A 70893-nucleotide genomic window follows, 5' to 3' on the forward strand; every position below is an offset into this window, starting at 1 on the left:
AGGGTCACAGCAGCAGACGACCAGACAGAGTGTCAGCTAAGAACATGCCTGCAGGGAAACGCAAGACTGTAAGATTCATAAATTCAAAGAAAAAAATAAAATCAAACAGAAAGAGGCTGACTCGTGTGACTGAATGGGCACAGAAAGGAAATATTTAGTCATCATAAGTCTCCAAATGTTGAAGCGAACAGCAGGCGAGGTCCTTGTTTGTCATTCATAGCTCAGAAGTGACAACCACACGGAAAGTTTCCAGCTCACTCACATTTTTACGGCTAACTTCTCAATCTGTCATTTTAGGTGGCAGCAGTGAGGTTTCACAGCTGCTTTTATTAACCACAAGTCCCCATTTTAGCCTTTAATGGTGCATAAAAACATGCACACACACACACACACACACACAATGACGGCCGCTGAGAAAAATCAATCCAAGCTGCGCGTTGTTGAAACGACCGTTGGTGGGACCGTTTAGCCGGCTGTCACAGCTTCACTGAGGTGTTTAACAGCTCAGACGTGGTTTTAATATTAATGTTAGAGATTCAGTTACAATAAAATGTATTCATAACAGTATTTTTAACGGTTTCTAGGCTGAAGCATCCTTTCAACACGCTGCAGGGTTTCTCTTCTTTTTTGAAAGTCCTCAAAATAATATTAAGCTGTCATTTTACCTCTCTGTGCAACTTTATCAACACTGTGTTATGTCCTTTTAATGCTTCAGTAATAAATCCCTGTTGGGGCAACTGAGATTTCAGTGGAGATGAAACTCGAGATGCTGGTTTTTGGTAATCCAGACTATGCAGCAACGTATGAATGACTAACATCATCTGAGATGTTAAAATTACAAGAAATGTTTCAGTTCATAAAGAAAAAACTCTGAGTGTAATCGTAACGATGGTTTTATACCTCTGAGGAGCCAGGAAGTGACAGCTAACAAAACAAAACACATTTCTGATGAAAGAGGAACCAGAACAAAGTTTCACAAAGATCCACAACAGCAAAACCTTTCAAAATAAAATGCACAAAAGACAAACAAAGACCTGTAAGAATCACGGTTTATTCACATATTATAGTTAGATTAATAATTCATTCCATTAGTAATGCATGTAAACATTATTACATTAATAAAGATCCCATGTATGTAGGAGTTAGAGCCATAGCTGATAGGTAGATGTTGTCCCTGGTTAAGCTTTTAAGGTACAACACGCTAATACAAACCAGGAGCGTCTAAGAAACAGAAACGTGCGCTTTAAGGTGCTTATTGTAAAAACTCTGCGTTTATAATGAACTGAAGCTGTTAGTAGAATTTAACGAAGTAGCCGCTGTGTCTCTATGTCAGCATAGTGTCTCAAACAGATATTATCTCGAGGTAAAAACATGGCTGGGCTGTCCTGGCTGACTTTGACATCTAATACTTTTATTTCTGGTGTTTTATTGTGAAGCACTTTGAGATTTTTATCTGTGAAACGTTTGACATGAGTCAGTTTTACTTACTGATGTACTGTAATATCAGTTTTTGTGAAAGAATAGTGTGGTGAGTTAGTTGAACCTTTACTTAAAGGCAGCTCTTTAACAGTAAACCCTCATTTACAATGGCGGCTTGGCAAAGGGGAAAAAAACAGGGTGGAGCCCCCTGGTGGTGAACATTTCAGTTAAATTTTGCAGCGTTTTTTGTTTGTTTTTGTAGTTCGTTCCCTCGATAGTTACCACTTTAATGTCTTTTGTTACCTTGATGTGTTTCTAAAAGTTGAGTGATGAGGAAACTGATAAATATTTGCAGCCTTTTATCACTGATAAACCTTTACTAAATATTTCTGATTATTTCCGGGCAGACTGGATCTCCACAGCTGCATCTCCGCCTCTCCATTCCAGCCAAATGCTGATAAAGTCATCTGCACATCAGCATGGCGCTCAACAGGCCTATGAGGACGGTGACAGGCACCAGGAGGAGGGCCACGTACAAGAACCACGGCTCTGGGTACACGCCTGAAATCAAAACGCACAAAACCCTTTGTGTGAAGTTTGATCCCATTATCAATAACACACGAGTGCAGTGTTGGAGTCCTTTTTCCAGTAAGAGCATATTTCTAGAAGCTTAAACGACAAACTCACCATGACGCGCTGATGAACATGTAGTGGACTCATTTTTATCACCTTCTCCAACTTCTGAAACCAATGAGAAAAAAACCTTTCACGATTAAACAGGTTTCCTCTTCAAAGATACACATTGTACATGAAATCGGTTTAAACCCCTCAGAGTGAACGTCAACATAGGGAGAAAGAAAGAAAGACCTTTCATGGACTTTATGTCCAAAAAAATCTGTACTGTGTTGAAGAGACAGCGCCTGAAGTTGTTAGAGAGCCAGGCTGTACTTTTGTGTAATATCAACGTTGTACCACAAGATGGCGAAGTGAGTCAGTCAGGCTAGTCGTTTAGGTAAGCATGCTAAAACATACCTGTAGTTACTTCTTTCCTAGTCTTTAGACACTTTACTTACATAACCACTGAAGAGGTTGAGCAAAGGGGTTCAAAAACTTGCTAAATTTACCATAAGGTAAAAGTAATAGTTTCTGAAAAACATTTAGTAAATCTACAAAGATTTAATGGCCAGTTTATGAAAAGAAAACTTGTGACTATATGAGAAAAAATGTCAAATTTATAAGAAAAGCTACACCAAAATAAAATAAAAGCAGACGACCTGCTGTGCCGTCGGAAAAAGCACGACAATCACATCATTAAGGAATTATTAGCTCATGTTCATTCAACGAAGTCATCTTAACTACAACAATATAACATGATATATCACTAAATTCACAATTTAAATTAAAGTAAGAAATACCAAAAACTTTAATAAACTGTAGAAAGTATAAAGTCCAGATTTCAGACACACAGCTGCTGTGCCCCTAAAAAACATTTTAGCTCATCTTTTAAAGAAGCATAAGCGAACAGAGTCGTGCAAAGAAAATCTCACACAGAAATTCAGGATTTTTCTTATTTCCTGTTAAAAAAATTTCTGTAAAGCTTAATTTTTACTGTTCAAAATCTGCAGTGTCATTGATTCCTCTCAGGAGGACGATGATTAATCTGATGATTGACTCAATCGGAGGTCACTAAAAGCTCTCATTTCTAGAAATATGGACAAATTTATTAAACCCCCCAAAATATGAGTATCCAGAGTTGGGACCAGGAAGCAGAGTTGCAGTCTTACACGCCTCTCTGCAGCTTCTCTCCTCCTGCTACCCCCCCAAAAACCCATCTCCATAGAGACTGTGTCAGCTTCCAAAAAGACAAAAAACAAACTAAAAACCAGCAACAAACAACTTAAACATAAACAATCACAAAGAAAGAACAATACAGTATCCACATCTGAACCAAAGAGTAAAACAGTGAAATGTGGATTATTAAATATTAGGTCTCTCTCCTCCAAGTCTCTGTTAGTACATGACTTAATAATTGATCAACAAATTGATTTACTCTGCCTTACAGAAACCTGGTTGCAGCAGGATGATTATGTTAGTTTAAATGAATCAACACCCCCGAGTCATTCTAACTACCAGAAATCTCGAAGCACAGGCCGAGGGGGCGGTGTGGCAGCAATTTTTCACACCAGCCTATTAATTAATGAAAGACCCAGACAGACTTTTAATTCATTTGAAAGCCTGATGCTTCGCCTCGTCCACCCCAGCTGTGAAACTCAGAAACCAGTCTTACTTGTTATCATCTATCGTCCACCTGGGCCTTACACAGAGTTTCTGTCTGATTTCTCAGACTTTATATCTAATTTAGTTCTGAGCTCAGATAAAATAATTATTGTGGGTGATTTTAACATCCATGTAGATGCTAAAAATGACAGCCTCAACATGGCATTTAATCTGTTATTAGACTCAATTGGTTTCTCTCAAATGTAAAAGAACCCACCCACCACTTTAATCACACTCTAGATCTTGTTTTAACATATGGCATAGAAACTGAACATTTAACAGTGTTTCCTGAAAACCCTCTCCTGTCTGATCATTTCCTGATAACATTTACATTTACAATAATTGATTACACAGCAGTGGAGAGTAGACTTTATCAAAGTAGATGTCTTTCTCAAAGCGCTGTAACTAAGTTTAAGAATATAATCCACCCACTGTTATCATCTTCAATGCCCTTAGACTCTTTTTCTCCAAGTGATCTTTCTGAGTTAACTTCAATAATTACTTCCTCCAAACCATCAACGTGTCTTTTAGACCCCATTCCTACAAAACTGCTCAAAGAAGTCCTGCCATTAATTAATGCTTCGATCTTAAATATGATCAACCTATCTCTAATGATCAGCTATGTACCAGAAGGCCTTCAAGCTGGCTGTAGTTAAACCTTTACTCAAAAAGCATCTCTAGACCCAGCAGTCTTAGCTAATTATAGGCCAATCTCCAACCTTCATATCAAACATCCTTGAAAGAGTAGTTGTCAAACAGCTAACAGATCATCTGCAGAGGCTTATTTGAAGAGTTTCAGTCACCCTTCTCAATCACTATGTGTTCACAGACCTCTCTGCACTGAATCACTCTTGTCATTAATCTCTGTCTCTCTTCCACAGCATGTCTTTTGTCCTGTCTTCCTTCTCTCACCCCAGCTGGTTGCAGCAGATGGCCGTTAGCAGCAGTGTTGTGATTTGGTGCTGTATAAATAAAATTGAATTGAATTGATTACCAGACAGGTTGCTGTGGAAGATGCTCTTTGTAATCACGTCATCCCTCAGGTGCAGCTGGCACTCGTATTTCCCACGCGACCACAGAGGTACGGTCTCAGAGAGAGTGACGTACGGCAGAGCGGCGTCGGCGTCTCCTGGAGCTGAGGTAACATTTTGGAGTCGACGGCCGTTGTGAAAAATGTGCAAAGAAAATCCAGCATCCCGCGTCACGCTGACCTCACAGCCTAGCATGCAGGGAGCGTGTTTGGTGACATTAAAGACCGTGGCGCCTGAAACAAGAGACACACGTACAGCACGGTCATAGACACATATTTTTATAAAATTCTTTCAGAAGTTCGGGTTTAATCACTGGAACCAGAAGTATTTAACATAAATAATAAATGTATTCACTAATTAAAAGTTCTTTTTCAAACAGAATATCAAACAGGATGTCAGCTCTAGTTTAATTCCTCTTTCATGTGAATCTTTTTACACAGGTCGCCTTTCCCTCATTGTTTTTCTTTCTGTGTTTTTTACCTCCATACTCAGAGCAAATATTTCACAGCTTTTCTGCAGACTGCTCTGTAGGTCTGCAGAGGAAACTGTTCACGTGCACGTGCCACAGAGGGCTGTTCTGTCCTCCTGACACGGTCTAATGTAATCTAACCCCTGACCTTTAACCTTAAACCTCCTCTCTGTCAGCCAAACTCTGCAGAACAAGAGTCAGTAGATGTGAATACTGTGAAATGTGACTACGTTTGGTCGCCCATGTGAAGCAATAAACAAAAAAACAACAAATCTTCTGCCTTGTATTTACCGTAAACCACAAGGGAAGTTGTGTCCCCCTTCTGCCTAAAATTTCCATTCCTCTCTGTGTGAAGCGAGAGCTTGCACCGGTACTTCCCGCTGTCAGCCCACTGCACACTTTTCAGAATCATTGACTTGTTTGTTGACATCCCGTTATTGTCCAGAAGGGTTGCACGGCTATTGTTCGGGGTCTGTGAGGGGATCAACCGTATGAAATCAGCAGCCATCTCATTTAATTTCCACCAGTAGAGGATGGGCTGGGACAGGAGCTTCTCATCTTGCAGCCGGAGCTCACAGGGCATGATGATATCCTGACCCAGAGCTGCAGAGAGCACAGCAGGCTGGTGAACAGTGACCAAAGAGAAAGCACCTGAAAGACAGCCAGTAAACATGAACTGTCAAAAACAACTTTATTGATATAGCACCGTTAAAAACAGTGTTTACAACATGCTTTAAAAAACAGGAAGTTGTGATGTCATGTCCAAGAGCAGTGTGACACAGAAATGCCCTCTTCCTCTTTAAACCTGTGATTGGTTGTGAATACACTGACAGCAGCACAGACACACAAACCAAAGACCACACTGTTTTATTATTTGTGGCTGTGGTCATCACTGGGCTATTTTACCAACCAATGTGTAGCTTCATACAAAGAACCACTTCTGTCTTGTGGTCATGGGAAAGCTGGAGTGCAGCCTTCTACCCAAGTTTCATACCTCCGTGTCTGATAAACTAGTGCGGCTGAAATTCACAGGCTTTACAGTAAGTATGTGACTCATGAGGGAATGTTTTAAAACTGTTTCTCTGCAGTTACTGGATGCAAAGGTTATAATAAGGAAGGGTCAGCTTTAAACGGAGTCAGGGACAAAACTTACAGTACTGGGTTTTTCCACATTTTAAGTTTCTGTTTAGTGAGCCACTCGAGGGCCACTGTTGTTTCAGGGACCCAAATGCACAAGGAGGAGTAGCTGCCCTTTTATTGAGGCTGATGCAGAAGACAAAACACTAGCAAAGTCCAAAAGATCAAATCCAAGCAGGCATGAGGAGCACAACTGAGGAGCATAGAAGACGTGTTGACCATGCAGGAAAGATTGGAGGAGGTGTTAGACACAGGAGAGAAAGGCAGGTGAAACTAATCAAGAAAATCAGAAACACAAGGAAAACTAATGCAAGGCATGAAAATATGAACAAATTTCAAAGTAAAACAGAAAATAAGGAGAAGTTAGATCGACAAGAATACTAACGCATCAAAGACAAGAGGAGATGACTGAAGCAAGACATGAAGGAATCCAAAACAGAAACACGGAAAATCCTAGAAGCAAATCCAGGTCGCAGGAAACATTATGGTTTGGTTTAAAACACATCCTTTAACAACAGCAACCTTCTTAGTGGAACTTTCAGTTTCATCCATTAACTCCAAATCACAACAACAGTTACCTCGACGTGTTTTATATTGTATGTAATTAGAACTAAATATCAGCAACAACCCCCTATAAACAAGCACTTGGTGACCGCAGGAAGGAAAAACTTCCTTTTAACAGGAAGAAACTTCTGGCTGCAACTGGTTGAGTGAGAGTAGAGATACAGGACAAAAGACAACGCTGATACCTGCAAATTATTAAATACAGTACAAACACATGACAGGCAGACTCATTCCAAATGACATCATGTATGTAATGAGAACAGAGGAGGCTGTTTTATCTTTAAAATTCTTTACTGATATAAACATTTAGTCTGTATTGATGGTGAGAAGAAGAGGTGACATTGCATAAAAGTTTTCCTGCAGATGAATGAAGGTAAAGTAGAAACCAGAACAGTCGTGAGGGTCGCCTGCTGGTCACGCTTCAAGAACTTAAACAAGAAGTGACACAGAGGAATTTTCTTTAAAAATCCCTGAAAGAAGAACTTTGGGAAGACGTTATTTTTAGTGGATCTGCATCGTTACTTGCTTCTATTTTCACTTCCCCCAAAAATATGTACAGTGTACACCAACATTTCCCAACAGCCAAATTCAAGCGCAAAAACTGTTGAAAGTGACAAAAACAACCAATCAGCATAAACATAAACAACAAGTTACTTTTCATATTCTAACTGAAGAGACCGTGATGCTGGTACAGCACTCTCCTTTATGTCTTTGTGCATAACTGAAGTTTAAGTCTGGGACCGGCATCAAAAGCAGTTTGGAACAACAACTCTTCTTGCTAAATGTTTCAGTGAGAAACATTAGCTTTCATCCTCTTACAGTTATAGGAGTGGTTAACCTCTTAATATGCACCAACACTCTTGTGTTAGGGCTGGGCTGCGTTTGCCTCACAATCTAAACAAAGATAATGATGCATATTTCTCGTGGTTCTCAGCGTCCTACTGGTTGTGCTTTGATATAAACACCAAGCTCCGTTTTTTCCTTACATTGCATTTGTGTCTTTGCTCTCTATGAGAGACCAGTGCTTGGTCTTTCAATGAGTCTTTTAACAGATTTGTAGCTCATTAGAATTTAAACTGCTGGCAGTCAGTCAGGAAGTTCACTGAAATGCTGAATGTGTGTAATTCCCATCACAGCTGCACAAGTGAAACTTTCTAATCTCATCTGATCTGAGCAAGCTGTGTTTTTCCGAAAAACACACCGAAGCAGAAACACACCTCTATGCTGATGATACTGATATTTATGCACGCGCTCCCTCTGTGCTGCGGGCAGAGCTTCAGACTGAATATCACTCACAAACGTAAACGCTCACAAAGCGAAAACATTTATGGTGTACTCGAAATCTCATCTACAGCACTGTGCTGACTTAGCAGTTTTACATCTGATACCAAAGGGTGTACAAGTATACAAGAACTTGAGAATATGGATGGATGACAAGCTTTTCTTGAACTTGTTTCTTTTAACCCTGTGATATGTTATGGTGGTTTATCTCGTCATTCAGTGTTCATGCCTTTCTGTCTTTAATTAAAAGTCTCTTCATTTTTCATGAATCGGGTGGATTATCATCACAGACTGTTCACAAGAAACAGTGCGGCACATGTGTACCTGTGAAACAGTCTCAGCTACACTCCCCCAAACAGTTGCTTTTTAACATTTCTGGCTGTTTGGAAATCGTTATGTTCGGGACTGCTGCTAGGTCAGCACACTGGCAGCAGATGGCCCCGCCCCTCCCTGAGCCTGGCTCTGCCGGAGGTTTCTTCCTGTTAAAAGGGAGTTTTTCCTTCCCACTGTCGCCAAAGTGCTTGCTTTTTGGGTTTTTCTCTGTATGTATTATTGTAGGCTCTACTGTACAATATAAAGCACATTGAGGCGACTGTTGTTGTGATTTGGCGCTGTGTAAATAAATTTGAATTGAATTTCATATTTTTTAATGTAATGTACTTTGCAGAAGGATCTGATCTGGAGCTTATATCTATCGTTGAATTTAACCGTCTCTAGTATCTTGTCTTTAAGCTTGCTGCTACCTTTGCTGGTCAAAGAGATTTGATCCCAGCGGCACTTCCTTCTTACATACAGGTAAATATAATAGATAAAAGCTGACGTGTTTATGTGGCTTAAAATGACAACTTTTGAGTTTGTCTTTTAACATTAGCTGTTAGCTTAGACAGAATGAATGAGTGTATCCCTGCATGTTTGCTAACAGCTGGGATTCTGATTGTTTTAGGAGGCAATTCAGTATCTGACACAGCATTTATGTTACAGTTACCTTTAACATTGAACATGTAACAGTTTAGAACTGTCCACACATTTGTTAAGGTTTTGAGACTGTGGTCATACAGGCTTCAGCCACTCATTGATGATAAGCACCATGTCTGTACCAACAAAACTAAACGATTCCAGCATGATTGCATTTTAATTTGTGAATTGTTGTTGTTAAGGTTTACTTTATCAGTTCCCGAGAAACTATTACATGTTTCAGCTGGTTGGCACCTGCAGAAATTTTACATCTGTTTAAACCACAGGAAGAGGTAACCTCAATACTTTGTGTTACTTTGTCATCGACATCTTCAGAGAGGAAATGGGTCAACTAAAGTAAACTCTTTGCAGCTCCTTAAAAATATATTTTTTTAAAGAGTTCCATTCTGAAACAAATGCAGAGAAAGATTCAGAGAATGAGCTCTAAATCAAAAAAAGAGCAAGCTAAGAAGTCACATAGATTCATTCACTACAAGCTTTTTATGTGAATAATAAATAAAGTTAGAAAAAATGGGTTAACTTTCAGTTTGGCTGAAAATTAGTTCTGCCCCTCACTGCAGAGGGAAAGATCATAAAAAACATATGCCAGACTCTAGATGTTAGAGTCCATGATCCAAATTATTCTCTTTATTCATGACGAGCTAAGATGTCTCCATTCAGGACAGACTTTTATTGTGAAGGGTCACATTTCTGCCGGTATCTTTGAGGTTTAACACTGAAATGCTCGCAGCTTCTTAAATTAATAACAACACAGAAGCAACTGAAATGTCACATTGCCAGAAACCAAATCAGAAATACGTTTATGAATATTTCAAGAGACGGTTCAAGATCCTCATCACAAAAATAACACAAAATTTAACAAAATAAAACAAACATGTACCTGAGACCACAAAGCAGAGAATAATCCATGATGTCCTCCCCCACTTTGACAAATTCAAGCTACGATGGCGCTCACACGAAACAGCGCTTGACATGTTTCCTGACTGAAACCACAGGATAAAGATTTCCTACTGCGAGAGCGCGCAGATTAAATACTCCAGGGTGGGGGGTGTGTGTGTGTGTGGGGGGGTCACTTCCTCCCAGCATAACGAATCTGTGTGGGGTACAAAACAAAGCAAAACGAGTTTTGCAGCAGGAGGTTGCTGCCCAACATGTTGATGAAATCATCTCTCATCAGGGTCCAGTGAGTTTCACGATCAGCCTTTTTCAGCCTTTTACACGTTTATTTGGTGTCATGAAAATTTTACAACGTCAAACTTCACTTTTCCTCTGAGTGTTGTTAGAATGTCTCAACCATGTTGGTGTAAAGGGTCAGTCTGATGCACAGGAGCAGATCCACTGACAGTCTGCACCTGTTGGCTGCACACTTTGGGACTGACTCCACTGTATATGTTTGTAGGTTCAGTTTTAAAGAGTAAAATGTTGGAAAGTGTACCTGGTGTCTCAGAGCTGTGACTCCCAGAGGTGGGACCAAGTCATTGTTTTGCAAGTCTCAAGTAAGTCTCAAGTCTTTATCCTCAAGTCTCAAGTCAAGTCTCAAGTAATGTCAGGCAAGTCAGAGTCGAGTCTCAAGTCACTGGTGTAAAAGTCCGAGTCAAGTCACAAGTCTGAAACTTTGAATTTCAAGTCCTTTCGAGTCTTTAAAAAACCCCCGAAAAAAAGCATGTTGCAGTTATGCTAAATGTAAATATTAGACCATGTAATTTTAAAATCTGTGTTTTTCTCAACACATGACAAAATAGTGAACTTAGAAAATATACACAAATTGTGAAATTGCACCTCTTTAAAATGCAGCTCAATTAAACCTAGCTCCAAGAATAATTTTCACCGACAGTTCTGAGATAAGCTGCATGTTATTCTTGGATGCGGTTGTAGGACCAGCTTTAAAATCGCATGACAAAAATATCATACACATTAAAAAAACTGTATCACCAACGTAGCCTGGACAACATTTGCTAGTTAGATGAAGTCAGCTATCTCATCGTAGCATATTTATATGCATATTTATAAGCATACGGTTCTTGGAGTGAGTGCATACACTCATGAAGTTTAGTAACTTCCGGTCACTGCAACAAGCCCAGGTACAGTTTACCGACGGATGGGTGCAGGACCTTGAAATGCACCGTGTAGAAAGTAAAGACCATCGTACGTATCATAAGTTTACCAGTCTCACAAATCGTCTTCATAAATACACATTCGTTAACCGTTTATAAATAGGACCTTTGAGCTCAACGGTAATTAATTAGTAGTAGAAATAATTTCTGGTACCCATCACAGAAATGTAGCAGTGACAACAATACTGTATGCTGTAATCGTACTGGACAATTAGTGATACAAAACAACTGTTTTATCCTGTGAATAAAAGTATGTGTTTTTGTCAATGTACCATAATAACAGAAGCGAAACGCAATATTGTGTCAGGACAATTCACTATTTATGCACAATAAATAAAGGAGCATAGCGCGACAATTTCTGTTCAGCGCCAGACTTGCTTGTAACCTATATCACCAATTATGTTAAGAAAAATGACGCATTAACTACAACAGCAGACTGACCTTCGTGTAAATGCTTGGAGCAGACTAACCTGTGAGCTGGAGTGTTCTGGGACGTTATATTTGATCTTTGAATGGCTGCAATCCAGTCGCGTCTTTGTTACTTCGGAAACATGGCTCGAACAATTTCTCTTCAACGACGTAATCCGATAACAACCGATCTCTTTACCCGTCGGCTTCCCGTGGCTGTCATGCGACCGGCTATTGCAGTTAATAATACAACAGCTTCTTGACATTTTTGTGTTTCTTTTTATCGCTGTGTAACTGATTTTAATTGAAAGCCTGCGTGCGCTAGTACCGCTTGCCACGAGTTCCCAGAATCCTTTGCGGTTCTACCCGTGAATGACGTCACATTTTCAATCTCTATATAATATGCATGTTAAATTTTATATTTGGGGTAAAATATCAAGTCTTTTCAAGTAAACCGGTTCAAGTCCAATTCAAGTCCCAAGTCATTGGTGTAAAAGTCCAAGTCAAGTCACAAGTCTTAGAACATTTTTTCAAGTCAAGTCTAAAGTCATAAAATTAATGACTCGAGTCTGACTCGAGTCCAAGTCATGTGACTCGAGTCCACACCTCTGGTGACTCCTCCCACCTGCAGGACTCGTGTTTTTGGTTCTCGTGTTTACTGGTACTGTGATGAAACAGAGGGAGGAGGAGGACGTTCCCATTAGAGGATGTACACAAGGATGCATCTTGTATCAGTTGTCACAGCCAGGCGAGTTTTTTTTTTACTGTAAGCTGATGGTTTCTCTGTGTTTCCTGTTTCTGGCACATTTCTACTCAACGATTTGCACAAAAAAGTCCCCGGCATGTTTGTACTTAGCAGTGCACACACAAAGAGAGACTGTTTTTTCTACTTCTCTATTAATTTTCTTTCATTGCATTGTTGTTTCAGATTCTCAGAAATGTTCCCACACTGTTCAACGATTTACAGACGTTTCATTGTTTCTGTCATGAAGCAGTCCTTCTGTATCAGAGGTACGATGGAGGAGAAAACACTCCCTGGAACAGCTGGAGTGATGTGTGATCGGCTCTTCACTCTCAACGCTGAACATCCAGCTACACATTTCAGGCAGCCCAGAAAGTTGTTGGACTTGGAGAAACATGCTGATCTTGGATGATACGTGTCGCACCCGCTGCATCCGCAAAGCCACCAGCGTTGTGGAGGACCCCACACACCCCTCACACACACTCTCCATCCTGCTGCCTTCTAGCAAAAGGTACCAGAGCATTCAGGCCTTCACTGTCAGACACTCAGTGACTGGACTGACACACATTCATACACCAAGTTGATTTTGCACATTTCTATTGCAGTGTTGTGTCTGTATCATTGTGTTCTGTCTTTGTTTTGTTTGTTTTTTGCAATTTTTTGCACTTCAACTTATTGTTAACATCAAATAGTAAAAGGACTGGTGTTTGTAAAGCACCCTTCAGCTGAGCACTCAGAATGCTTTCTGCTGCAAGTCTTGTTCTCCCAGTTACACACCTGCACAGACATACACACACACTTTAATTTACAGCATGTCTAAGTACAATCAAACACTCAATGGTGTTGACCATTACGTATTATTCATCTCTGGCTCTGTCTTCCTCCCCTCACTCCAACTGGTTGCAGCAGATAATCCCCCTTCCTGAAACTGGTTCTGCTGGAGGTTTCTTCCTATTAAAAGGGAGTTTTTCCTTCCCACTGTCAACAAACGCTTGCTCATAAAGGGTCACATGATTGCTGGGGATTTCTTTGTTTTTAGTATTGTGGGATCTTTACAATATAAAGTACCTTGAGGCAACTGTTGTTGGGATTTGGTGCTATATAAATAGAACTGAAGTGAATTGTTGAACTTTAAAAGCACCGAACCCAAACAGCTTCCTCCAAAGCAGACCTGGCAACAGGAAGGCACTGAGCTCAAACTCAAACAGCTGGTAGTTTGGTCAAATCATGCTCTTACTACAAATGAACGGCTCTGGAGTTTGTTTGGAGTTTGATCGAGACCATCATCACTAAAACATCTCACCAGATTACAATGACAGTATTCACGTCAGAGCTTGATTTAAACAGAATGAACAAGGCAGGTATAAAAAAACACCCCAAGAGTCATAGCAAGGCATTTTTACTAAAAGACTAAAAATTCAGTCATATTATTGTCTATGCCTACAGCTCTTGAGCTGTATGCGTTTCAGACTCAAACGTGGGACGTCTGACTAATTTACAAAATTTGCAAATTTGTAAATTAGCAAATTTACAAAATGGTAACAACGGGTGTTCAAAAGTTTCTGATGAGGATACCTCAATCTGCCTCAATACCCGAGACTAAAACTAACAATAAAACACTGAAACATACAAACTAAACATTTAAAAAGAACAAAATGAACAAACACACTCTGGAAACTATCTGAAGCTGAATTAAATCAAAAAGTCAGAATGGTGATTACAAAAACTAATAACTCTGCCCGTTCATTCTGGCACATGAACACTAATGAGTTTCGCCTCGGTGTGGCACGTGGGGTTCACCTATCTCAGTCCTCACACAGGCACCGCTGAGTCACAGCTGTACTTTTCCATGTCTCTCCCACATACATACATTTAGCCAACAAGTTGAACCCTCGATGGAAACTATACATGCATAACTAGCTCTGTGCGTTTGCAGAGGTGTGAAGACCACTCGCTCTTGAACAACTTTTTTAGCCACTGACAGTGTCGGGCTGCCTCTGCACACCTACCTGTGGTTAAGACATGTAAAAAAAACACCAACTTTGTACTCAGGCTTTAGAAAATGTTAAAAAATGTGTTAGCTGTGTTTCCATACTGCTTCTCCAGTTCAAACTGGCCTGTTTCTCACTGGTTCTTACAGATCTCAGAGCAAACCTCCTCATAGACTGTATATAAAAGATGGACAGAGCCAACTTTAGATCAACTGTTGGTTTGTGAAGCCCAGTTTTAAAGCTACAGCTTTATAATTGTGACTGCTAACATTATGACCTGGACAGGAGGGTGGACTGCAGTGTTATTGGCTAACACTAGCTAGCTTAGTTAGCAAGTTGCTTTTATATTTTATTATTAGACAAAGATCACCTGACTGTAAAAACTGCAGTTTTAAAATGATAAACCACTTATTATGGGAATAGAGGTTATCCAAACCTACCTGGCCCTGTGTGAAAAAGTAATGATAACCTAATAAGTAAAAGAGCCTCAATCAAGAATTTACAATACCTGGCGATGTATATACATACATACATATATATATATATATAAAAAAACCACCCAGCACGCCCCTGCGGGCGGTCAATCCTTCAAGCTCGGGTCCTCTACCAGAGGCCTGGGAGCTTGAGGGTCCTGCGCAGTATCTTAGCTGTTCCCAGGACTGCGCTCTTCTGGACAGAGATCTCCGATGTTATTCCCGGGATCTGCTGGAGCCACTCGCCTAGCTTGGGAGTCACCGCACCTAGTGCTCCGATTACCACGGGGACCACCGTTACCTTCACCCTCCACATCCTCTCGAGCTCTTCTCTGAGCCCTTGGTATTTCTCCAGCTTCTCGTGTTCCTTCTTCCTGATATTGCTGTCATTCGGAACCGCTACATCGATCACTACGGCCGTCTTCTTCTGTTTGTCTACCACCACTATGTCCGGTTGGTTAGCCACCACCATTTTGTCCGTCTGTATCTGGAAGTCCCACAGGATCTTAGCTCGGTCATTCTCCACCACCCTTGGGGGCATCTCCCATTTTGACCTCGGGACTTCCAGGTTATACTCGGCACAGATGTTCCTGTACACTATGCCGGCCACTTGGTTATGGCGTTCCTGCTAGCATCTTGCACCCTGCTGTTATGTGCTGGATTGTCTCTGGGGCATCTTTACACAGCCTGCACCTGGGGTCTTGCCTGGTGTGATAGACCCCAGCCTCTATGGATCTTGTACTCAGAGCTTGTTCTTGTGCTGCCATGATTAGTGCCTCTGTGCTGTCTTTCAGTCCAGCTTTGTCCAGCCACTGGTAGGATTTCTGGATATCAGCCACCTCCTCTATCTGCCGGTGGTACATACCGTGCAGGGGCCTGTCCTTCCATGATGGTTCCTCGTCTCCCTCCTCTTTCTTGGGTTTCTGCTGCCTGAGGTATTCACTGAGCACTCGGTCAGTTGGGGCCATCACTCAATACTCACTCAAACTCATCACTCAAACTCATCACTCATAACTCAATGGGGATGTGGCGTACAACACTAGAGGCCAACTCCAAGCCAAGGAGATGCTCTGTCCCCACTGCTGTTCTGCATAGGCCTGAACCCCCTCAGTGAGATCATTAACAAGACTGGCTACGGATACCGACTACGGAACGGAGCAGTTGTCAGCCACCTCCTGTACATGGATGACATCAAGCTGTATGCCAAGAGTGAACGAGATTCACTGATCCACACTACCAGGCTATACAGCAATGACATTGGAATGTCGTTCGGACTGGAGAAGTGTAGTCGGATGGTAACAAAGAGAGGGAAGGTAGTCAGAACTGAGGGGATTGAACTACCAGAAGGCAACATTGCAGACATAGAGGACAGTTACAAGTACCCGGGCATCCCACAGGCAAATGGGAACCATGAAGAGGCCGCTAGAAAAGCTGCAACCACCAAGTACCTGCAGAGGGTCAGGCAAGTCCTGAGGAGTCAGCTGAATGGTAAGAACAAGATCCGGGCCATCAACACGTACGCCCTGCCCGTGATCAGGTACCCTGCTGGGGTAATAGGCTGGCCAAAGGAGGAGATAGAAGCCACTGACATAAAGACAAGAAAGCTCCTTACCATGCATGGAGGGTTTCACCCCAAGTCCAGCACCCTGAGGCTGTACGCTAAGCGGAAGGAAGGGGGCCGGGGACTGATGAGTGTCAGCACCACAGTCCCTTCCACCGGGGTTACTTGCGTAGTAAGAGAGCGTTGTTGTTTGTTTTGTATTTGTTTCTGTCACAGAAAATTTGTTTTTTTAGAAAAGTTATCACAAGGTTTTTGGGATAGGTATCTCATATTTACTAACTCCAAATTTCAAATTATTAAGTCAAACTTTGAAACTTTGAGTTTTTAAGTTGGCACTTTGAGTTAGTATCAGTGGCAAATTTCGAATTACTCAAAGTTTTGAGTCAGTACGTGGAAATATTGAAATATGTGTCTCGAAACTTCGAGTTTTGATTTACAGGCAGCATTTTTTTCTTTTCTTTTTTCCTTTTTCTCGGTTGGTGTTTGTAACGCTTACACTCTTGGATTATAGGTGTGTAGCATAGCACTCAGCAGCAGACACAACTCTGGTAAAGTTAGACCATATTCAGTATCAGGCACTACGAATTTGCACAGGTGCATTTAAAACATCTCCAACAGCAGCTTTACAGGTGGAGATAGGAGAGATGCCATTGGGACTGAGAAGGGAGCAGCTCATACTTAATTATTGGGCTAATTTACAGGGCCACGGGCAGGATCACCAAACGCATGAAGTACTTAAACCTTGCTGGGAGAAAGAAAGGAGGGAAAGGAAGAGCTTTGGATGGATTGTGGGGAGACAAGCAACAGAATTTAATCTGGATCAGTTAAACATTAGTCACAGAGTGCCGTTACCAGCAGTACCTCCATGGCTACTTCCTGATGCTACAGTAGACTTAACATTGTTGAACAAGAAGAATGAGGATAAGGCATTTGCTTTGAACTCTCATGCGGTACAGGTTTACATTGACCAATATTATAGTTATGTTCAAATATATACGGATCCCTCAAAAAACACAACCGGTCAAACCGGTGTTGCAGCCGTGGTCCCAGAGTTTTTGGTGGAAATGGGTAAAAGGATTAGTGATGGGCTTTCTGTGTACACTGGGGAAATGATCACAATATTATTAGCTGTTCAGTGGGTGGAGGACGTGAGACCATTACATGCTGTCATTTGTTCAGATTCAAGTTCATCATTGGTCAGTCTGCAGCATAGTCACTCAGACAGTAGAGCAGATGTTTTGGCGGAAATTCAGCAGTCACTTTTCCAGATACGCATGATGGGACTTGCAGTCGTGTTTTTGTGGGTGCCAGCACACTATGGCGTATGGGCGAATGAAAAGGCAGATAGAGTTGCAAAGGAGGCCGTAAAACATGGGGTGGTTGACATGGCTGTTAGTTTTGGCCAAGCAGAGATAAGGAGTATGGTAAGGTTAGATATGAGAGCAAGATGGCAAAAGCAGTGGGAGGAGGAAAGGAAGGGACGATGGTTGTTTAAGATTCAAAGGAGGGTGGGAGGAATGAGAAATGCAGGACGGACTAGGAGGGAGGAAGTGATCATATCCAGACTGAGATTTGGACGTACTGGCTTGAATATTATTCATGATAGGGAAACATAGTACTGGAAAATGTGATTACTGTGGGGTAGAGGAAATGTGGATTGCACAACACTGGTCACTATATTCTTCATTTCCAGTTAATACTTGTACAGCTGCTGTTATTGTGTGTGTGTGTATATATATATTTATTTATTTATATTTCTTCATACATTCTTATATAGTTCTATACTGTGTATTGTGTATTTTGTTGTACAGTTATTTTATTTTCAACTTTAATTTATATATTTTATCTTATTCTTTCCCAGTTAAATTTACCCTTCATTCTAATTTGTGTTGTACAGTTATTTCATTTTTAACCTTAATTTTTTATATTTTATTCCTTCCTAGTTAAATTTACACTTTAATTTTTCATATTTATTTCCTATCTTATTCATAGCCCTTTCCTTTTTTTTTTCTTTTTTTTTTTTTCTTTAGGTCACGAGCAGTTGTCTAAGCATTTCACTGCATATCGTACTGTGTATGACTGTGTACGTGACAAATAAAAATTTGAATTTGAATTTGAATTTGAAACTGTAGAACATGTCATGTTGCAGTGTCAGAGGTATCAGGTTGAGAGGAGACAATTGATTCAAAATCTCAGTAACCTAAAAATCGAACTGGATCTTGTTGATTTGTTGCGAAAGGAATCGGGAAGTAAAAGTTATCAGGCCTTATTTCAGTTTTTAAAAGAGGGGAACCTGTTTGGAAGGATTTGAGGATTTTTTTTTTTTTTTTTGAGCGTCGTTCTAGACCCTACTCCATACCAGTTGGTGGCGGTAATGCACCTTTCAATTGTTTGCCAACCGCCAGTACAAATGTAAGAAAGAAAGAAAGAAAGAAAGAAAGAAAGAAAGAAAGAAAGAAAGAAGAACGCTTACACTCCACTTCAGCAGGTGGCGCTAACGCACCTCTACAGTGATTTTCCAACCGCACTACGGAAGCCGTAGAGGAAGAAGAAACTCGAAGATGGAGGATTTGGTGTCTGTTGAGAAGAGTCCGGTAAGAATCGGTTTCCCCGGTTTTCCTTTTCTTACAGTGAATTCTGTGTGATGGGCTTTCGTAAACTCACGTGTTAGAGTGTGTCTGTCAGCGTGTGTGTGTCGCAGTTTGTTTTGCTGGTCGTTAAAACGGTGAACCGCAAACCTGCCGATTCATTCTCAGCGCCGCTGCTATGTCATCCAGTTAGCCGCTAATGTTAGCATCACGTTCGCAGATCTCAAGGAAAATGATTTGTTTTCTAAGTATGTGAGGAGTTTGTAAACCCGTACTCAGTAAATGTGTGTATTAATTAGTCAGATGATGGTTTAATTGCGGAACTCGGTGTTTTAAGCACCGCAAAGTAGTCAGTTATTGGTAGCTAGCTGTGAAAGTAGCTAATGATTGTGATGATTGTGTAAAGCAGCTGCTGTGCGGGTCTCTGTGATTTTGGCTTTGTCCCTGAATGCTGAGGGCTGTTTATAACGCCACATGTTTGTGTTTTTATTGTCGCCTTCGCAGGAAGACATGCCGGCGGTACTGAGCTCCAGACCTCAGACGGGACTCTCCTTCCTGGCACCAGAACCAGAAGATCTGGAGGACCTGTACACCAGATACAAGGTCTTATTATCTGCTGTTTAAGTTTCACAGATTTACACACACTTAAATGGGTCCACTTTGGTAAAAAGACTACAGGAGTCCTGAAAAATCCTATCGTGAAAGGACACTTATATTAGTGGTTCTTATATATCTTTGTACAACTTGCGTCATTCACACACCTGAGTGCTTTTAATGCACACATTCACAACTTGGGGTTCATTATCTTGCCCAACTAGGGAATTAGAACCACCAACCTCCCAATTAGGTGACCTACTCTACTTCCTAAGCTAGGAACGGAAGGTGAGAGGTGGGGGACACAGGTTCATGTAGAAGGCAGTTAGGTCCAAATTAGTGGCTTTTTCTGATTTCAAAGCTCTTCTCACATGGGCATCAGCAGGTTTCTGCTGGGATGTGGTGGAAGACACAGGAGAAGTAGTGCAGCTGACTCAGTTGATCTGCTTCAGTAGCAAACAGCAAATTAATGGCGACTTCAAAACAGACCAAGTGAGAGACCCGTACTTATTTGAAGTTCACCGCCTGGAAAACAGTGGGCAGTGCATTATAGATCCAGGATTATACTTTGTTGGGTCCACTTGACAGAAATGTGGATGCATGTACCCTTAAGGCTTCAAACAAATTGTTGATGGTGTCATCAAGCTGCGCCTGTTTTGGTCGAAAGCATTGCAGCAGCTGGAAACGACGTCATCTGCAAATTATGGCAAATAACAAAGAGACAAAGCACTTTTGGAATATGGGGAAAGCCAAAAACTGCGCTTCCTCCACTTCTGTACCATTGATTCATTAATGTTGAATTCTCTCCAGCTGCTCTGTTCCCATGTAGTTGCACTATATTAATAACTAACCTCGTATTGTGAATGAATGAGCTCAGTTGTTCTCCAGGCTGAAGTTTGGCCCGTGTACAGCATCCTGCTATGCGATTGCATTTGTCCCTGACCACCAGAATCCCTCACATCAACTTTTATCGAGTGGAAAAAAAGTTGGCTTCATCCTCCAGCTTCACTGTGCTAATGTTATGCTAACATAGCTGTGTCGCTAGCAATCACGTAGCACAACATTATATACCAGCTAGTCCAACTTCAGTAACCCTGCAAACGCCACTGCTGTTTAGTTTCATTTATGTTGGAAGTGGTAGCAGAGCTGTACGTTTGAATTAGTTTCAAAAATCTCTCAGTCAGAACATGCTATATCATGTTTAGGTGGAAACTAGCGAGCTAACTTCCTGCTAACTTCTAACTCCGTTGAATTTAATAAATTCTGTTTTCATGGATGTTAAACTTAATAGTTACACCTGGTAAAGCAGCAACGCTGATGATTTTATTACAGATGAAATCATTTAGACAGTTTTTAACTCTCAGTGATGCTGCAATGTTCGTTTGACTTTGGGACCTGAAGATGATGGAGTTTAGGACCCAGATTACTCCGCGAAGCTCCTGACTACGGCAGCCGTAATGCTCTGACAATCCATCAAGCAGGGCGGCTTCATAGCTTACCAAAGTCGTATAATTTTTGGACAGTTTCTGCGCGCCGTGTAGCACATAAAATCGGTTCGAGGTGAGTAAACACAACCACAATTCATACAAAAGGCAAACTGACGATTTTTGAGAAAATTAAAGGATTTTAAGTGTGCCTTATAGTGTGTGAAATACGTTATACAGAAGAAAAGAATATATCGCGATACATATCGTTCCCGCACATGCTTCAAATTATACCATGATATGGACTTTAGGGCATATCGCCCTAGTCTGCAGCTTTCTGTGTCCACATTGTCTTGCTGTTGTCGCCCTCACAAACATGCCAGAAATGGTGTCACGGCTGTTGCCACTTGTTGCGCTCTGGTGTCATTTCAGCTTGTTACACGCACACTCTGGTGTGAGTGGCACATCTGTGTTTATTTTCATTACAGTGACATATGTATACATGAGCAAGTAGTATTACTATGAGATGCTGAAAGAAAGAAAGAAAACAGAAAAACCTTCACCATCACTTTCCTGCTCTTTGAAATGTCGAGGAAAAGTGCCGAGCATGTACAATGTGTGGACGTGGCCTCAGTAACAGTACCAATAGTTGAAGTGTTGAGAGGATGTTCAGGGTGAACATTTTAATAACGGTTGCTTTTGTCTTTGGAACATTCAGTGTTTCTCAGCTGGGAAAAAAGGTTGGTTTCGGAGCTGTCAAACAAATTTCAAAAAATGTTTATAGAATCAAGTAAATCATTTTTTACTCAGAATTCCACGTAGTGTGTGTGTGTGGTTAGGATAAACAGCCTGTGCTACTGTGGGCTGGTGGTCCCTGCAAGACAAAGTTTACAGTCAAAACGCCCTCTGCTCAGGACTTAACTGTGTCCTTCAGCACTCTCACATTTTGCTTAGTTTGAATTCAAATTTTTGTTTCTAATCATCATGTTAAATAATCCAGGTGAAGTTATTGTGGCTGTTTTCATCGAGCAGCCTTTGGCATAGAAGCTGCAGATGTGACCTGCAGCTCCACCTTCATCTCCAGCAGGCTCTCACGCTGCTTTTGCTGTGTCTTTGCAGAAGCTGCAGCAGGAGCTCGAGTTCCTGGAGGTGCAGGAGGAGTACATCAAAGATGAGCAGAAGAATCTGAAGAAGGAGTTCCTGCACGCTCAGGAGGAGGTGAAGAGGATACAGAGCATCCCTCTCGTCATTGGCCAGTTCCTGGAAGCTGTTGACCAGAACACAGCTATTGTTGGTTCCACTACAGGTACTGTGGGGGCAAAAAGGCAAACTTTAATAGATCTACTAAACCAAAAGAAAGGGTTCTCTATTAGCATAAATGGATTATTACATCACTTGGAAATCAGTAATAATTGTTTTTGCTATCTTTCAGCAGGCCCTTTAACCTGACTCTGTGATAAATAATTAAACCCATAGATTATAAATGAATGAAGCTGCAGATGATGCATACGGGCTTTATCATGTTCCGGCTTTCAGATGTGCCATGTGCCGTGTACGCCTTAAATGTGTAATGAGCCCTGTTCCTCCTCCTCATTCCTCGTTGTCAACCTTTCAGGGTCGAACTACTATGTGCGGATCCTGAGCACCATCGACAGAGAGCTGCTGAAGCCCAACGCCTCGGTGGCCTTACATAAGCACAGCAACGCTCTGGTGGACGTGCTCCCCCCGGAGGCCGACAGCAGCATCATGATGCTGACGTCAGGTACGAAGCCTTCAGGCTCTGACATGTTCAAGCCCTGTCGTGGAAACTCATCACAGTGGGCCGGAGCTTTCTTTGTTTCTGCACTCACGTCTCATTAAAAATATCTGAAGCTGGCGCGTTCACTTTAACCATCAGAGCTGGTTTAACTTGTGTGTGTTTCTGCTTCCAGACCAAAAGCCTGACGTGATGTATGCCGACATTGGTGGTATGGACATTCAGAAGCAGGAAGTGAGAGAAGCTGTGGAGCTGCCTCTCACACACTTTGAGCTCTATAAACAGGTCAGATATTCAAGTGACATTTTCACACTCGTCATGGTCCACACTGCTAAACGCCAGACGCACAAACGGTAACTAAAGCCAAGTGTTAACTACACCTGGTCTTAGCAGTGCAACACAAAGGTTCAAAAAGAAAGTTTTAAAAATATAAAATGAGATTTACACTGAGCGCAGTGGTCGTCTATGCTTCCTAGACGTGCTCCAAACTAGTCACATGACTTCTGGCCACAGGCTGTATATAAAATATGGACGTCGTGTCAGCGTTTGGAAAGTGAAGCCAGTGTAAACCTTAACCTTGATTCTTCATAATGACCTGCAGGACCATTATTGTATACATGTGTATGAGAGAACCTCAGTAAAAACCTTCCTGATAGGTTTATGATCTCAGTCGCTGTTGAATAAAACATGTTAACTTTGTACATTTTAGCTCCATGAAAGTTTAAAAAAGACTCATTGGGGGATACATGTAGACTGTAGTACACAGCTACGGCCAGAAGGTGGCAGAAATGCATGAAGATGTTTGTCAACAATGACTGTGCAACAAATGTAAACAAAGGATGTTACATGACTTATTTTTTTATCACGAACCACTCGGTCATATTCAGCCTTCTGACTCTTTCCTCAGATTGGCATTGACCCTCCCAGGGGCGTCCTTATGTACGGACCTCCAGGCTGCGGTAAGACCATGTTGGCCAAAGCCGTGGCTCACCACACTACAGGTAAGTGCAGCAGGACGTGATGTGCACCTGTAATACATTTAACTTTAAAAGGCTTTAATATGATTTTTATAATAAGTTGTGTTTCACCGATTTTCTCTCTGCCTGCAGCGGCGTTCATCCGCGTGGTCGGCTCCGAGTTTGTTCAGAAGTATTTGGGGGAAGGTCCTCGTATGGTGAGGGACGTGTTCCGGCTGGCAAAAGAAAACGCCCCCGCCATCATCTTCATCGACGAGATCGACGCCATCGCAACGAAGCGTTTCGATGCACAGACCGGAGGTACGAAACAGCCCGACTTTTATACATGTTGTTTTTAGCCCCTGTCCTGCACGCGACTGTCTGCGTGACGAACTCGGCCGTCTAACCTCTTTGTTTCCTCTGCAGCTGACAGGGAAGTGCAGAGAATCTTACTCGAGCTGCTCAATCAGATGGACGGATTCGACCAGAATGTCAACGTCAAGGTGAGCCGAGCCTCTTAACTGTTTCCCCCTGTGGCTGCACCACATCTCTGCGTGCTGACTCGAGCTGCATTTCATTCACTGCATCGTTATCACTGCGTCTGCTGCAATCCAGCTTAGAGAGCATCCCCGAGGCTCACGGCGTCATTCATCAGCACCTTAAATGGACATTTTGCCCTTGAGCTGTTTACACATGGAGTGCAGCTAAGACTTGTACAAAGAACTCCTTCCTGTTCTGATGAATGCTATAACCCAGAAAGGTTTTTGGGGCAGATTTGTTTTTCTCTGCCAAAATAGTTCTTACAGTGAGAAAAGTGCAGGAACTTGATGGTTAAAATGTTACAAATGCACACGCTCAGAAATAATCAGGAACACTGTATCGTATTTATTCTCATTTGTATCATTAACAGCTTTTATTTGTGCTTATTTATGTGAGCATATTTATCATATGTAACAGATTCATGTAGTGTAGGTAAATCCTGTCTACTCTTTGTGGTCTGAAGCTTGCTTTGAAGGTGATTGCTGTTCAATTGCAGGCAGACAATTCCAGGCTCTGGTTGCCTAGGTAACTCACTAATATATTTACTGTCAGGTTACATGTCAATCGGCCTTTGCTGTGCTCTCACTGGCAGTCACTTGAGGCGATCGCCTGAAAGCTGAGAAAAGTTTCTCGGGTTATTTTCTGTTTTTTATAGTCGCTCGATGTGGGGAAATCTCACTGAGATCATGTGGTCTTCAGTCGCCACGGTGCTTCCTGTTTGGACGCAGCTCAAGTCGAGAGTAGTCCTCCAAAGAAATGATTATCCACTCTTCCGAATCATTTCTTCGCCATATTTCCAAAGTGAGTTTAAGGCCTTTAATGAGGATCAATCTGCCTGTCGTGACGCTGGTTTGGACCACTTTCTTAGTATGTTTATCTTCTTCTAACTCTGGATGTTTTCCCAGAATAAATATTCTGAGACTGAATTCCTAACATATCACAGATGTTCTTGTCCAAAGTCTCTGAACGTTACGTGACGTACAGCCTGGAGTAAATCCTCCTCCTGTCCCGTCCAGTAAAAACAACACACGTCTCTAAAGTTAAGTAACCTTTAGTTCATTGACATTAGTTTATTCTACCACAGTATCCAGTCCCATTCTTCATCATCCCAGCACAGAATAATATACAAAGACTGTGTTTTCTTCCAAAATTCAAAATTACTGTGTCAAGAAGTTCAGCAGCTGTCGGAGCGGTAAATTAGATCTAAAGGGCCGTAATGGCAGATCGTGGAGGATTTAAAGAAGCGAGATCCAAGTATTCCAAACTGGTACTTCATATAATAACCATTGTAAATAAATGGGAGATTAGTAATAAATAAAGCTCATTGTGCGTTATCTTTTTATAAATAGTTGAAAATGCCATGAAAAAGCAAAGATTTCCGACAACACGACGCAGGCTCACTGCAGCTCGACGGTGTTTACAGCAGAGTGATGTCACTCCCTGCTGTCCTCCATCACCTCCACCTGTTGGTTTTCTCTTTATTTTTTCTGTTTTTCATTTGAAGAGCTTAAGAGTTCAAGGAAACCTCTGTGGAGAGACAGTCCAAGTTAAAGAATAATCATCTGTGCCTTTATTAAGTGAACACATCACATGTCACGTTTACAATCATGTGCTTTAAGAACATGTCAACCCCTCTTCCCCGTCTTCAGGTGATCATGGCCACCAACAGAGCCGACACTCTGGACCCGGCTCTGCTCCGCCCGGGTCGTCTGGACAGGAAGATCGAGTTCCCGTTGCCCGACCGCAGGCAGAAGCGTCTCATTTTCTCCACCATCACCAGTAAAATGAACCTGTCGGAGGAGGTCGACCTGGAGGACTGTATCCTTTTGGCCCTTGAGCTTATTTTGTTCCCGCTCTGCAGCGTTCACCTCAGCACGTAGTAACTGTCTCACTTCAGGTTTTCTCATTTAAACGATTCACTGTGAGTTTCTACATTGTTGGGTTTCGTTTCCGACTCTGGGCTGTTGACTTCTTTGGCTGGAGGTTTTGTTGTGTTTAGTCTGCGAGTCCTTCCATCTGCGTTTACTTTTGCATGTCTGTCCTCCACATTATTCACTTGGATTCAGGGCCGAACTGGTTTCCACACTCGCGTTTGGCATAAAACACACCAACGGCTTGCTTTGCATTGTAAAGTGTTAGAGATGAAAATGTGCTCCCTGCGTACTGTTTACATCGCACCTCCTCCATAGACACCTCATCACTGCTGCTGTTCATTGAATGCTGTTTTTGTTGATTCGGCCTTCACTGACACACAGATGTGGCCCGACCAGACAAGATCTCTGGAGCTGACATCAACTCCATCTGCCAGGAGGTGAGCTATGCGCTACACCTACTTGTTTACACTTTTTAAAATAATGCATCCATTAAGTATGAGTTATTAGTGATAATGTGTTAAATACAGTTTGGAGACGTCTTAAAATTTGATCGGCTGTGAGCTGAATGTTACTTCGATCAGCCAGTTTTAAATGTAGAAGCTTTTTTGAGCCGTTCGCTCCACGTGTTTAAATTTGGGAGAGTTTTCCGTCCAATGCTTTTCCTGACGCCACCTAAAGGGAACTGAATCGGCGACCTTTTGTTGACGACCTCTTCCTAAAAGCATCGGCTCAATTTCAATTTAAAGCTACAAGATCATAAAACGAGCGCCAAACGTGGCCAAAAACCACCTGTGTGAGATGTTGTGTTTACTCTGGGAACTTTAAATTAGACTTATAATGGTTTTAACCTTATTTACTTTCATTAATAAGATAAAACTGATTACTTTTCTTCTTGTCTTGTCTCAGGCCGGCATGTTGGCAGTGCGAGAGAACAGGTACATCGTCCTCGCCAAAGATTTTGAAAAAGCCTACAAAACGGTCATCAAAAAGGACGAGCAGGAGCACGAGTTCTACAAGTAGACGGAAAAGATCATCGGGAAGAATAAAGATGTCCAGACACACGTCTGTTATTGATTTCCGTCTGTGTCTGTAACTACGGCGAGTCTTTTGTGAATTCACGACCTGCGTTGATTTTTGGACTAAATTTACTCACTGTGGTGCTCGTGGCCTCACGTCAGCCCCGTGTCACACCACCATGTGAAGGAGTGTGTTTTCCTACATGCGCTCCTCTGGTTCCTAAAATATCTGGCCCTGACTGTAGCTCGGATAGAGCATTTGTATCTGTGTGTAGTCTGAATAACCCGAGAAATACATTAAAGATGTTTTCCATAAAAACAGGAAATGATGGTGATTGTTTTTCTACTTCTGGCTGAGCCATTAGAGCAGCAACAAATGTTTGTTATTCGATGGAGAATATTAAGCGGGAGTCACTTTAATTGATTTAAACGCAGTCTCGCATATTTTAGGGTGGACCTTAGAGCCACGGCAGTTTTAGATGCTTCGATGCTGACTTCATTTTTCAGATCCAGCAGTCGCTGCGTTGTCACCACTCCGGACCAGCACCAGCCTTTTCATTTCATCTTTGTGGCACCGAAGCACCCGTTTAGACCTGATACTCACTCTCTGGGTGGGACTTGGCTTCATCGATGGGGATCAAACAACACAAAAGTTACCTGTTCTTTAATGGCTGAAGTAATATCAGGTACAATCGCAACATTTACCAGATAAAATAGATACATTTATTAATCAGCAGTGGGAGCCATACATGAGATAGATGTAGTCCCGTGTGGATAAACTGCTGCCGCTTTTTGGCTTCTGGAGTTGACAGAGTCGACTCAGATGGATGCCGGTGCTGGGCCGAGCTTCTCGGCGCACCCCTGCCGGTCTTTGCGTCTCTGTTTTTAAGTTTGCCCGTGAGTTGAAGCATTGCAGCTGGAGGTTACCGCTGCCCCTTGAAGTGGGAGGAAGATGATTAGGAAATCAAATACACAAGTTAAAGAACCGCCTGTCCATCAGAGTGGTGGTACCTACAGGGGTGTGGTAGGAAGGATGTAGGTGACCTGGTCGAAATAAAAGGGACAGAGCTGCGGGATCGCTATTTCTGGGCAGGAGGACATCCTGGTGAATATTTGATCCACCCTGTGGTTTCTCCCAAAGCACTGTCGAGGGAAGAGTCTGTACCACAGGCCTGACACCACAACATCCATGCTGCTTTGAGCCGTTGAGGCGCTGACAGGAAGTAAGCTGTAGCGAGGTGGCTGGCCTGTCATCTCGATAACTGTTATCTTCGCGGAAACAGGTAAACAAAGGTGATTCAGTGCAGAGGCAGCCACAGCGATCATTCATCTAAACGCTTGTCTTCTGAAAGCATAAATGTTATCTTACCTTAAATGTGTTTGTAACCTGCTGCAGGCGATGAGTGAGTTGTTTATCTTTAAATTCCAGATCATCACAGTTTTAAATGACGACTTTGGAATGAGTATACAGACTGTATATTAAAGATGGATGGGTCCTAGCTGACATTTTTTGGGGGGGCTCCGTGTGCCCGTCTATAGACACACCCTTACTGAACCCAAAATATGATTATCATACAGAGCAGAAGTTCAAAACCTGCTGACAGCTGACGGCAGTGCCTCCCAACGAAATGAATGTCAGCTTTGATTTCTGTGAACCAAATTCAGATTAAATGGAAATTACTGCAGTGAGCTTTCTCTACCAGCACACATCCTGCTATGCTTCCTGTGCCATTTACCCTTTAGCCACTCGCCTAGCAGGAAATTTATGCACCTCACGAAACTCATGGCCTTGTTCTGGATTATGTAATTGCCAGGGACACCCTCAAAACCTAAAAGTATAAAATAAAGTCGAGCCCACCACTGATTGTATTACAGGTAAGATTTCAGGGTAAGATTTATAGATTTGTAATTCAGATGAAATGTCTGTACAAAGGTCGGGAAAACAACTAATCTCCTTTAGGAACCTGTAAAAATAATAAAGCCATAAACAGTGAACAGAGGCACTGAGTTATTAAGAATATAACAGACTTGACTTCTAAAAACTGCCCTCAGGTTTGGCTGTGGGGGAATAAAGCACATTTACACAAAGACAGCACTCAGGTACAACCCTGAGGTACTTGTACTGGAGTATTTCCACGTTATACTACTTTATGCTTTCACTCAGTCCAGAGAGAAATGTTTAGTCTCCACTGTACTTACTAAGCTCTACTTCATGCACGATGGCTAACATAGCAGGCTTAAAAACAACACATTGTTGAAGTGCACTCGTTCTGCTCATTCTCAGCTCCACATTTTTAATGTTGGACTCTACTGGAGCAGCTTTGCATGAGTCACAGTTCAAAATAATGCTTATTTGTCTTACACTGGGCTTTTGTGCTTCCCCTTGGATTTTATTAAATGAACCCAACCCCCAGTCAACATACATATAATGTGCCATGTTTCCCAAAACTGAAGGTCTATGCTGACACTTCATTTTCTCGGTACCATTCATAATATTAATTACCTATAACTGGGCTCAACCATCCAACGTGATGGACAGTGCACAAGAGAGAGTGCATCCAGGGTGGAGACGAGTGTCAGAGGTCATTTGTGACAGAAGGATAGCAGGAGAAGTGAAAGGGCAAACTTACAAGATGGTAGTGAGACCTGCTGTGACGCATGATTTTGAGACAAAAAGGTGGAAGGCTGAGCTGAAGATGTTAGGATTTCACTGGGAGAGACCGGGATGAACAGGATTATAAATGGACGTGTCAGAGGGACAGCTCAGCTTGAGCAGTTTGGAGACAGAGTCTGTGGAGAGCCAAGACTGAGACGTTTGCACATGTGCAGAGGAGGGATGATGTAAATGAGGGGCAACGAATGATGAAGAAGCTGCCACACAGGAGGAAAAAGGAAAAGCTCAGAGAAGATTCATGGATGTGATGAAGGAGGACATCCAGATGGTTAGTGTGACACAGGAGGGGGGTGACCCTTAAAAAGGGCAGCAGATAGAAGTACAGGTTAAAGATTACAGCTGGAGAATGTAATTAAAATACATCACAGACAGCAGTGATAAAGAAACATGTAAAAAAATAACCAAGGATGATTTCCATATTCATTGCTAGCTTTTATGTCAAAGCCACAGAAACAAAAAAGAAAATAAAACAGTCCCCCGTGGGTCTTGGTGGCTGTTTTTGGAGCTCCTGTGGTAAAGCAGCAGCAGCTGTGGCCGGTTGTCGGTGTTGCTGAGCTCTGAGCTGTGACCGCGGAGGGGAGGAGAAAAGTGCCGAGCTGCAGCGGCTCTGCTCATTCAGCCTCCGAGCCAGCAACCAAACAGCAGCTCCAACTTCAGCGCACGTCGGAAATACTGAGCAGGAAACGGGCAGCTGGAGGGACACCGACCGCTAACTGTCGCTTCACCTGCTGGGGGATAAAAACACCTTCAGGTAAGACTGAAAAAAGACGTTTGGTTGTTTTTATGATGGAGCCAAAACAGCTCCGTGTGGGGATGCTAGCCCGTTAGCTAGCCAGCTAAGTAACTAACTAACAACCTCCCCTCCGCGGATAGCGCGGCGCGGCTCGGCGTTCACAGCTGGCGAGGATCGGCTTGGAGTTGGGGTGGGAGCCCTTTTCTCGGATGTTTTTACATGATTTAAAAACCAGGAAAAAGTGAGCCCAGTTTAAAGGCAGTCGGGACTGTTGTTAGCTCCACTTAAAAGTAATCAGACCCCTGCTGGAAAACTGTCGATGCGAGCCCGAGTGTTACCAAGAATAAGGGCAAACACGGGGTTTAAATCAGTATATTAGCTCTTAGCAGCATTGCGTAAGCTAATGCTGATTAATACCAGCTCTAACTAACTTTGTGTCTGCTATAAAGCCCCCCGAAGTCTGTTTTTCTTCTTCTTCCGTTTTAGCTGATGTGTTGATCCTATAAGCAAAAGCCGACCCCGATAAAAGTTTAACGATGGCAGCTGCATTTACCAGGAAACTGGGTTCGTTATTAGCTAACTACTCTCTGAGCACTTTAACGTGCGGACAGAACTCGTTAATTTCGCCATTTCCCGCTACCTCCCTGCTATAAGGCAGGTTTCTCAGCCTGTCTTCCTGCCCATATGTCCTCGTATATGTGCTCTCCACAGCGGGACAAAAGGCCCAGCATGGCGGCCCCCTTCCCCCTCTGAACCCAGCCCACACTGGAGGTGAGAGAGCAGCAGAGGGGCTGCTCTTCTTTGTCCTACCGGGGAGAGGACCAGAGCTTCAGTCTGTCTCTGAAGTCGTCCTGCTCTTATCAGTCAGAGTAAACATGCTGTCACAGGTATTAAAGAGCTCAGAGTCCAGATTTATATCTTTATAAACTGAAGTGTGAGGTAAGCAGGATAAACAGTGATACAGATCATGAGGGCAGGTATTTTTTAAAAAGGTTTTCATGAAGATATAATACTTGAGTTTGTGTGTTTCAGGAAACTGTTTGGTCGAAGCCACTTCTCTATCTTGATTCTCACTTCTATAGTTTTTCAGGCTGCTGTGGTCGGGTGCTGTGAGCAAAGATCTGTTGGTTGGTTTTTTATGTTTTTGAACACTTACCTTTAAATAAAATGAAATTACAGAAACAAAATAAGTAATCTGTACTATTAGGTTCTGTTACCGAACCGTAAACGTGGGCTAAAATCACTAACGGCTGCTGGTTCTGCACCAGGTCTCATTTAATCTCTTTTTTTGTTGCTGCTGTTATAAAGTCAGATTAGTGTGGTTGGTGCTGGAGCTGTTATGTGTGACTTTAAAACACGCTTCATGCGGCCTTATCCTTTCTGTTTCAATATAACCTTGGGTCAGATTTGCTTAGGAAGGCTGAGACTCAGTATAAGCTCTTTCTGCAGAGGAGACACTTGACCACACTTTAAGAACGTTTCTGTTCTTTTCATGCCGTTTCTTCCTTTTTCTTTTAAATAGCACCCTCTGTGGTGCTTCCTTTTTTGGCCTGCATGAAGCGTTAGGCTCAGACCGCGTTGTTGATAGCATCTCAGACAAGCTTTTCAGGATGTTGTTGTTTCAATACAGCTGAGCAGCTTCAGCATCATCTGCCTTCAGTGTTACATGGAGCTAGTTTTCGTTACAGCATGCCTTTTGTTGTTAGTGTAAAAAAGCCTTTGACACGTTTTTGTTTCCATATTTATCACGATAAAGATTTAGCTGCAGACGAATTGCATCATTGAATCATTTCAGTATTGCTTGATTTGAACTCTTATTTTTTTTAGGTGTTAACTTTTAACATCAAAACATAAATTTTTACTACCTTGAATCCTGAATGTTGAAAAAGCTGCTGTGTTGTTATGTTGTTGCTTCTGGGAGGCCTTTGTGTTGTGGGTTATCTATCCCTGAGGAGATTTTCTTATCCCCATGGCTCCCATCTACAAACTGGTGCAGGTTGCTTTGATTGTCATTAGATAATAACTTTCCCTAATGGTTTGGTGAGGAAGGCCTCACTATGGAAACAGCTTGAGCCACCAGAGGCAGAAAGAGAGGACAGGAGGTGGAAAAAGCTGGAGAATGATGGGCTTTTTTCCACTCTGTTCCACTCCGGACTGAGGAACAGCCATGGCGACGTGTACCAGCTGCACTGTGATGAATGGTCGGGGCTCAGGAGGCGTTGCCATGACAGGGTCCCTGGCACGCGCTGCGATGCAGACGCCTCTTTTCTCAGGGCATGTTTACACATTATTTCATCGCCTGGGCCTGCTTGGTTGGTACTTGAGAGGAAAGGCCTGCCTGAATATGCAGAGTTTAAGTGTGCAGAGCTTTTAGGAATGATGCGTCGCTTTTTCTGTTGTTTTGGTGACAGCATTGGGAAAAATACAGCTGTTGTGTAACCACATCTGACTGCACCTCTCCATGGTCACTAACACTGTTAAATACTCCTGTCGCTCAGCCTGTTTTTGGTCAGGACGGAGCTGTTTGGGTGTTGAGCAACACCGCGAGGCGCTTTCTCAAACAAACTTGATGTCCGTTTGCTTGCCTGGCTCAGTGCTGGTCTTTGCTGGCACTAACGTGAGACTCTAACCTGAACGAAGCAGTTTATCTTGCCTAAACAGAATCGAACGATGAGTGAAATCGCTCCAGCTGTTTCTCTAAATGTTGTTCCAGTATAGGAGCCCAGTCAGTGGTCTCACACGGCCGGCTATGAAGAATTAAATTCTGTGGTCTACATTTGAGGCTCGAATTCCTAAAACCTCACTTTGAACGAGAAAATGAAAATGAATTTTAGTTCTTAATTCCCGAGTGAAGGGAAACGTATGTTCACTGTGGTGTTTCCATTTTTGTGTGTATTTCTTTCAGTGGGGGGGTTTCAGGTGTAGCTCACAGTGGAAAAGCACCGTGGCCAAAGAAGTATCTCTGGGGGAAATACTTCCCCACTTTCATTTCAGACTTTGTACCTCAGCTCTGCTCACAGGCTGCACTTTGGAAGCTCGTGATTGTGCTCCAGATAAGAAGTCGTCTCTGGTTTTTAAGAAGTAACGAGACCTCAAACATACAAATATTAAGAAGGTTTGACCCATCTGTGTGGATTTACAACGCCTGTAACTCTGAAAATATTCAGAGTGTAAAGCTGTAAATGTGCATAGCTTTATGCATCCATCCGTTTTCTGCAGCTTATCTGGGTCACTTTGTTAAATGTAATCGATTGTGCACACACGCTGCCCCTGAGACGTTTGGGAATAACTGAAGTAAAGAATTAGTAAGAAAAACTTTTGCCTCGAAGGCAGTTGCAATCAGTTTTGAGCAGCGAAGCAGATTTAACGACTTGGGGGGCGGGGCTCGACGCAGCCAGAATTTCCTGCTCAGATAACCACGACATGTAAACTAAACCACTTCTAATTTCCATTGAAAATTTGTGATCAGTTTTCGCTCAGTTAAGACAGGAAGCTGTGTTTGTGGTGTTCGGCCTCTGTGGTTACCACCACCACGGCTGTTCTCTTTACCTCCCTCCGTGCCTGCTGTTCTTCACTTCTGTGCTGTGCCTTTAGGAATTGAACGACACTGCTGACCGTGAGCTACGTGATCTAAATATATCTCCGCTCTTCCCCCCTCGTCCCTTTTTATTTTCTCATCTGCTCTTCGTTTCAGCACTTTTGTTCAGAACCCTCTTGGCTCCTCTTCATTCATTCATGTGTGCAAACACGCCTGCACCACATGGAGCTGTTGCTGAACTTTCTTTACTTGATTATAGAACTAAAGTCAGAGAAGATGTATTTGCATATGAAATTAATAGATGCAAAGCTGCGTTTCCACCTGGAGCGATGTTGTAGAGAGAGGAATGTTAATAATTTGACATACTGTAATTAAATAAACATAAACAGTCAGATTTCAGCTGACGGTAAAAGTAGTCGATAACATCTATCTGCTCCTTTTAACCACGTCAGCCATTTATCAGCCTGTATCATACGGCTGCCTGGACTGATTTTGTAGTTCTGGCTGAGGAGTTGCAGTAACGTGAAGTGCACATGGTGAAATAGAGGCAGGTCTGTGGTTATGTTACGCTACCCCGTGGATACTTGGTGCTACCGTGATACACCGAATATCCCAGTAAAGCTCGTCATCCCTTCTTTCCGACACCGTTTGAATTTGGTCTGTAGCAGAAACGAGTAATAGAGTTAGGACGTGTCTAATACGTGCCTGTTGCTGGGCCTGGGCTGTCTTTGAGGCTTGGTAACGATCCCTTGTAGTTTGAGTCGTGTTAAAAAAGAACTTTTTATAGTGAGTAATCCAAACCACACGGGAACATTCATGACTAACCTCGTGTTGTGGTTGGATCATCTCAGACGTCTGTTTCTTTCTGCCATGATTGTTTGTCTCGGCCCATCTGGGAGCTTCAACCTGAAATTTCACTGAGAACAACTTAACCCTCATCCTCCATCTTCCCTGTGCTGATGTGTTCCTATTAGCCTGACAGTTGCTGCGGTTTAGTTTTCATCTTTAGACCCTAGCAGCTGGGCAGCTTGCTTTTGTAAATAGTTTAAATAAATAAAGATGGCTGGAGGTTGAAGTTTAATGAAGACTTTGGGTTTGGGTCAGTTTTTAACTCGGTGGTGCCTGAGACTGGACGAGCATTGTGGACATACAGACATGCCTACATGAACTCACAGTGACATAACAAATGTAACATGAGTCTTATAAATGTCGACGGTGCTTTAATGGATTATTAGGAAATCATCATGCAGCTATTAGCCGGCCTTGATTCACTCAGGAAATTCCCCGCCCCGAGCTTATCATCTTACAGGGAAAAGCAGAATATATTAACAATGGCGAACCAGCACAACAAGAGGGACTAAAATCTACACAGGTCTTCTTAAAACAAATGAGGATGTTGTACAGAATAGACTCTTCCTCAGCACGGAAGCTGAAATGCTCATGAAACTGATGAGTCTTCATCCAAGGTTAATTTAACCTCATACTGAAGGATCGTTTTCACAGAGGACTTAGTTGAACTTTAGATATAATACAAGTGATGAAAATAAATTAGTGAGGAGAAAAAGGGTGAAGGACTTGGTTTTATCTGGTAAAATGTATTTATACAGTTGAAGCTGGTGACATAACACGTGTGACCAACATTTGTACTTAGGGCAGGGACAGCTCAGCAGGTCGAGTGGTGGCCCCAAGATCAGGGGTTTGGCTACCCTGAGGTACCCCTGAGCAAGGCACCGTCTGCACACACTGTTCCCCGCGCGCCCAGCGGCTGCCCACTGCTTCAGAGTGAGTGGGTTGAATGCAGAGAGGAATTTCCCCACAGGGATCAGTAAAGTATACATCATCATCACATCATTATGCTGGTGGGCCCGAGTCGCTCAGTAGGTTTGCTGCCAAAACACTAACAAGCAGCTGATTCAGCAAGGCAACAAAAGGAGGAGTGACCAGGAACAGAAACGGGAAACAGTGCTACAGAAACCAATTAGTCACTGCAGAATTTCAGTGTGACTCTTAGTTATGTTTCTGGGAAGCTACATGTCAGGATACAACCAAGTCTGAAGAGCTTGAAGTGAAGCAAACTGTTGCTGTTTGATGTGTGTAGATGTTCAGTCTCTCATCAAAGAAGGGTCTTCACTTCCAAAAACCAGGATCCCGTCCCAGGCTATTCAACCCCTGCTGACTTTAATAGTTCACATGATGGTGGTGTGGGAGCAGTGTGTCACACCCTCACCCTTGACCCTGAGATAGTATTGACTCGTGTGATCCTTTAAGACCTGTGATTTCAGGGAGGGTCAGCGACTCTCAGGACTTCTCTGTATGGAGAACCCACATGTTTGGGGCTCCCATCAGTTTTTTTAGAACTGAAGAAGTTTTGTTGATCAGAGGCGAAATATCTTCAGGAACCTGAAAGAAGTCCTGTTGTCTTTAACTGCATAAATCTACCATGACCTGGCCTGTGGCTTGAACATCCAGTGAGATGCCTGTGGTGGCACAGGTCGCTCTCTAATGCATGTGATTGCTAGATAGAAAACACTTAAAACATGGGTGTGAATGAGGCATCTTGTATAAAGTGCTTTGAGTTCTCTGGAAGAGTAGAAAAGCTATATAAGAGTCGTTCCATTCAACCTTTCCTGTTGGGATGGACCGATTCGATATTACGTATCGGTATCGCGCCGATACTGAACTAAATTACTGGATATCGGAGGGAAACCATTAAATATCTACGCAGCTGACGTAACTGTGCAGGGGCGCATCTAGCAAAGTTTAGCCAGGGGGGCCGATAGGGCATTAACAGGGAAAAGGGGGCACAAAGACATACTTTTCTTTCTTATTCTCATTTGAAATGTCAAGCTTTTAATAAATAATTATCGGAGTTTTACACCCAAAGTCTTCATCTGATGTAAAATGTATAGAAGTCCATTACTGTATATAGTGACTGTTAAGTCTAATATACCCTAGTAAGCTAGAGTACTTTTTCCTTTGGGAAGGTACCATCTGTGCAGTTTGCAGTTCTGTTGAAGGAAGATGTTGAATCTATTTAATTATTGTTGAAAAATAATTTCTGTGCATTTTTTTTTAACACATGCATTAAATTAAAATTGGGGACTGGTTCACTTTTTTTTTTTTTTTTTTTTTTTTGCTGGGAGTTTGCAACCCTGTTAGTTATGTTGTTTAATATTTCTGCTAAGTGCTCTTTAAAATGCCAGAATAGGGAGGATGCTGTAGGTTTACGTTTATGAGATTGATCAGTTTTGCTGAACTATGAAATATTTTAATGGTGTATTTTTTGCATACAGGTTTAACACAATAGCTTTAGTGTTTTTTGTTTGTTTGTTTGTTTTGTTAAAACTTGAGTATGAACTTTTCCAAATGCAGGAAGATGTTTAAAAAACTGTTTTATTGATTAGAAACACACTGTATCAGATTCACATCGGTATCGGCAGATATCCAAATTTATGATATCGGTATCGAACATAAAGTGGTTTGGTGCCATCTCTAGTTTCTTGTTGATCGGCGACTCTTCAGCCGGCTCGGCTCGAGTTGAACTAAACAGCGAGTGGGTACCACATGTTTGACATGTGCTAATGAAGGAAAATGTAGAGATTGTATACTTGGGTGGAAAATAAGAACACAGTAATGCTGGGAAACAGAGCAGAAAAGGGTCTCTCTGATGTGGCTCTAAATGCAGAGAGGAAGACCATCCGTGCAGGAGAGCCGATGAAGTCAAAAGCACAGAACGTCACCAGACTGCTGCTCTTCCTCTCTGTATTTAGTTCACTCCTCATCCTCAGCCAGCACAGAAAGATCCATGCAGCTCCGGGCCTCTTTTGTATGCGTGTAAGTTGGCGCCTGAGCTTTATTTAAAAGGCGCTCGCTGCCAGGTTCTCCCTTTGTGTGAACCAGCTCAGGTACAGCACGAGCCGCGAGCGCTAAAGTATCTTTGTTATTTCTGCTCTTCATAAAGAACATGAGAATAGACGGGAGCGCCACGGAGCGCATGAATTCATTCTCCAGGGATCTTCTCCAGTTGTCTAGTAGATCAAGTTGGCACATAATATTAACATTAATAGCCATCTTATCTCCTTTGGTTAAAAACTGGAATTCAAGCATTGATTTGTGTGCATTGTTGGATAATATGTTGAGGTGTCTCTCCCGTCCACCTATAGATTATATCATTTGTGGAAAATAATAGAAAATCGAGTATTTTGGATTATTTTTCAAGGCTCGATTCCCATACATTGAGTTTGAGTGATGCTTGGCAGACACAGCAGACTAATGTTCCACCCTGCTGTGCTACGACTGGCCAACACCCGACGTCCTCGCCCTGCAGTTTCAGGAAGTCTGTCAAACACCCTTTAAAGAAAACTGTGTGCGTTTGTTTTCCCAGGTACACGATGTGCTTCGTCTATAATAAAAGCAGGTCGACAATTATTCAGCAGGTGAACATGAAAATATTGATAGTGGAAACAACTTCATGGGCCGAAAACTCAGCTGCTGTAGTGGTATGTGGCACGCGCAAATGGAATCTGTGGGCAACACTGATCATAGCTGTGCTGGAATCACAAGTCGAACTGGTTCAGAAATCACATGATCATTGAAGGCGCCGCCCTAGCAGCCTCCTGTCGACTACAATAAAAGAAGATTAACATGATTAGACGGCAGGTACTAGCAGTAGGAGTTTATTCAGAGCTCCTTTGGCCCGTTAAGGCTCCAGGGTTGAATGCACTCAGTGCACTTGAGTAAATTTAGAGATGTGCAGACCTTTATTCCCTCTGTCCAGTCACATGGTTGAAGAGCAGCTTCAGACTCATAATCCAGTGAATGTGAACCTTTTAGAAAGCGTCAGCGATTACTTCAAAACAGATTACGTTATTTATTTATCTGCTCAGAGTGGTTGAGATGAATTTCCGTTCTGTGGGATTAGCCACAGTCTCTTGACATATCATGTCATAAACCATATCAAGAGGTTATAGGTGCCGGGCGACATGTCAGGGGTCAATCCTCCCATCTGCTCCCAGCTCTGATGAAAGTCTTTCGCAGAGGATTTCCTCTTCTGTTTGATCCGCATGTTCTCTCAGAGGGGAAATGGGAAACCCATTTAATATCCTTCACATGAAAATCCCCCAGTCAGCTGTTAAAGAACGAGGAGTCAGATAGCATCAGTACATTTCTGCAAGTTGATCAAAGTGTGTTTTGTTTTTGCATTTCTTCATTTCCTGTCTGTCGTTTTAAAGTTTGCGTGGAGTTCCCGAGGCACTCGGTGTTAAATGCTCAGAATGCGTTCGCTTTGTTGTCGAAATGAGCAAGACTAACACGGCTTTGATGGTATGAAGGAACAAAAAGGGCTCATTTTTCTCTCAGCATATCTTTGATCACATCAGTGTCTCTTTTTTGTTTGCCTACCTTTACAGCTCTTTTTTTGGGTCGTCCTCACACACACACACACACACACACACACACACACACACACACACACACACACACGATTCAGCAAGCGGCTCTTATCTCCTGTTGCAGAGTAGGGGTGGGGAACTCCAGGGCCGGTGTCCTGCAGGTTGTAGATGTGTCCTTGATCCATCACAGCTGATTTACATGGCTTAATGACCTCCTCAACATGTCTTGAAGTTCTGCAGAGGCCTGGTAATGAACTAATCATTTGATTCAGGTGTGTAGATGAAGGGTGATGTCTAAAACCTGCAGGACCCCGGCCCTCGAGGCCTGGAGTTCCCCAGCCCTGTTGTAGAGTCTGGGCAGGAACAAATGTTCATAATGTGACCTTTTCCTGTGGGTACTTGATGCTGAAGTGCTGAAGATCCTATCATACAGTCTTCTTGGTGATGTTATACCAGAATTTTCATGTACCGATGATCTGCCTTGGAATAATTTCTGTATGTAGCACTGCTGCCACGGGTCTGTAATCTTTACCATTTCTATAGTTTTCAGATATTTTTGAGGTCTTGTCAATCTTTCTCTTTAAATACAGACCATATGTCCTCCTCTGAATGTTTTTCTATAAAAAATGTAAAAAGCAGAAGAATAGACATGGTGGCATTTCCACTAAATGACAATAAACAAAAATACACATTAAAAAATGTCCAGAAACTGATTACTTTTCAGTTAAAATAGGGTGAAATCCAAGTTCTTGTTCAGGATAAAATATCGTTTGATTTTGGGTCGCGGTGTTTGATGTGGGCGCAGGTTCTCTGTCCGTGTTTCCACCAGCCACGTAGCGTTCAGTAGGATTGGGATTAGGGTTAGTGCTCCGAGTGCGGCTGCTTTAACGAGCGCTAATTGATTTGTAACTGAGGATGTGCTCGGCATCGCTGCAGCAGAGCTCGGGTCAGGAAGGACGACATCATCGGGTCCTTTCATCAGGAGCAGAAGGATGCACTGCTCCGGCTGCAGATTTTGGAAACTTCCTCGACGCTGTGATGCGTGGCTTCCCGTCTGCCGCCCACAGTGGGCAGCAGGGATCTCCCACTGAGTGATTAGTGCAGGCTTTCCAACTGTGCTGTTTGGTCTCTGTAAACAAACACAATCCATTTGTTTGCCTGTGCTGTAACAACAGCTCATTGTTTGTGTGCTGAAATCGCTGACTTCAACAGTTTCAGCCAAAGGATGTCAGTCAGTTTTAACACCCGCCCTGTTTCCTCTCCTGTCTTCCAGAGCCATGCTGGAGTGACCCGTCCAGTTCCTGTCGATCCAGGGTGACCAGTGAGCGGCTTAAGGTGGATCGCATCATCATGGAATAATAGCATTGGGAGTCAAAGCTCGACCTCTTCCTCCTCGTCCTCCTCCCCCTATTTCTTTTTCTCTCAGCCTCACTCTGTACTGAAGCCTCCCCCTAACAAACACTCACCCACCCACCCACTCACTCATGCAGGACCATTCTGACCACTCCTCCCACGCAAGTCACGGTCCACTCCCACCGTCTCTCCAGCCAGTCAGGCGGTGAGCGGCTGGAAGCCGTGTAATCCTCTGTAAAGTATAGCGCCTATACGGCTGCATATGCTCCCCTTTGTCATGGCGGCTGTTGCTGTTGTGGAGGCCTCCCTCAGGAGAGAGCAGGAGGGACAGCAGAAGGCAGCATAAAGCTCACAAAGGCAGGAAGGGTGAGAGAAGGAGACGCTGCAGATTGTTCGGCTGGAGGCGAGTGAACTTCACAGGGCAGCGGATGGTGCTCAGTCGGTGTGAGACTCCATAATGTGGGGCTGGCATTATCTTCCCAAACCAAACACAAAGTGGACCAACAGTCAGCTCTGGAGATACCTACCACCTGCTGAGCAGCAGCGGGGAATGCAGTGAGGACAAAGTGGACCAGATTTTTTTCTTTTCTTTTTTTGTGTCTCAGTGTGGAATATTTTTCTACTTTTGTTCTGTTTGGGGGTCTTTGTGCTTACAGCCTACCAAAAGTGCCTTTTTGTGTGACATCTTCGCGTCTGACATACTGAAGTTAAATATTTCACAGATTGTCACTCACTTGACATTCGCCGTGCGCTGCCATATTCTGGATTATATAGGAAGGAAAAGGCTTGACGCCACCCTCCACTAACCCTGACAATCATCACCTGCTACGCCCGAGCAGCAAGTTCCACCTGTCTCCACTGGACCCATCCGAGCCGTCACCATGTTCAGTATTCAGTCCAAATGGCGCTACCTTATCATGTTCCTGGGCATCCAGCTGGTGGTGATGGCGCTGCTGTCCCGAGAGGGATACCAGAAGAGGGTCACTTACTTCATACGCATCTTCCGCAAGCCAGACGGGGGCGCTGTATCAGGCCGCAACCACACCACACCCACGATCAGTGGAGGGGACGTATACGCCAACCTCTCCCACCTGCCCAAAGCTCACGGCCATCGAGACGACACGCCCTACTGTCCCAAAACGTCCCCTCTAATAGGTGAGTGCTCATGCCACGTCTTCAGTGTCGATCCAAAGGTGGATTAGACTTTTCTCCGTTTAGCCTTAAATAGATGTTCACTAGTTAAGTGGATCCATCGTAAAGGTTTAAGACAGCGATTCATACTTCAGGTAACCCTTAAAAGTTGAAGCTTGAATCTCTTGTTTAAATAAAGTATTTGGGACTTTGCGTCCTTGTAGGGCTCAGTGTAGCCTCTGAAGGTAATGCAGGCGAAGTCCCTAAAATTCAGCTCTGATTGATGAAACGTTATAGGTCATGAAAGTTTTTTGGCTTGTGAAGTTGAGCCAGTTGGGGTGGTTCAGGCATCTGACAAGGATGCCCGCTGGGCAAGCTGTTCCAGGCTTTCCCTGCCTCGGTGTTCCTCCAGACAGGCTGGGAGAGGGAGGTCTGGGCTTCTCTGCTTATGCTGCTGCGCCCACGACCCGGCCCCGACAAGTGGAAGAAGGATGGATGGAAATGTGGCTGTAATTGAACTTGTTCAGCTGTAGATTAGATGCCATGTTTTGGTGCAGGTGCCCTCGCCGGCAGTCAGCTGAGTGTGAGCGAGGACTGAAGTGCACTTTTATGCTTAAATGTTTCACCCTCACTACTGTAGTGTTCTCATATGCACAAGTTAGTAACTTCTGATTTTGTCTCACCTTTATTCAAATATAGTGTAAATATTCTTGTAATAAACAGGCAAACTAGACCAGTCACACGAGCCTCACTGCAGGGTTTTTCCTTTTTTTGCATATTTGAGTCACGTGACCTTTTTTTTTTTTTCCTTGTTTAGCTCTGCGTTCAGTCTCAGAGAGGATAAACAAAACAGGTGGTATTGACTTAATATTAACTGAAGAGAAAATGGAAATGTATGCAGCACTTTTGTGCTTTTCGTTCCCCCGTTATATAAAAGCAGTATGTTTGTTCCTGTGGCTGACAGTCATGTTAAACATCATTTGAGTCAATGCGAGTTTGCAAGTAATACCTGTGAGCTGAAAGCTCTAATCACTGTTCTACAGCTCTGGCTGCTCTCGGCTCCTGATATGGTTGTCATCGAGCACAGAAGCCAAACCTACCTGCTGCACAAACCTTCTGTTTTGAGGAGGCAGCCAATCAGAAGAAAGCTGGATTAAATGGAGCGGAGTCAAAACAGCTTGTTTCAGACAGAACTGACTCGTTAAAAGACGATGTTAATGAAGATGTTAAATAATGAATAAATACATTTAAGAAGTGGAAATAAAGAATAACAGCTTGTTTACTCTCAGCTGTGTGTCATTAACACGAGCCAACCAACCACATTTTTGGCGTAACCCAACAATAAGTGGCACAAACCGTCTCTCCTACATTCCAAACCAGTGTTGCCTCAGGCCAACATCGAGCCTCTTCAGAGCAGCCTCTGAACACGTGTCAGCGCGGCGCCATCACGCTAAATAACCATTGTCAAGAAGTTTCTACTGGTTCCTTCTGCTGTATCTTCAAGAAAAGAAACTGCAGAAGGAAAGTGAAGATAAATCCAGTGAGTGATAGAGGGTTTAAGTAAGAGAAATATTTCAGTTCACATTAAACTTAAAAAACATGTTTGTCCTGACCCAGACACCAAATGTTACGTTTAAATGCTGTCCCTTTGAAATCAGATTTATTATCCGTGATGTAACATCTGGCTTCTGAGTGCCTTTTAGCTTTGAACCTGAAATCACGCACCTGGTTTCAGGTTTTATATAAAAATAGTTTGTTTTTCTCAGCGTGCTCTCTGTGTGGTTCCTTTCTCAGGATCAGTTCAGTTAGAATCAAAATACCTGTGGAGATGAGATGAGATTGACCTGGTTCAAGTTGCCTCTCAGATGAAGCCTGTACACAAACTCTGACCCCACAGCTGATCTGCACTCAGGTTTCCTGAGTGTGTGTGGATGGTAACAAAAGTCAGTTTTATTGCCTCCAGTTCACTTTAGTTTCAGTTTTTGTTATTGTCCTTATGGATAAAAGCCAAATACGGTTCTCACGTGTCACTCTGACCTCTTTAAAAATATTTAAATGTTCCTGCATGTTTCCCGTATGTCTGTCTGATATACAGGAAAGGATCTGTGTTTGATCACTAACAGGCTGGGGAAGGAGCGCCTGTGTGATCTTAGTGTCTAAAGGGTGTGACACAGTCGCTGCTTTTATGGTGCTAAGTTTATGTCCATCAATCATCTATAAAAACATGACGCTGCAGAGGGGTCATGACCTTCTCCACCCTTTTTCACCTGCTGTGGGGAAAGTTTCAGTCAACTCTTCATGTGAGTCGATGTCATCAAGTGAGCGCGCCTTACATTTCCTCTGGTTGTCATATTTCAGTGATTTTGTCCTTTCTGTAAAACAGATGTTTTTGTGGGGGCATTTCAGTGCGCTGACAGTCGTGTAGGCCACGTCTTTGGCTCTGTGGAAATGACGTGTGCACAATAAACGTAAGAGATGCCAACCATACGGCTGCCATCAAACCACTGAGCTCTGTCACACCGTGTGAAGGCACCATAAAGCTTGTGACAGTTTTCCACCTGAAGAGGTCTTTTATGCTCCGTGTTTGCCAGGATTTGACGTTAAAAGGAAACTGCTCTTTGTACCAGGAAGCTTTGACTATGAGCCCTGAGCTCACTGCGCTCTACTTGAACTCTTCTGTCAGCTCTGTTCCAGCTACGCCGTCTAAACCCAGAATCCTGCCGCATGTTTATTCAGTAATTTGAAACCACTTGAAGACCATGAATTGATATGAGGGAAGAAAAAGACTCTTGAAGAAAAAACAAAGATGTTCGTCGCTGTAACACAAAGACAAACGAAACCTGCTGGAGGTTTGAGCGGCTCGGGTTCCTCCACTGGAACAGCTGAAAGGCTCGGGCGGGGATATTTGTATTTAGTCAGTTTGAAAACAGAAATCTGAAGCTTCCACGATGAGCTGACCTGGGTAGGCGGCACACCTGCATCTGTAACCCACCACCTGCTCACGTGATCTGATGAGTCAGCAGGCGTTGGAGCGACGTGGCTTTAAAAAAACAAACGTCAGCTTAACCTTGATTAATGCAGTGTGTATATATACTTTTAATATAGTGACAAATTTTCTCTCCTTTTATAGATATGTTTTTCTGTCCCCCTGACCTCAGGCGGGCGGCTGGACGAGCAGCGCGTGCAGGATTGTCAGACTGATCTCTACATTACAAACACGGCTGACTTTGTGCTTTTAAAGCTGACGTCTGACTTAATGTCATTTCAAAGCTTGATGTCACAAAGGACGGCTCTCATACCCTGACCACATCATTTGCTTTCTGTCCGGTAACTATATTCATTCTTGGACGTAATTTATAACTTCTTTCCACAGGAGGGCCGATCCACGTCAGCTTCCCGTCACGCCTTAGTCTGGCCGAGGTTGAGAGGAAGAATCCGCTGGTGGTGCGCGGAGGACAATACAGGCCGCCGGACTGTGTGGCGAGGCATCGCACGGCCATCATCATTCCCCACAGACACCGAGAGCACCACCTCAAGTTCCTGCTCTACTACCTGCATCCGTTCCTGCAGCGGCAGCAGCTCAAATATGGCATTTACGTCATCCACCAGGTTTCTATTATTTCTATTTTACACTAAAATTCAGAAGGCGGTTGGAAATTAATTTTACTGTCTTTGTGTTAATGTTTAGATTTATAATATTTGGAGTATTGAGGGTTTTTATTGTCTAAGGTGATGCACTAGTTGATGCTTGATAAAGAGCGCCCTCTGGTGTGTGGTCACTGGATGTGCATGTTGGATGATAAGAAATCTGAAGCAGCTCAGAGGTTTAATCTGTTTAGAGCTCACTGATGTTTCACTCTCAGCTCTTTATCTCCTGCGCCTCTTGAGCTGGATCGTACCATCACACTCTGTGATGATTTTCAATTAAATGCTTTTATAAATGAGATTTTTATTAGTTTTGCTCAGCTGGATTCAGTCACATTCTGATAGTGCTGTTAAATGTGTGTTTAATGTGCTGCTAGCTAAACTTTCTAGTTCTGGTTCATTGGCGTCTTATTTATCAGAGTTTATGTTACACAGCTGAGTCGTGGCCCGCGGTCACAGGACATCGTTGCATTCGTCGCTCCATCAGGTCTCTCCTGGGAATGAGACACTGGGTCTCAGTGGGACTACCTGTGGAAAAGTAAATGAATAAAATACAAAAAATGTACGTTTGGTCCCGCTAGATCGTAACCCCCAGTGGGCGGGGCTTATGTCTCCTTTGTTCTTGGATTCTCCAGCAGCGCGTCGGTTCATCCTGTCTGAAACAAGCTCCTCCTCCTTTTATGCAACAGTCTTCTGATTGGTTGCTCGTTTCACACAAACTCCCTGAAATGCTTTTAAAGTTTACCTCACTAATCCCTGTTTAGCACAAACATCACAGCGTTTCTGTGGCTGAATATTTGACCTGCTGAAGTCTGTTGTGCGTCCTCCTTTGAGTGAGAACGTCTGGCTTTGTGCATTTTTCATTTACACAAATATTCCGTTTAAACTTGTTTCACGGTCACGTGAAGAAACATTTTTGTTTTTCTTCTGCAGGCTGGAAACTACACCTTTAACAGAGCCAAGCTGATGAACGCCGGTTTCCGGGAGGCCATGAAGGAGGAGGACTGGGACTGTCTCTTCTTCCATGATGTGGACCTCATTCCAGAAGACGACCGGAATACGTACGTCTGTGACTCGAACCCCAAGCACGCGGCCATCGCCATGGACAAGTTCGGCTACAAGTATGTCTGAGAACGACCGATACATGTCGTGGTTTCAGTGCAAGCTGTAGAATGAAGTGCTGTATGAAAGCAGTCCTGTGAGTGGGCAATATTTCACTTTAGTTCAAATAAACCAACCAATAGAAAAAGTCCACAAGCCTTCTCAGACAGCCCTCATTTGTCCTTCAGTGTAGCCCCTTTTCCATTAGCACCTGCTCGGATCGCCACTACAATCCGGTTCTACCTAACATGCATGGTTGTCCTCGTAGCGACACGTCCGAGCGTCCTGCGACGTGACTAATATGCGGCACGAACGCTACAAAAAAGTGGATGTCGAGGTGACGATATGCCTGCTGCTCTGTCTGTGGCTTTTCACGGCCTTGTTTTTGTAGCCGTTCCCGTCGTTGCCAGGTTTCAAAAATGGCGGTTTCATGATGACTCATCGAGTGATACTGCTGACCAGCCAATCACTGACAAGCATTCTGATGACATCACATTTAGTACCTGCTCAGATCGCTTGGGGACCCCGAGAGAGCAGATACTAAAAGAAGGTACCTCTACCCGGTGCTGTGACCTAATGGGAACCCCTGAAAACTGTGGCGACCCAAACGTAGGTGCTGATGGAAAAGGTGCTGCTTTGCTCCAGAGTGTAACACTGGCTCAGTCAACACATTTAGATATTAAAATGAAATAAATTCAGATAAAATGTCCTGAAAAAACAGGATGAGTTGATTAGAGTAACTCGATAAAATGAATTAAAATATAATGTGACAAAAATGTGTCATGATGTCAGTTGTAGAAAAGGTTGCATTTAAAAAACAAATAATACATAAATAAAGCAGCAGAATAGTAAAGGTACAATAAACCTTACTGTTAATGTAATTTTTCTATATGTAATAATTAATGTGCTAAAGAGCTCTGTAACTAAAAAAGCATCTATAATGTGTCCAAGTGAAATGTATTGAATATAATCTCTGTGGTAAAATGGTCCAATCAGCAGAATAAAGCAAAAATAACTTAATGAGTGAAGAATAAAATAATAATATTCTATCAGTGCAGGGTAGAAATACCCAGATGTTTCTCTGCTGGACAGATGTGTTGGCTTGTTTAAAGTTCTTACTGGAGGGGGCCTGAGGTAAAGAAGGGCGGGTTTTACTCGAGCTCGTCCACCCCACGTGGTTACTGTTGATTTGCTTTTATCTTTACTTGAATTTTATCTATACTTTAATTTGAAAACATTTCCCTTGACTTGAAAGTGTTTGTGCACTGCTGTAGTTTTAAATGAGTTACAGAAATAAACTTGGCTCAGTGAAACTTTAGCTTCTGTGTTTGCTGCATGGACCCGGCGACTCTGCAGAAGCTGCATGTGTGTGTTTTGTTATTTAAATGCCAGAGTTCAGTTTCCACACACCTGCCATATATTCTAACCTGTCTGAACAGTACAGAAACTAATAATAAAACCCTGATGCTCTTTATTCCGCTTTTAATTTGTCTTGTTTTCTAATCCTAACCCTCTCCAGGCTTCCATACAAGATGTATTTTGGAGGCGTGTCCGCTCTGACGCCCCTGCACTACCTTAAAATGAACGGTTTCCCCAACAATTACTGGGGCTGGGGCGGCGAGGACGACGACATCGGAGTCAGGTGAGCATCGTGCGGTTCGGTTTCAGGGTTCCTCATAGGCTCCACATGAAAGAGCGAGGCAGCCTCTGTCATATTGCATTTTATGCGCTCTCGCATCCATAAACTGTCCGGGGCAACAGTAGAAACCTGTTATTGATCAGGTGAATTCTCCAACAGTCACCAAGAGCACAAACATGGTCCAGAGATCCTGACACAGCTGAGTCAAACATTACTGGAGACCGAGGCTAGATGTCAGTCAAAGTGACCCCACCCCTGAATTTAACCCGTAATCATGTGGGAAATGCTGTGCGTGTCCTCAGTGATCAGGAGGGGTGATCGGTCTAACGCTTGTTTCTGGTCTCCACAGAGTCTCTCTGGCTGGCATGTACATCACTCGTCCTTCACTGAAGGTGGGCCGGTACAAGATGATCAAACACAAGCTGGACAAAGGCAACGACGTGAACCCAAAGAGGTACTGCGGCCCGAGTGCTCGCTGGCATAACGAGATCTCAAGTCTGAGCACAGAAACGACCAGACGTGACTCGCTGGCCATAGTTGGATACCAGAGTTAGACACACGCTACGTCACAGCTAGCTGGAAGTTGGGCTGCGTATCGTCACAGATTTCTAGAATTGATTCGATTTGAATCGAGGACATTTTGCTTCAGTCGGAAATATTATAATTCTTATTATTTATCAGTACATATACATATTTTTATATCTATAAAAAGAAAGCTGACACTTGTGAGACTTGATCAAAGGTGTGAGCATCACAGCAGATGCCTTTGTGTCAAAGAACTGGGGATAAAACTACGGAGCCCTGCAGGGGACATGGGAGAAAAAAATTAAGACGGACTTTTGCGAGATCTCACAAAAGTCCGTCTTAATTTTTTTTTTTCTCCCATGTCCCCTGCAGGGCTCCGTATAAAACAGAAAAACATGAAGGAGATTTTTTTTTTTTTTATAGCAGATGACCTTAAAAATATTCAGCAGTAGATCAAAAACAAAAGAAAACCACGAATCAACACATGAACATGACCTGATGCTGCTGACGTGAAGCAGAGCAAAGTTAGAGGTTTGATTAGAGACACAGCTGAGCGTTTTGCAAGTTTGCATAAATTTAAACAGTTTAAATTTCTTCAGTATTGAACAGCAGAAATGAAAAAGTCATTTAAACCGCAGCGGCCGACAGCGCTGTAAACAGCTGTAGACTGGTGGGTAACAAGCAAGCGAATGGGAAACAGTTCTTGAAGTAAACAGCGAGAGAGAGAGAGAGAGAGCTGTGCATGAAGTGGAGGCAAAACAGCAAATCGGAGGGAGTTCATGACGACGTGTATGTGAAGCGTAGTTTGCTCTTCTTTGGCTGCTGGTTCAGTCAATTTTGACTGAAGAAAGATGAAACCTGCAGCTTCAGAATCTATCGCGAAAAAAAGACGTAAACACGGAGCCGACGCATCTGATGTTAGCGAGCTTCATTATGTAAATTTTGTCCGGAGCCTGAATGATGCAGATTTTGAAGATATTAAAACCCCACACTCCAAAACATTTCCTTCTTCATTCCGACACACGCGTCCTGCAAAGATTTCCATACTTTGACACTTTCCCGACTCTTCTCGGGTCAGCTGGTCATTTTTCCCGTTATTCCAAACAGTCGTGCATCCTACAGGGATTTCCAGAGCGGTGCCACATCATCACCTCTAACATGTGTTTCTCCTGCCTCCCTTTGCATTTTCATTTGTTGGCATGTATAAATGCTGATACCGATGCAGATCGGCAAACTAAAATTAGTCGGTGTTGTTCAGCGTTGGCGCTTTAGGGCAGTGGAAACTGGAAACTGTATCTTCTAGATCGTCTAAGGAGCTCGGAAGTAAAAGAATCTGGACGTCTTTAAGTTTCTTGAAGATGTTTAAACTCTCATCTGAGACGCTTCTTCAGTTCTGAGAGTAAACGGTGGAGCGTCTCAGGTGTTTAACCCTTAAGAAGGTCGTTGACCAACTATTGGTCATGTGCCTCATCACATGAGCGACGGTGTGAAAAAAGGTCATTGTCAGCAGCGGTTTTGGGCGAGCTCATTGTGAAACCTAGCCCCACCCTATCATGTGACTGAAAGATGGCCATGGACATAGATGGCTTCTTTCACTCCTGTTTCAAACATCCTCAACGGAGTGACCTTTGACCTTTAGGACAGAGAGGTGTAATGTCTTCAAGAAACCTAAAGAAGTCCAGACGCTTTAGTTTCGTGGCTCCTTAGACCACGATGAACCTTCAGACATCTTTTAGAGGAAACCTGGTCCTGAGTAAATTACAAGTGAGGCCACAGGCTGTTTTTATTTAAGCCAGATTACAGTCTGTTCACATGTTTGCTTATGGACACCTGTCTACTGTCTACTGTACTCTCGAAGTGGAAAAGTGTTTGTTTGTTTGTAAACAATGAAACAACGAGGTCATGATTTTGCTGTAATCGAGCCGCTGTGCTGTTTCTCCTGGAAGAGTGAAGATGCTCTGCTTCGTGTGTCTGTCAGGTTCAACATGCTCGCTAAGACGCGTCAGACCTGGAGGGCGGACGGGATGAACACGGTGGAATACGAGGTCATCTCGCGGGAATATCTGCCCCTGTACACCAACATCACCGTGAACATCGGCACGGAGGCCGGCCTGCACCCGCCGCCCCGGACTCCCGGCCCCGCTCCCAAGGCTGAAGCTAAAGACGCCGCTGAAAAGCTCAAAGAGAAGTAGTCCTCGCTACTCTCACTTCAAACGGATAATCCTATCAGTACATGCTGTATGAAGGTGTTGGGTTTTTTTCCTCTAGATTTTTCTTCTGTAAGTTTTGTCGCCCGAGTGTCGCTCCGCCTTCACGTCGTCGGGCGTGCTGGATGATGAAACCCCTAAATCTGTTAAAGATGGATCAACTCTTCTAAGTGATGTGCCGCTTCCTCCGGTCCTGCTCTAATTTATTCTTCTGAGGGAGCCGCAGCCGAGAGAGGGGGGCGGGGCTAACAGTTGGACTCTATGAGTTTATATATCTGCAGCGCTGTGGTCGCTGGTTTAACCGTGTGAGGCCTTAGAATCTATTTTTTTGTCTCGTCTTTTCACTCGTACCTTACTCTACCGAGGATGGTGGATTTGAAGGAGCAGCAGTCGCACTGTGTCAGCCTCTCGTCTCAAAGCACCGAAGGGGTTTTCTGTGCTTCTGTTACCGTCAAGGCAAAGTTCTCGCTTCTGCACACCTGTCTGTGAACACCTTTGTTTTACAAAGACAAACGTATCTTTTAAGATTATAGATGAGCTTGTGGAAGTACAGCGGGAGTGATTTCATGGTGTAGATGAAGTTGCAGCTCCTCTTATTTCAGCCTTTTACACCATCTCCTTAAACTTCAGTATGTCTGACGTCTTCTGATTGAATTCATCTCTTCTGTCTGAGTTCAGTGGGGTTAAGCTTTGCATCAAAATGGAGTCTTTTTTTCTTTTCTCTGATGCTTTATATGCAGTGAATTTGGATGTGACACTAATTATCCTCAATCTGCACAAATCTGGGAAATTAAATGGAACGATGAAATTCAATGGTCACATTCATTAAGCTAATCAAACATTAGAAGAAAACTGTAATCAATATTTAAGGCCAATGACATTGGGCAATATTTGGGGTACTTTATGTAAATCCTGGTGTTTTTAATAATTGTTAAAATCCTTTGGAAGAGGTTTCAAGAGATGACGACACACTTTAGTGTAATGCCAGTTACATTACGAGTCACCTTAAATAAGAACTTGTTGATGGAGCTGAATAGAAATGCAAGAAGTTGGTGGTGAAACACTGCCCCCAGTGGTCAAAGTTGTAGTTACATTTTGTAACTTTAAGGTGCCTTTAAACTATTTTAATTACTGAAACAAGAACACTGAATGATGGCCTTGCAGGAAATGACAGCGAATCATTTTGGTACAAATTATTTGAGGAAACTGGCACCTGCTTTACCTATTAACCACAGAGATCAGCAGCCACCCACCCAAATAGTGTTTATGAGGCGAGTATGGAGGGCAAAGTTTGTGTGTGTGGGGGGGGGGACATGCATTTACTTTTGTAATTTAAACTAAATAAATAAATAATGTGGTTTGAAAATGTAAACATTCAATTTTTATGTAATACAGATTATGTAGACGACATGAGGCGGACAGACATTAGCTCAGTCTTGATTATAACTGGTTAACTTGCCAAACAGACAGAATTGAAAAAACACTAATGTAAGTATGAATAATGCATGCAGGTGTTGAATATTATTTTTTTAACAAACTGTGCACCAACACAGAAATGGCTCAAATGTAGTGTTTAACAAGAAAGTATTTATTTTCTTGTTAAATTATGCCTTTATTTTGTTAGTCCTCATTGTATCCTACATATGCCTCAGTTTCTTCCACTGACAGATCTGTGTGTGTGTGGGGGGGGGGGGCATCGTCACCAGTGAGGCTGGCTGCAAAACCAAAGAGGATGCTGACGGTGTGAAAAGCTGTGAAATAATAAAGTATAGTCCAAATATTTGTGTAACACTGTCGGTGCAGAAACACTACAGACCACACAGTAGTTTTCAGGTATCAGACAGAGACTGTATGTAAAAGATGGCAGATGTGTGGACTTCCTGTTTCATGTGGCGGTCCAGAATGAGCGGGCCTCTGAGGAGTCGCAGAACCAGCATGTACATTTATTAAAGTAAAAAAAATTTGATGGGAAGGATTGATGTGATGTCACAGTGGCTCCGTCCATCATTTATATACAGTCCATTATGTACGATGCGATGAACAGGAAGCAGTCAGTCCCCTCGACTGGCTCTACATGTTAGTGCAGTCCTGTTTTTGGGGCCACCTGCTGGTCGTTAGAAAAGATTGCAGGTTTAAGGCACGATGCTACAGCCATCTTTTATATACAGTTTGTGGACGGGGATCATTTTTGACGTTTTGTTTTTTTGCTCTGTAAAGACCTTCGTTTTGTCCTGTCCTGTGTGAAGACTATGACTTTACTCTGAAATCATATTCAACCTTTGGCCTTACACACTCATATAATATCGTCTATATATCTGTACTGGGAGTTGGCATGCATGGCCAAGAACAACTTAGTGCTGAATACATATCAGTGCTCACTTCAAACATATGAAGCATGCTGTGTTGTGAACTGGAAACTTGTATTTTGAGCATTTACTTCAGCGTATCAAGCCACCTCTACCTGTGAATATGTTTGATTCTTTAAGCTGCTTAAACGTTTTCTTTGGTTTGACTCCGTTCTGATGTGAAAATAGAAATCCGTAGCCACAGAGTGAAGTTACCCAGGATGATGTAATTGAGTTATTTCTGCGCCCCTTATGAATTCTGCACACTCCAGAGTGGCCTTAAATTCATTAATAAATGATTACTCAAGAAGACGTGCTGACTCTACTTCTTTGGGGGTGAGTGTGTATCATAACTGATAACCGCCAGCCAATCAAAAATCACTTATTCAGCAGCTTTCAGTAAAAACAAAAGTTAAGGGGCTTTTTTAAAAACATTTACACGTCTTACATTTATGAGAAAGACTGGCAAAGTTAATAGAAAAAATGACACATTTATTAGGAAAAAACCAGCAAAATTCTGCAGAAAATTTGGAAAATTAATAATAAAGCTGGTAGAAGGAAGAAGCAACGCTAACACAGTATGTATGAAATGTTCACATTTAAAACCCCTGGAGGGTCTTGGGTCGATTTGTGGCTATTTTCAAATTTTGATTACATGCCATTTGCACAGTGTTGAATGGACTATAGCCAAATTCTCCAAAAAAAAAGTTTGATATGATTTTATTTCAAAATTCAAGTCTGACTTCCTTCAATTAGCTTCAGTGGCTAAGCTACAGACAAACTTACACTATTGGGCTTAGTGGTCGATTTGTGCCCCATTGAAACCCATTATAAACGCTATTTTTCACTGCAAATTAATTACGGTCAAAGGGATCGTAGATGTTTAACTTTCATTTTCATTTTGCAGGACGGGCCTTAGAGTTGTAATTTTTTTATTTGTCCACCGGGTGGCGCCCTTGCTCCACATTTGACCCCGGGCTGGAAAACAGCGGGCTGCTTAGATAGACCTGCGGGAAATGAAGCCTCATTTCCGGCGTGCAGCAGCGGCTTCGCCCGCTGATCGGGCGGGACCATTTTTTGGTCCCTAGGACTGTGAGAGGGTGCTTTTTTTTTTTTTTTTTTTTTTTTAGTCAACAGGAAATGACGTATTTGTTGTCACGTGGTATCGGGCGTGTGTGCTGGAAAAAGGGGTCCCCGGTGATCGTGCCCCGGTAATCGTCGCGACTTACCCCGGCAAGATGCACTTATTTCGGCCTAGAGGAGGAGCATTTGCCGCCTGGAGACCATTTTCTGGTCCTGGAAAAAAAAAAAAAAAAGGCGATCGAAATGAATGTTGGTGCCAATCTTTAGTCCATCTAAAGGCCTAATTATAATAACAATTGAATATTACCTCAAATGTTTTTTTTGGAAAATATTCAAGTTTTATGTTTTTTGGGGCAAAAAAAGCAGTGCGCTCATGTGATGAAACCGGGATATAAAGGGTTAAAATCCGCGAAATGTAATTAAAACTTGACATGAATATTTCAAGGAGAAGTAGGTCTAAAAGATTGGCTAATTTAAAGTGGAATAAAATATTAATATATAAATTTTTTATAGCACTTTTTTGGGCGTGGTCGATTTGTGGCTCTAAGCCCAATAGTGTATGCATTTTTCTAGGACCCTGAGAAACACTTAAAGAGGAATTTCTACAACACATTTTTCCACTGAGGACCAATCTCGTCGCACCTGATTGGCTCAGCAGTTCTTGGTTGATCGAGTCCTGAACCAGCTCCACTTTTAACCTGTACACACCTAAATGCATATCTGTGATAATGTGATATGTCTCACCGCTGAAACCACCACTAATATAGGAGCACGCGTAGGAGTCCTGTCACACCCCCAAACTCAAGGTGGTGAAAGAGAATTATTTAAAAAAGCCACGTGTGTGGCATTACTTTAGTTTTTGAGCAGGTGAAACTCAGGCCTTGGTTTCCAGCCTCAAGTTGGAGTGCAGTTGACATATGCAGTGTAATGATTGGGGTGTCCGATCTTTAATATGTTAAAAAAAGTAGCTTTATAATCTATCCTGGACTCAGAACTGTGCAAAGATGGGACTGGAGTCATCCACACTGGTGTTCAGGTCTCATCTTCTCATATCTGAGTCTTCGTCAGCATCTCAGTAAAACTGTCCACTCGACGCACAAACCAAAGCACCTGTCCAGTTACCGGAGCCTAGGTGTCTCTTCATTGTTCCTGTTTAAACAGGTTCCACATATAACATTTGGTGCCACTAAAGACCAGGATGAAGGACGTCACTCTTCTACACATCCAGCTGACCAATGTCAGCCAGGGCACAGTGTTTATGCTGCAGCATCCTGCATGGGCATGGTAGGGCAGGGAGGCCAAAGCCTTAGTGGCAAATATAAATCGTTGCACATTCAGTGCCAGGTTTTGTACAAATGGACAAACTCTTCTTGGCCCTTGGAGGTTGGGTCTATGGGGTCCGAAACAGCAAAGGTTCTGCCCGGTTCAAAGCTACTCTGCGTCTTTGTTGGAGCTGCTGCTCCTCCTGAGCATCCACAAGCAAAATCCTCAATTATTAGGTCCGCCTACTAAAGCTCGGATATTCCTGTGATGAGGTTGTTGTGAAGTAACTCAAGAGACGTGTTTCTGACATTTAAACTACATTTTTATTAATGAAGAAGCAGAAAAAGCTTCCCATAACCTGCTGCAGTAGCCTCGATGTGAATCAGCGTCTTACACATCGAGGCAGTGACTCTGCCTCGATGTGTAGATATGATATGAAGACTGTGAGAAATTATGTTGAACGTATTCTGGAAACAAGTTCAGAGTTTTAACCTTGATGCTGTAACATTTTAAAACTTGTTTTATTAGTTTGAATCTTTTAACTTTATGCATCAAGCAAACATTTAATTATCTGCAACATTCTCTGACTGGAAGAAATTAGTTTAACATTTAAACCTATTTTCTGCACATTCCAGCACATAAAATAAAATATTTTTTGTGTTTACACTCAGTCTTTCAAATAGATGCAAGTAAAACACAGCAGAAAATAAATAAAGTCAAAGACTCAGCGGTCCTGTTGCTCTGTTTTCACCTGTAAAGCAGGAGTGGGGCAGGAGAGCAGGCAGTAGTCTGCTCTGTGTTTCGCTCTGGTCCTTGAAGGTTTTTCCAGCTTGTGGCAGCACTACACCAGCTTCTTACTACATTCTCACTTCTGTTTCGTCTCTTTTGACTTTGACTCTACATTTTTAGTTGATCCTGAGTGCTCACTTACTTTCTTATTGTGGTTTTCAGCTACACGCAACTTGTGAGAAAGACGCTGGTTGCCATTTTCACTTTGTTTGTATGAGTCACCATGAAGGTATCAGTCTGCTGCTTCGCTACGAGCTGCTCTCCCCCCTGAACGGTGCAGACTTCCTTTGTTCTTCCTTAGTCTGGGGAAGCTCTTGTTGCGCCTGATCATTGCTGACTTCCATACTTTCACTTTCACTTTATTGCTAAAGCACAGCTGACCAACATGCTGTACAAAACAATAGAAAAGAATTAAACAATAAACCGGCTATAAGTTAATACATAGGAGCTAAAGAAACAAACAGTGCAGGTACATACAAAAGGTAAACGTTTAAGACGGATGACAAGTCACTGGGTTAAAAGCCAAGCTCAGACATTAGAAGAGGCAAGACCATTACGAGACTTAAAACAAATAAAGGAATTATAAATGGATTCAAACTTGAACGGGAAGCCAGTGAAGGGACACTGACACCGGGGTTAGGAGCTCTCATTTGCTTTTACTGGCTACACATTGTGCAGCAGTGTTTTGTAGCAGCTGTAGACGTGAGAGGGAGGCCGGGCTCATTCCACTCAAAGCACAAATACAATAATCCAGGCGAGAGGTGATAAATGCGTGGATCAGTCTGAAGACTGTGGAGATGAGAACGTTATGGTCCACCGTGCTAAAAGCAGCTGTTAGATCTAAAAACACTGTTCCCTGAATCCACGGCTAAAAATAAGTCCTTAAAAAGCCTTAAAAGAGCAGATTCAGTGCTGTGGTGTGTTTTAAACCCAGACTGGGACATGTCCAAAATGTTAGACTTATCAGGATGCCCTTCAGCTGGGTGTAAACAGTTTGTTCCAAGTTGGAGATCGGCCTGTAGTTAGACAAAGTGGAAGGGTCAAAGGTCAGGTGTGTCGAACAAGGGTTGCATCACAGCATGTTTGAAACCTGGCCTCAGGTTTCACGTACCTGCGGTGCTCTCTGGTCTGCGCTGACTGCTCAGCTCCTCCTCGTAGTTGGTGACACTTTCTTCAAAAGTGCGTGAGAGGCACGCTCGTCAGCATCAGCACCCGCATCTATAAGCACTCAGAGGAACACATACGCACACATCCACCTGAGCAGCTGCTACAGCACCGCTTGCCCGCGGTGACGAGGGAGACACTCCTCCTCTGATGAGGAATTCAATTCAATTTTATTTACACAGCGCCAAATCACAACAACAGTCTCCTCAAGGTGCTTTATATTGTACAGTACATCCTACAATTATACATACAGAGAAAAACCCAACAATCATATGACCCCCTATGAGCAAGCACTTTGGCGACAGTGGGAAGGAAAAACTCCCTTTTAACAGGAAGAAACCTCCAGCAGAACCAGGCTCAGGGAGGGGCGGGGCCATCTGCTGTGATTGGTTGGGGTGAGAGAAGGAAGACAGGATAAAGACATGCTGTGGAAGAGAGACAGAGGTTAATAACAGATATGATTCAGTGCAGAGACAATTTCAACCCTTAGAATGAAATTCTTCACTGCTGGTTGTTTTTATGTCGCCTGTATTGAACAACATGGTCGGAACACACAGTTAATTTTAGTTAGTTTTGTGAACACTTGTTAGGTTTTGTATTGTTGATTGTCATTTATGCTTAGAAATATCTACTTATATAGAGTTTTATAATTAGTTTTAGATTGGTAGAGGTTTGATCCTTGATAGTCTGCAAACTTTGTGTGTATTCCAGAGCACTCTGGGAGCATGGGAGAGGTCGTACCTTGTCTCATTGTTTTATGGTAGGATAAATGTATCAAAGGTCGTGTCCAAATTCATGGGCTGCATCCTCCTGAGGACCCGGCCTTCGCGGTCTACGTGGGCCGGGTCCTCAGAAGGTCAGGTAGGCTGGAAGTAAACGGCCGTGAAATTGGACGGTCTAGCCTTCTGATTAGCGTCACCGCTGTCTCAGTGGAGTTTAATAAACTCAGCCGTCTGCTCCTTGCTATCTAAAATATAACAGGACACTGGCGTAAATTCTCGACTGTCTCATACTTCTGTTTAGTCAGTTTTCTGTTTGACGTTTAGTCAGCTGTGTAAAAACCAAGGAAGAACCCACCCGGGGGATTAATAACGTTTTATTTAATCTAATAATCTAATAACTTTAATCTCAGCCAAACCGATTTACTCACGAACAAACAAAACACTGAAAAAAGCCAAACAATAACATTTTTAGGTTGTCTAAGTGACTTATATATCACGTTTAACCCGCATCAGTAACCCTCGAGCTCCCGGCTAGCTATCGAGCTGGTGGGTAACAGACGTCTCCGAAAACGTCGAAGCACTTTTGCAAATATGTGATGTCTTGATAAACCGAGCAGATATTTGATGTTTACAAAGCTACTTTCTCGCCTGAAAATATGTTAAAATTTTATGTTGTGACCCACAAAGATTAGTATGAGTAATTTTAAAACTTAGTAGCGGCCGCCATTGTTGAAAACTGGAATTGGCAGGGCCGTGCTATGAATTCTGGGATATGGTGGGCCACGAAGGACACACCCGACCCATCCTTCAAATTCGGGGAAAAGGAGGACGCATTTGTCGGCAACATTCGGAGGAGTCTACGAATTTGGACAGCCTTCGGCGCGTCACTGTGACGTAATCGGTCTACAAATGTGACCTCGGGAGGATGCAGCCCATGAATTTGGACACGACATATATCCGTTTTAGTCCAAGTGCCTTTTGTTTAGATGAACTGCTGGACTTCCAGACCAGCAGGTTTAGGGAAGTCATTTATGGGGTCACACACACACACACACACACACACACACACACACACACACACACACACACACACACACACACACACACACAGGCAAGGTACTCTTTGTTTGTATGTAGACGTCATATGTTAATGAACCTATGCATATTCATGTAACCTCAATAAAAGAGCAGTGTTACGGGGGAGCGGACGAGAGCAACTGGGGTCAAGCGAAGGAACGGCGTTTGTCCGGTTCTCTCCCGTGCACGAGAAACATGAAGAACTTTGCCTACTTCGTGTCTTGCTTGCTGTGTAATTATATTGTCTTCAACGTTCCAGTGAATAGGTTCAAGCTACAAACCTATCAACACTCATAACAGTTTTACTTAGTTTTCCTTTTTTCGCAAAGTCTCGTTTTTATTTCCGTTAACGAAAATGTTTTTTCACTTCTAGTTTTCGTTATTTCGTTAGTTTTCGTTAACGATAATAACCTTGGTCGGAACACACTGGGGTAAAATAAGACGCATACATTTTCAACTTTTTCATATATTTCTGAGGTTTTTTTTTTAATAAATTTGGCCTTTTCTCTTCACTGACCTTCAGTTCCTTCTTATAGATTTATTAGAAAATTGTGAAAAAAAACTGTTTTTGTGAAATTTTACTCTCCTCATCCAGGCTCAAACTTTTTTCTTTGTTTTTTTCAGTGGCCTCACCTTAAAAAGCCTGTTGTGTCTGACTCACAAAGCTGAGGCTCATTAAAGGCTGTAAGTTTTCTCTCGTTTGGAGAGTTTCCATTTAGACACTCCCCCTCTCTCTCTGTCTGTCTCAGTCAGTTTGTGTCTCTCGTCCAGGATGAATGTGTTGCTCTCCGTCTCTCTCTGGCTTGCTCTGATCATGTCGTCCTGTTGTGGTGAGTGACCTATGACCTTTGACACATCTGTGTTATAAATATTCAGGCTAAACCTACTTTTGCACTCAAAGGTCTGATATTGATCGAGAGAGCCATGAAAGTTTTGTGTGTTTCATTCTTTCAGTTACAGGTTGAAGAGTCACTGAGTTTTTTGTTTGTCTGATAGACTAAAAATTACTAAACAAAACTGTAATCGATGACATGTCTTTATAAACTGCTTCTTTATAAACTGGCCTTTGAACTGAAAGCAGAAGCGACCACGAGACTCACGGTTGTTGACATCTTTCTCTAGAAACCCGGTCATTTCAAAGGACTCAGCTACTTTACTTGTCATGTTGTGTTTGTGGGTTTTAGACTAGTTTAGGACATCGTCCTGGAAATACTCGAGTAGCATAAAATATAATCCTGTTCACATGTTTGTGATTTTATTGTTTCATCAGAAAGCTGGGAGACAAAACAACGTCATTGTAGCAGGCTCGTTAGGAAAAGGATCCAATGCTTCTGTAATATCCACAAACTGAAGTTTTTCCATGTTTTACAAAAATCTGTTAGAATAAAATCTGAGGTTCACTGTAACTTGTGCTTAAAATATATTGGAATATAAAATTATAGATACAAACAAGCACAATGCAGGCGTCGGTTTAAAACTAGGAACAAACTAAAGACAGCATAATGTGTCTGCCTGAAAACAAAAATGTTGCTGCAGATATGACTGCAGTCACGCCTCAGACACTTTGCATTGCATTGTGGGTGTGTGATGTGGACGTGGGTTTACCTTTAGATGTGAAGAAGACAGGAAATGAGGCTAAACTGTAGCTCTGTGGGTATAACATGCAGACACTGTGAAATAATCTGGCCTAGTTATACAGTGCATCTGGAAAGAACAGCACATCACAGACCGGCCTGTGAATGTTGCTCAGAACATGTGCACAGATGCTCACCATCCAACCTGATGGAGCCTGGCAGAACGTCTGCCCCAAACTGCTCTGTGTCAGAGTTTAAGGTGAAAATGAATTTGATCTATTATGGAATAAGACTGTAACAATACACATGAATATGTAATGCAGCAGGTAAAGACGGTGTTGAACTCGTCTTCTATTTGCTCAGTAAATATATTTCTAAAGGCGCTACTGGTTGGTAACAACCCATCCAATCCACTCAAGCGAGATCGTGGATTTCATCTGGTGTTACTCACTGTCAAGCATTTTCTGGCTTCTCTGCAGCTTAACTCCCCCATGAGGGAGAGCACTGAGAGGAAATGTTTTGAATTTCGCTTCTTTATTTGTTGGCACGAGCCCAAAAGCTACAAACATTATTCCCAGAAACTTGTGCATCCTTGTATTCACGCAGCAGGCTGTGTTGGGTGTTTTGGTCGTGAGCTGGCACAGAAACGTTTTAGGAAGTGGGGAGATGAACCTGGAGCATGAAGCAACTGCTGGGCTTCCAGTAAAGTTAGCAACAAATAAGCCAAGGTCTTGACCAGATGGGTTAAAATTGTGCAAGAATAAGATTTTGAATAGTAAAAGTCCTCTATTGAAGATAAATATAACATATACACATCCATGGTGTGCCCTGTGTCTCACAACAGACCTCAGAATTATTTCCCTGCTTAAGAAAAAACACTTTACAGCATCTAACCAAGTGAAGAAGACTCAGTGGGATGTCACTGTCAAACCCTCATGGTACTCCTGAGCAAGAAGGCCGGAGTAGACTTCACCAGAAAACATCTAAAGCTGCACAAAGAACAAAATAACAGAATAAATGAAACCGAGGTTGACGTCTATCAGAAGGAGAAACAGCTCTGAAGCACATGGGCTCTCTAATATGATGGAGACAATATTACTGCAGGGCTGCCAGTGGCTCGGGGTCACTGGTGTTTATTACTTCAACCAGGGAGGTTCTGGTTTTGGTAGCATTTGCATGCATTTGTCATTCTTCTAGTGTGTTGTCTGTGAAACGCCAAGACTGACATGATGAATTCATTAAATACATAATTAAATAATTAATTAAATGTGTCATGCATATTTATTTAATTATTTCCAATTTTAATTAATTATTTATTTATTTCACATTTTATTTCTTTATTTCACATTTTAATTAATTATTTATTTATTTCACATTTTAATTAATTATTTCTTTATTTCACATTTTATTTCTTTATTTCACATTTTAATTAATTATTTCTTTATTTCACATTTTATTTATTTATTTCACATTTTAATTAATTATTTCTTTATTTCACATTTTAATTAATTATTTATTTATTTCCAATTTTAATTAATTATTTATTTATTTCACATTTTATTTATTTATTTCACATTTTAATTAATTATTTATTTATTTCACATTTTATTTATTTATTTCACATTTTAATTAATTATTTCTTTATTTCACATTTTATTTCTTTATTTCACATTTTAATTAATTATTTAATGGTGTATTTCATTGATTCATTATGTCAGTCTTGGCGTTCCATAGCTGTTATGTTGATGATCCATTCAAACTCTGCTCACAAAGTCTTCAAGGTCAACTTTATGATTTTATGTATGGCAAATTGACAAAATGCCCAATAGTGTGGGTGCATCATCAACATGTAGGAAGTACCATATAAAGATTTAGTCACCTTTGACCTCTGACCTCTTCTTCAAGGCCAAAACAATAATAATAATACTGAGGGAAATATACATTTCCTCAGGGGTTCAATATTACATCATGTATATTCTCATATTTATAATTATATATTACATAGAGCTATTTAAACTTGCTTCTTTTTCTGTTTGTATTGACAACATACAGACATGTTGGAAATTTATAGATACACATTCTGTATATCGTGTCCCTTTGGACCTCTGACCTCTTCTTCAAGGTCAAAATGAGGTCAAAGTTTTTTAAAATGTCTTTAAAAGTACGATTAAAATTCTGCTACCTTTGCTTGCGTGGCCAAGATTTAGGACATGATACTGAATACAAACAAAGATAACAATTTGTGAAATACAGTACTCCCCTCAAAGCAGATACGGCCCAGAGCCGGCGCGTGCAGATGAACTGTGACGTGTACGGAGCGAGGGATCGGACAGACCTTCATGGTGCAAACGCGTAACGATCCAAAGACACTGAAGAGTTTCTCAAAGCAAAGGAGTTGATTTTCTTCAACATGGGAGCGCGCTGTGGTCAGCTGCAGTAAAAGCACAGCATTTGGTAAAAACCATGAAAACGCTCGTGATTCCTAAACAGCTCAAACATCTCCATGAAAGCTGAATGGATTGTTTTAAAGTCTTTTAAAGTTTAGCACAGCCGCTGTTAGCAAGAGGAAAACGGCCTCCTTTAAATCCCAGCTGCTCACATGTTGTTGATGTTTGCGCTTCATTTTCCTCCACAGGACACGAGACGGAAGAGCTGACCACCGATCACACAGTCACACAGCCGACAGACTACGACTACAACGACCACACCTTTGATTACTCCAGCTTCCCCGGTAACAGCAGAGACCCACGCAAACACACAAACTCTGTTTAGTAACTGAGACTTGATGGCACTACCATCAGCATCTGTGCTTTTCTGTGTCTTTGTGTTTTCAGAGGTACAGCTTATGATCCCAAACAAGGTGAGCGCTTTAAAAAAAAAGGTTTTATGTCCATGTATGTTCAGACGCATTGTTAAAGGACAAATTCACAATATTTAACTCACATTTATATATATGCTGTATTCTGTTTATTAGTGTTTTCTGACATTTTGTGTTTATCCTGGTCGAGGGTTCAAATAATAAATTCTAGTGAGCCAAAAATTTGGGCTTCAGATATTTTTTTCTACTCTTTTCTCGATGACATCATAGAATAAGTCTAATGTGGCTGTGTTCTGTTTTCAGTGAGACACAAAAAGCAATAAAATCTTTATTATCCATAAATCATCCTTAAAGTAAATGTTAGTCAACATTATTAAACTTTAAGAGAAGTTGCTCCTTTTAACATTTTAAATATTAATTAAAATACATGTTGATAGTGAGTACTGATTACTTATTGTTGATTATGTTAATTCCACAGCTTTAAAGGTTCAGAGCTGATACGTTTAAATTTTAGTCTGGATAAAAATAATAAAGTTCATAAATGTGGATCCGTGTCAAACATCACATATCAAAGTAGCTGTTTTTGCTTCTGTGAACCATGTGGCTTCTCTCAGGGCTCAGGGATTGGCCAGCTGAACCTGGTACTCCTGCTGGGATTGGTGATTCTTCACGCCTGGAATTGATTGGTGGACGGAGCCAAGGACGAGCTATCATTTGATGATTTCTGAACTCACTTCCTGTTATGCATCTGCAACTTTCAGCTTCTTCTTTCACATCTCTGCACCTCGATTAACCGCAGCGGGGTTTCCTCCCAGAGGCCAGAGGAAGTCAAGCTTCCCCATTTTTTAAATTTAAGTTTCATTTTAATAAAAGCAGTTTTTTTTAAAGCAATAGATCCTGTATCACTCTCAACACTGGCATCATTAGTGTAGTCCAATCATCTTTATGCTCGCCTCCTTTGAGCCAATCAGCCTCCGCTCTGCACGGTTTAAATTTCAGTGCTCTTCCTTCATTCTCCCTCTCCGACTCTCCTTTCTAAAAACCCGCCTCCCTCCTCCCCACCCCGCTGAGTCACTCGAGCTCCGTCCAAGCCTCAGGGTTCACCTTCACCACCACCAGCGTCTGACTCTGATGGGCCACCAGCAGCCATCGGAGTCCAGTCACCAAATAGATTCATTAAAATAAATTTCTTTCTCAATAAATGATGTTCAATTCTTCTGAAATGTTCTCTCTTTATTGAAATAAAATACAAAACACGAGGTTGGTGTCACACGTTTGTGATGGCGTAAATAAATGTTTTAAGTCTGAAAGGGAGCAGGTGGAATTTATCACTTATTAAAGTTTATTAAGACGCACATGAAGAAGTACAAACAGGCTGTCTACAGCCTCATTAGCTGTAAGTATGTGCACATAATATAATAATGATAATAATAGTCATATCCAGATGAGCAGAGTGGGAATCCTCTCTGTACATAATGTTTTTCCCCTCTGCTCATCCTGTGTTTTCTTCAAACAGTAGCAGCGTTTCCACTTATATCCTGTTGGCCAACAACGCCGGACGCCGTCATCGGCACCGTGGGCCTGATCAACCTGGTCCTTGATTATCTGCATCCTTGATTTCATGCACTTCCTGACTCAGCCCTCCACATTTATCCAGGTTTGCTGGCTCTAAGTGAACTCCGGCTTGTGCCCATAAAAGGTTAATATGTAATAAGCTCAAATTTCAACAGTACAAAATGCAGTGAGTAGTTGATCCTTACACATCAAACTAAGACAACAGTCTGCTTTGGTGATGGGAGGGTCATCGGCCGTCTTTTGCTCTAATCGGAAACTCTTTGAATCTCTGTGGATCTCCTCACTGAGATCCGCAGCAGACTTTGAGAGTATATAAATATGTGAAAGTGACAAATCTGTGTAACGTGTCCTACAGCATCACTGACCCCCGGTCCCGGCTTGTGACTGATGCTGTAAATAGCGAGCAGGTTAGGGTTTTTCACAGGAGTCAGGGGCAGAGCCAACAAACCGTGCACATCTCTTCTTCACAGCAAGTGTTTGTGCAGCATGTGGCAGACACTTCAACAAGTTCGAAGAAGCTGCACATCTTACCTTTGATGTAAGAGTGTTACCACAAAAGGCGCAGTCCGGCGGTTCCCTCGCGCCTTCCTGTTCATGAGGTCATCTTTCACACACTTTAAAGAGTCACTTTGACTCACGAGCAGATAAACCAACACAGAAAGTCAGACAACGTTTTAGTTTTGACAGTAACATCAGAAACAGAAAGTCCCGAGCTTTAAATTTAAAAGAAAATTATAACACTAATAATAAAATGAATCTTTCTTTGCCCATGTGACAGATCTCCACTACACTTCATTAAATGTTGCAGTTTTTTAGTTTTGCTATCAGATAAATACATTCAAATCTAGTCGGCTCAGCCCTCACAGACGAGTTTACGGTGAGTAACAGCAGCTTAGTTCCAGTGAGCACAAGAACCGAGTGAAGTTTTACTAAGTTAAATGGAAAACTAAATATCCATCCATCCATCTTCATCCGCTTTATCTCCGGCTCCCTTCTCCCATCAGTCGCGAACAAGACCCCGAGATACTTGAACTCCTCCACTTGGGGCAGGAACTCATCCCCGACCCGGAGTGGGCACTCCGCCCTTTTCCGGCTGAGAACCAAAAATCTGAAGGAGAAATAAATCTGTGCATTCACAGAAATACGAGCTGTTAACTGCTTATGGTAACTGAACAAACATGCAGACTTCTCTGTGTTTCTTGTACACAGGTCGTGCTGGTCTTGCACATAGCAACAGTTTAGCAACCACATGTCCTCTCTCCACTTAAAGTCAAGATACGTGTGAAAACCACCAAACCCTCTATGCACAGTGACAGTGCATCTACTTACGCTACTTTCTCTGGTAGTCAGCAAGCGTATATGCAGGTATGAACACTCTTTGGCTGAAAGAAAAAAGAAAAGCAAAGAAAGAAAATGATTTTAAAGCAGAGTTTTTTCTAATTAATATTTAATTCATTGCTTATATTCCTTTCTTATACATTTTATCCTCATCTGCTGTTAGTTGCTGGTGTGGACTGCAGAAACACAGACGTTGGTGTGAGTTGAGTGACCATGAGGGAGATAGTCGGGACAACAAATGTGTGAAACAATATGACCTCCTCAGAGTATCAGTGAGCTTTCACTGGACAAACAACTGGAATCATGTCCTGCAGCTGCTGATGTTTTTGCTTCTGTCGTCTGCAGCTTTGTGCAACGCTGCTTCTGGGAGCATTTTTATTGGCTCTCTTCCACAGCATGTCTTGTTTGTATGTCTGTTCACAATAGTCTAGTATGAATGCCTGTTGGGTAGATTTTCATCTTTAGTAAAAGCTGTACGACTCATGAAAACACTTAAATTTATGCCTTTTTCACATAAGCAGCGGGGCAGATTGGGGTCCAATTCTGGCCCCCGAGCCTTATGTTTGATGTAACTGTCACATCTAGAAAGTGTTTGGCTCACCTAACGAGTCCGGGCTTGCTGATAACAGGTAAACTCGTTTCGTGGGAAAATAAAGTTTTTGTTTAAAGTGTCAGAGGACTCAGATCTCATTCCCACGCTCTCTCTCTGCCAGTTTGTGTCTCTCGTCCAGGATGAACCCGTTACTGTCCGCCTGTCTCTGGCTGACTCTGAGCGTGTTAGTCTGCTGTGGTGAGTGAACTGCAACCAGAAGCTTAGATGTTATAAATTATAAATTAATGTTATAAATGTGTCTTTGTGAATAGGAGATTTTTAAAAAAAGTGTTTGTTCTTTGTTTGCACAGTCATCCGTCGCTGTAACGCGGTCTCGCGGATTTTTTTTGTGTGTGTGCGCGTGCAACTTTCCATGTTTAGGCTATTTTTTTGTTTTTGTTTTTTTGTTCTTTTTTTTTAAACCCCGCATTGTGTTCTGCGTCCTGATTGGCTGCGGACCGTTATAAATAATCGTGCCGTGTCTCCTGTGCAGTACAGAATGCGTTCAGCTTGTCAAATTTACATAAATCTTCCCTCGCTGGCAGCGTGACTCTGAAGTGCTGCACTGTATGTTTGTAAGTTTTCTCCACCAAACACAACAATGTCGATGAAACGTTTTGCAGCGTCAGAGGCTCCTGCGGGTGACTTTGATTCTATAACACTGGACTTATTTGTTTCTACGAAGGTTTGAACTTTGAGAGTTTAAACAAGAGAGAAAAGTGTGTAAATGTTCATGCCTGTCTGAGAAAAGTGTATAAAGTGTGTGGTTTGGGGGGGGTTACAGTCTTAAAACGTCTATAACAATTGGAAAAAAATTAAGTTGGCTGCTTCGCGGATTTCGCTGGTTATTAATGGGATGTCCTGATGTGGCGCACAGGTCACGGCCTCGCCTTCAAACCGAAAGCAAAACTGACAGCCTTTTTTTTTTCTGACCAATTAGCTCCAAACATCCACAGACTTCAGACTGTTCAGATGACCTTTATTTTCCAAAGCTGTTAAAAAGCTTCATATTAATTAAATAAAATATTAATCCAGGGTAATACTATATTTAATAATATTTATTACATATACAGAATGAATTATAATTGGGTTGTTTTATAAAGGGTGTGTATGTGTATGTCAGCCAACTTCTGTCAGCTTACGTGCTTTTTATTTTGTTTCTGCTGAATTTTTATCACAGAAAACAGTGAAAAAGAAGACTGGGACCATTATGACCTCACAGAGTTTAACTGGACCGACTATACTGACTTCAACTTGATGGATTACAATGACTTCAACTTGACCGACCCTGTCGACTTCAACTTGACGGACCTTGACTACAACTATGACTATATCGAATTCAGCACTGACCTTGTCCACACTTCTTTTAAAGGTAACAGCAGCGCACCAACACAGCACAGACACTTTGTCTATTATTGGTACTTTGGTACTGATGCCAGTATCTGTGCTTTCTCCTGTCTTTTAGAGGATGAGTCCAATTTCAGGAACAAGGTGAGAAATCCTGTTTTTTTGGGGGTTTTTTTAGACGTGTCAGTAAAGGACAGATTTATAGTTTTAACTTAAAACAAGAAAATATTTATTTATTGATTCTGCTTTTCTGTATTTTCCGTCACATACTGTCTGTCACTCTAACACAGCCACAGTTTCAAAGACAGTGTTTGCAAAACAAATCCAGATCTCACATGATGGCATCATGAGTCACAAAAGAAGCTGCTAGCATACAACATTTCACCTTTTTTGTGCCAGATAAACATGCATGTATGTGTGTCTGTGTCGTTCACTCTCTCAGGCCTCAGGGATTGGTCAGCTGAAGCTCGTGTTCCTGCTGGGATTGGCTGTCCTTCAGATGTGGAATTGACAAAGATCATGGTGACGATAACACGGTCATCAATGATTCGTTTTAGTTAAAATTACATTACAACATAATGTCACGTTATGCTGTAATGACATAGGACCGAAAATGGAACAAAAACCAACATCGTCCACTTATTGGCTAAAACTGTAATAAAATATCTGCGGACAAAAAAAACAAACCAACAAAACTTTTTTGACAACATTTGATTCATGGAGTCATTGTTTGCAGTTCCTCTATCCGGTCGTTAAGTCTGACGTCACTAGCCGTGTCTGGGCCTAAACTCCGCTGCAGGTCCATATATCAAACGATCACTATGGCATTACTGAGAGTTAAAAACTGTCTAAAGTCTTTCATCTTTAATAAAATGATCAGCATTCTGCTCTACCAGGTGTAACAATTGAGTTTAACATCCAGGCATCCATGAAAACGGCCATTTAACAGAGTTAGAAGTTAGCAGGGAGTTAGCTCGCTAGCTTCTATCTAAATACAATATAGCATGTCCTGACTGCGGGGTTTTGGAAACAAATTAAAACGTACAGCTCTGTTATCACTTCCAACATAAATGAAGACAGGAAACTAAACAGCAGTGACGTTTGTAGGGTTACTGAAGTTGGGCTAGCTGGTATATAATGATGTGCTACGTGACCGCTAGCGACACAGCTATGTTAGCATAATATAAACAAGCTAACTTTTTTTCCACTCGATAAAAGTTAACGTGAGTGTTCTCGGTGGTCAGGAACAAATGTAATCGCATGGCAGGATGCTGTAAAAGGACCAAACTTCAGCCAGAGAACAACTGAGATAATCCATCCACAATACGAGGTTAGTCATTCATATACTGCTGCATGGGCTGTGCTGTAGTTACTTCCTAAGGTTTTAAAAACTGAGCTTAAATAAATGATTAGCGGTAATAAAAGCCGAGGGAGGTCAACAGTGATCACTGACTGTTTCAGGAGCTTTTTGAGATCAAATAGAAGAAAATACAAAACATTAAACATGTTAACAACACAAAAGCCATAAACGCAGACTACTTTAGGCCCGGAAGTAGGATTCGTCACGTCATCACTTAACGACCGGATAGGTCACTAGTGCATCTTTCTATGGTCACGTCTTCTTTCATCTTATTATGAAAGCTGAGTTCTTCTCAGGTTCAGTCTCGTATATTTGTGTTTTAGATTTTTAACTAAATGAGAAATTTAGTTATAAAAGAATGTTTGAATAAAAACGCACACTGATAAAAATATTTGCTGTGACTTTTTAATGATTACTTCATGCAGCTAATTTTAATTAGCTTTGGTCCTTCACAGAAACTCTTTAATAAAATATTTGATTTATTCATTACAATCTGTGCAATCTTCTATTTAGGTAGTGCTATTTATTACCCATATTTACTTCTTTACAAGGAAAATATACATCTTTCAATACAAAACTATCATAATTTAAATTTTAATCATTGAATCATTGAATCATTGCCTCTGAAATGCCTCAATGCATTTGTGTAAGTCATTTAAAGCGCAGCAATGTGAAAGACTTGAATAGTGACAAACAAAGGTGTACATAGTTATTAATCTG

General features: G+C 42.2%; 4 protein-coding genes and 1 long non-coding RNA gene across 5 annotated transcripts; 4 read left to right on the forward strand and 1 right to left on the reverse strand.

The window, feature by feature from the left end:
• Positions 1-1076: 1076 nt before the first annotated feature.
• LOC146659963 (uncharacterized) lies at positions 1077-10128 on the reverse strand. The gene is made up of 5 exons (XM_085421933.1): positions 10034-10128; positions 5488-5847; positions 4691-4960; positions 2107-2160; positions 1077-1980 (listed from the first exon to the last, which is right to left on the reverse strand). The coding sequence occupies exons 1-5, from the start codon at positions 10125-10127 to the stop codon at positions 1883-1885; spliced, it is 876 nt and encodes a 291-aa protein (XP_085278059.1). The 5' UTR covers position 10128; the 3' UTR covers positions 1077-1882.
• An 8755-nt stretch (positions 10129-18883) lies between these two features.
• Positions 18884-27516, forward strand: psmc4 (proteasome 26S subunit, ATPase 4). The gene is made up of 11 exons (XM_085423953.1): positions 18884-19036; positions 19535-19633; positions 22168-22354; positions 22664-22810; positions 22980-23089; positions 23712-23805; positions 23914-24081; positions 24187-24263; positions 25950-26118; positions 26556-26611; positions 27081-27516. Exons 1-11 carry the CDS (start codon positions 19004-19006, stop codon positions 27192-27194), a joined length of 1254 nt encoding a protein of 417 aa, XP_085280079.1. The 5' UTR covers positions 18884-19003; the 3' UTR covers positions 27195-27516.
• A 2909-nt stretch (positions 27517-30425) lies between these two features.
• Positions 30426-52932, forward strand: LOC146659965 (beta-1,4-galactosyltransferase 3). Its single transcript, XM_085423954.1, has 7 exons — positions 30426-30615; positions 40799-42033; positions 45383-45618; positions 46588-46775; positions 48275-48397; positions 48744-48848; positions 50898-52932. Exons 2-7 carry the CDS (start codon positions 41760-41762, stop codon positions 51109-51111), a joined length of 1140 nt encoding a protein of 379 aa, XP_085280080.1. The 5' UTR covers positions 30426-30615; positions 40799-41759; the 3' UTR covers positions 51112-52932.
• A 7145-nt stretch (positions 52933-60077) lies between these two features.
• On the forward strand, positions 60078-65210 carry LOC146659966 (uncharacterized). The gene is made up of 4 exons (XR_014913679.1): positions 60078-60399; positions 63779-63874; positions 63978-64003; positions 64576-65210. It is a non-coding gene; the product is annotated as an uncharacterized LOC146659966 (long non-coding RNA).
• Positions 65211-67576: 2366 nt separating this feature from the next.
• LOC146659967 (uncharacterized) lies at positions 67577-70587 on the forward strand. The gene is made up of 4 exons (XM_085421934.1): positions 67577-67664; positions 68647-68838; positions 68932-68957; positions 69256-70587. The coding sequence occupies exons 1-4, from the start codon at positions 67607-67609 to the stop codon at positions 69322-69324; spliced, it is 345 nt and encodes a 114-aa protein (XP_085278060.1). The 5' UTR covers positions 67577-67606; the 3' UTR covers positions 69325-70587.
• Positions 70588-70893: the final 306 nt, after the last annotated feature.

Source organism: Rhamphochromis longiceps, linkage group LG11, assembly GCF_057381845.1.
Source record: "Rhamphochromis longiceps isolate RC_006_pf linkage group LG11, R_longiceps_female_GT1.1, whole genome shotgun sequence".
Classification (NCBI taxonomy): Eukaryota; Metazoa; Chordata; class Actinopteri; order Cichliformes; family Cichlidae; genus Rhamphochromis; species Rhamphochromis longiceps.

Excerpts from the sequence above, each read along its gene's own strand:
- LOC146659967 (XM_085421934.1), top strand. The coding sequence starts at position 67,607 with ATGAACCCGTTACTGTCCGCCTGTCTCTGGCTGACTCTGAGCGTGTTA. Across the intron at positions 67,665-68,646 it reads GAGCGTGTTAGTCTGCTGTG|AAAACAGTGAAAAAGAAGAC; the intron begins GTGAGTGAACTG and ends TTTTTATCACAG. Across the intron at positions 68,839-68,931 it reads TGTCCACACTTCTTTTAAAG|AGGATGAGTCCAATTTCAGG; the intron begins GTAACAGCAGCG and ends CCTGTCTTTTAG.
- psmc4 (XM_085423953.1), top strand. The coding sequence starts at position 19,004 with ATGGAGGATTTGGTGTCTGTTGAGAAGAGTCCG. Across the intron at positions 22,355-22,663 it reads TATTGTTGGTTCCACTACAG|GGTCGAACTACTATGTGCGG; the intron begins GTACTGTGGGGG and ends TCAACCTTTCAG. Across the intron at positions 26,612-27,080 it reads TCAACTCCATCTGCCAGGAG|GCCGGCATGTTGGCAGTGCG; the intron begins GTGAGCTATGCG and ends GTCTTGTCTCAG.
- LOC146659965 (XM_085423954.1), top strand. The coding sequence starts at position 41,760 with ATGTTCAGTATTCAGTCCAAATGGCGCTACCTTATCATGTTCCTGGGC. Across the intron at positions 46,776-48,274 it reads ATGGACAAGTTCGGCTACAA|GCTTCCATACAAGATGTATT; the intron begins GTATGTCTGAGA and ends AACCCTCTCCAG. Across the intron at positions 48,398-48,743 it reads GACGACGACATCGGAGTCAG|AGTCTCTCTGGCTGGCATGT; the intron begins GTGAGCATCGTG and ends TGGTCTCCACAG.
- LOC146659963 (XM_085421933.1), bottom strand. The coding sequence starts at position 10,127 with ATGTCAAGCGCTGTTTCGTGTGAGCGCCATCGTAGCTTGAATTTGTCA. Across the intron at positions 5,848-10,033 it reads TCTCTGCTTTGTGGTCTCAG|GTGCTTTCTCTTTGGTCACT; the intron begins GTACATGTTTGT and ends GCTGTCTTTCAG. Across the intron at positions 2,161-4,690 it reads CTTCCACAGCAACCTGTCTG|AAGTTGGAGAAGGTGATAAA; the intron begins GTAATCAATTCA and ends CATTGGTTTCAG.